The 66,493-nt window shown below is 55.4% G+C and overlaps 2 protein-coding genes across 2 annotated transcripts in view; both read left to right on the top strand.

Annotated features, from left to right (window-relative positions):
• Positions 1–5,837: 5,837 nt before the first annotated feature.
• Positions 5,838–17,680, top strand: LOC123345835 (mediator of DNA damage checkpoint protein 1-like). The gene is made up of 16 exons (XM_044982893.1): positions 5,838–5,855; positions 6,324–6,441; positions 6,748–7,200; positions 7,868–7,946; positions 8,594–10,410; positions 11,013–11,108; positions 11,386–11,454; positions 11,735–11,779; positions 12,095–12,562; positions 12,909–13,003; positions 13,160–13,798; positions 14,201–14,314; positions 15,768–15,950; positions 16,048–16,173; positions 16,849–16,959; positions 17,330–17,680. Exons 2-16 carry the CDS (start codon positions 6,327–6,329, stop codon positions 17,594–17,596), a joined length of 4,677 nt encoding a protein of 1,558 aa, XP_044838828.1. The 5' UTR covers positions 5,838–5,855; positions 6,324–6,326; the 3' UTR covers positions 17,597–17,680.
• A 43,588-nt stretch (positions 17,681–61,268) lies between these two features.
• The window catches only part of LOC123345570 (zinc finger protein RFP-like), a 17,587-nt gene continuing 12,362 nt past the window's right edge, over positions 61,269–66,493 (top strand). Inside the window, exons 1-2 of the mRNA XM_044982547.1 lie at positions 61,269–61,772; positions 63,970–64,065. Of these exons, the coding sequence (XP_044838482.1) occupies positions 61,302–61,772; positions 63,970–64,065 (567 nt within the window). The 5' untranslated portion in view covers positions 61,269–61,301. The remainder of the gene's footprint in view (positions 61,773–63,969; positions 64,066–66,493) is intronic.

The raw sequence follows: 66,493 nt of genomic DNA, 5'->3' as shown, positions 1-66,493 counted from the left end.
CCCAGCACCATTTCAGGTGAGGACGTAGCCTCATTTGCACCAAATCCAATATTTGGGCGGGGGGCGGGCAAATCCAGTCCCCGCCCGCCATCTGGCAGGCACCATTGTCCATCCCTGGACCCCAGGTCTCCCTCAGACCCTCTCCCTCCTGCACCCAGAGCGCATGCGGGTGTCACCCAGCAGCAAGTTCTTGGTGGACTCCCCTGAACTCAGGAACAAGGTCCCCGTGCACCAGGTCCAGATGTGAGGGTGGCCAGGGCAGATCTGAGATGCGGTGCCAAGCACCACTCGCCGCATTCTGTCTGAGCAGAGGGGCGGCCAGGCCAGATGTGAGTGGCACTGCCACCACGCAGCTGGGGCAAAGCTGCGGGCTGCTCTGGGCACAGCCGTACTGAGCTAGGACAGGGCTTTGAGCGAGTGGTAGAATCTGGGGCAGCTCTGCCTGGCCTGCAGAAGGCACAGTGGGAGGCGGGTACCGGCCGCCCCATGCCCCCAGTCGCCCAGGGTTCAGAGGACCCTTGAGGCACTGGCCCTGTGCCCGTGAATCGAGTGCAGGGTCGTGAATCCAGGCCTGCTCCTGGGCTCTGTCCCCAGCTCTGGGAGGGGAGTGGGGGCTGGTGGTTAGAGCAGGGGGCTGGGAACCAGGACTCCTGGGTTCTGTCCCCAGCTCTGGGAGGGGACTGGGGTCCAGAGGGGAGTGGCACCCCCTAAAGGGGAAAGGTCCCATTGCCTGTCCCCCGAGGCAGCCAGTCCCTGCCCTGGGGCCAGATGGGAGCTGGCGCCCCCTAGAGGTAACATCCTCCCTAATGCTTCAGTAACTTTGTCAAGTGGGTACCGGCCTCAGCTCCCAGCCAGACACTGAGGCCCCCAGAAGCTGCTGTGTTGCCCCCTCCCTCAGCAGTGCGCTGAGCCGCTGCTTCCTTCCCCTGCCCCAAAGCTGTGAGGAGGGGCTGAGAAAATCCTCACCTACAGCTGGGCACCTCTGTTCCAGCCAGGACCCTGCTGGCATTAGCTGGCTGGGAAGGGCAGGGGAGGACCTGGCCATGGGGAGCAGGCAGCCCACTGGCCTGTGAGCTCGGAGTTCAAACCCTGGGAATCTGGGAGCTGCAGGGAGTGGGGCAGAAAGAAATGGAGGAGACACCGACTCCCCTCCCAGAGCCGGGGGGAGAACCCAGGAATCTTGGCTCCCAGCCTCCCCCTGCTCTAACCACATGCAGTGATAGGATCTTAACCCACTGAACAGGGCCTGTGTGTGGATCGGCCGAAGTTGACCGAGTCACTGGCCCGGGGGCAGCCCAGGCTCCACCCATGGGAAACTCTTTACACAGCATCGGCGCGACTGCTGCTGGAACACTGTCCCGCTCCGACATCCAGCGTTCGAGGAGGAGGTGGAAATACCTAGGAGGGCCCCCAAAATGAGCCAGGGGCAGGGTAAGAAGCTTTAAGGAGCTCGGCCTATTCAGCTGAACGAAGAGAAGGTTGAGAGGCGGCTGGATCCTAGATGGGAGCTTTTCAACCTTGCTGACCAAGGCCTCACAAGCTCAGATGGCTGGAAGTTGAGGCTGGACAACCTTGAAATCAGAGGTGTTTTCCTAACTCTGAAGGGTGATGCAACGTTGGACCAGCGTGCCGGGGCGGTGGTGCGCGCCCCATGGCTGGGAGGTGTTCCAACGTGGTTAGATCTCTGCCCGAGATACAGCTGCTGGGAGAAATTTGCTGGCCTGTGTGCATGCGGGTAAGTGAGCAGGATGGTCGTGGCAGGCCCTTCTGATCCTGGCGGGTGTAACTCTACGGATCTCCCTGTCCATCCCTGTCTTTCAGGGGCCTCGGGGAGAAGAGAATCACCAGCACTGTGCACAGCATGGGCCTGGCCCTTACAGCTCTGCATGAAGACAACGCGTAAAATCCAATCTCATGCTTCACGGTTTCCGCCACCTGGGGTCAGGAAGGAATAGTTTTTCCCATTGCTCAGCTGGCCAGATGTATCCTCTTTGGAGTTTTTTTCCTCCTCTGCATCTCACTGCACCACTGAACATGGTGAGACGACGAGACCTGTCCCAAGTGTCAGAGATTGGCGATGGCTGGCGAAGGGACACCAGATGGTATGACCCAGTGCTCTGAGATGGTATCAAGAATTCTCTCTCTTGCTGCCTGGCTGGTGTGTCTTGCTCCCAGCTAGGCATCCCACAGGCCTCTGCATGTCACAGGAGCAGGGTCACCCCAGAGCCAGCAAATTGCCTGCCCTGGGACCAGATCGGAACCAACGACCCCTAGATGGGAAAGGTCCCATGTCCCATTCCCTTGAAGCAAGCAGTGTGTACATCGGCATGGGTCTTTTCCCATCCATCCCCTCCTGGTTATGCCAGGCCTGGGGGCACAGCTTAGAATCAAGGGGGAGCTCAGTGCAGGCTGTGGGTGTCACACAGCAGTGCCCTGGCTCGGAGGGGCGGGGAAAGGGATGCCTTTCAGTTGAGACAGGGTTGGGCCTGACATCTAGTGGTGAGGTGGCAGGACTGCAACCCTGTGCCTTTCTGTCTTGGCAGGGATGGGGTTGGATGTTTTTCCAGGACGGGTTCCCACCCTGGAGATGCTGTGACTGGCTGGAAATGCCATAGCGACAGGCGTGGAAACATCAGGACACCTGGGTTCCTTCATTCAGAAACTGCCCATCCCCAACCATCACTATGAGAAGAGCTACCAGGGGCCCCTGCTGGTGATTCTAACTAACCCTGGACAGCTGTGGAGCCCTCCTGCCAACCCTTCCCAGCTGCCAGTCAGTTCACTCATCCTACTAATCTATCAATCCCCCATACACCTGCCTCTAGCCAGCCAGCTATTGATTCCCATACATCCCTCTATCTGTCCCCCCATCCCCCTACACCCCTCTGTCCATCCCTACACCCATCCCCATGCACCCTCTCTATCCATTCATCAATCTCTATACACGCCCTGTATCTGTCCATCTATCCATCCCCATACACTCCCCTTAACCATCCATATACATACATATAATAATCCATGGTATGCCCACACCTTGACTACTGCATGCAGATGTGGTCGTCCCATCTCAAAAAAGATCTATTGGAATTGGAAAAGGTTCAGAAAAGGGCAACAAAAATTATTATGGAACAGCTTCTGTATGGGGAGCGATTAATAAGGCTGGGACTTTTCAGCTTGGCAAAGAGACGGCTAAGGGGGAATATGATAGAGGTCTATAAAATCATGACTGGTGTGGAGAAAGTAAATAAGGAAGTTTTGTTTACTCCTCATAACACAAGAACTGGGGGTCACCATGTGAAACTAATAGGCAACAGGTTTAAAATAAACAAAAGGCAGTATTTCACACAACGCACAGTCAACCTGTGGAACTCCTTGCCAGAGGATGTTGTGAAGGCCAAGACTATAACAGGGTTAAAAAAATAACTGGATAGATTCATGGAGGATAGGTCCATCAATGGCTATTAGCCAGGATAGGCAGGGATGGTGTCCCTAGTCTCTGTTTGCCAGAAGCTGGGAATGGGTGACAGGGGATGGATCACTTGATGATTCCCTGTTCTGTTCATTCCCTCTGGGGCACCTGGCATTGATCACTGTTGGAATACAGGATACTGGGCTAAATGGACCTTTGGTGTGACCCAGGATGGCCGTTCTTATGTACTTTCTATTTGTTCATCCATCCATCCACCCCATGCATCCCCTCTATCCATCTATCCCCAAACACCCCCTCCAACCATCCCATCCATATACATACCTACTATCTGTCCATCCATCCATCTTCATGCATCCCCTCTAACCATCCATCCCCATACACCCCCTTTAGCCATCCATCCATCCATATACAAACCTTCTATCTGTCCATCCATCCATTCACTCCATGCATCCCCTCTATCCGTCCATCCATTCCCATACACCGTCTCTATCCATCCATCAGTCCTTATACACACCCTCTATGTGTCCATCTATCCATCCCCGTACACCTCCTTTAGCCATCCATACATTCATCCCTATCTCAGGCTCTGCCATGTGGCCCCAGTGACATCAGCACTCACGTGGCGCACTGTTACCCACCTTTGCCACGTCATTGTTGATGCTTGCCCTGGTATTTCTATAGTTGTTCCAGTTTTCTGGGCTGAAGGGAGCCAGCGTGAGCTTCCCATCCCCTGCAAATCACACCAGGGCCTGGGGCGTCTCTGCAGCTCTTGGCACCATTGAACATAGCGAGATGGCGATGACACATGGTGCCAAGCAACCCTGTCCAAAGGTGTGGATGCGATGGGGTGGCCCCAATGGCCAGCGTGTTGCCTGGCAACACCATTGCGCATGGGGTGGCCCCAATGGCCAGCGTGTTGCCTGGCGACGCCATCGCGCGTGGTGCGGCCCCAATGGCCAGCGTGTTGCCTGGCGACGCCATCGCGCGTGGTGCGGCCCCAATGGCCAGCGTGTTGCCTGGCGACGCCATCGCGCGTGGTGCGGCCCCAATGGCCAGCGTGTTGCCTGGCGACGCCATCGCGCGTGGTGCGGCCCCAATGGCCAGCGTGTTGCCTGGCGACGCCATCGCGCGTGGTGCGGCCCCAATGGCCAGCGTGTTGCCTGGCGACGCCATCGCGCGTGGTGCGGGCCGCATGGCCAGCGTGTTGCCTGGCGACGCCATCGCGCGTGGTGCGGCCCCAATGGCCAGCGTGTTGCCTGGCGACGCCATCGCGCATGGTGCGGGCCGCATGGCCAGCGTGTTGCGTGGGTGTTACGCCCCGTGCAGTGACACAGCGCCACAGATAAGCAGGCACATGACGGGTTCATGGCGGCTGCGCCCCAACCCCAGGGGGTGGCAGAAAGTCAGAAATGGTTTAACCCCCGCCCCATTATCAGTGTTTTAATAACAAATATGGGAAGGCAGCCATGTTTTGGAGGACCACGAGTGTACACTCTAGCCTGTACACACCTGCTCTCTATGGTAGGAGGTATTGTCTACAGGAGAGTTCTCCCCCCTGTGCTGGGGAGCGGGGTGCAAACGAGGAGGGACAACGCCCCACGGGGGGCATCTTTTGGAGGACTTGTGTGTACGCTCTAGCCTCCCACACCAAGTGTCTATGGTTGCTTGGTATTCTCTGCGCATGTGTGTTCGACACCATGGTCAAATATGACGTCATGCGGAGAAGAGGGCGGGGCCCGCTCCGCGGGAGGACCTTGGCGTGTACACTCTAGCTACCGTTACGGACACGCCTACTCCTCTATGGTTCCCGTGGTATTGTCCACACAAACGTGTTTCGTCTCCATGGTCCAGTCTGGCGGACCGCCGCCGCCATGCCTTGGAGGACCCAGCCTGTACAATCTAGCCTCCAAAAGCCCCTACGGCTCGATGGTTCTAGTGGTAACTTCTAGGCAACGCGTTTCCTCTCTATGAGCCCAGGTGACGCTAGTAGGGAGAAGCGACAGCGCCGCCATGTTTTGGCGGACCCGTAGTGCGCACTCTAGCCTAGAGCACGGTATCACTCTATGGTCTCCGGGGTAATGTCTACCCGAACGTTAGCCTCTCTATGGTCCTCCTTGGCGCCAAAAGGATGGGGTGGCTACTCGCAGCGAACAATCTAGCCAGGCACCCGGTGCCGCTCTATGGTTCCAGGGCGACGCTCTACACGCACATCCCCCTCCTCTCTATGCGCCAAACGCAAGACTGGTCCCCAGGGAGCAGCGGGGCGGGAACAAGGGCGGCAGGACCCGCCCACCCCAATGACTGACACCCACGGTGACCAATCGAGACAAGACAAGGCTTTGCGCGTGGGCCCCGGCTGGCCAATCGGGGCCTCCCTGCTGGGAAGCGCCTGGAGGGGCCCGTGGGGCTGCAGTTGGAACAGGAGGTGGGGGGGGCTGCGGGTCGGGAGTGAGGGGCACCGTGGGGGTGGGGCTGCCAGGGGGCTGAGGGGGGCGGGGCTGCGGGGCAGTGAGGGGGAGGGGTACTGGGGGGAGGGGGGAATGAGGGGCACTGGGGGGGCGGGGCTGTCAGGGGGCGGGAGGGAGTGAGGGCCATGGAGTGGGGGAGTGAGGGGCACTGGGGCGGGGAGGGGGAAGGGCACTGGAGGGGGAGGGAGGGGCACTGGGGGGGCAGTGAGGGGGAGGGGGGCACAGGGGAGGGGGAAGGGCACTGGAGGGGCACTGGGGGGGGCGGGGCTGGGCTGTCAGGGGGAGAGGGAGTGAGGGGCACGGGGAGGGGGAGGCAGGAGGGGGGCACTGGGGGGAGTGAGGGGGAGGGGCACGGGGAGGGCAGTGAGGGGGAGGGGCACTGGGGGGGTGTCCCCGTCACTCACCCTGTGACCGTTGCCCCGCAGGCCATGGAGCAGACCCAGCTGCTGGAGTGGGAGGAGGACGGGGACCCCCCCGGGGGAGAGGCCAACCGGCCTGTGGGGCGGCTGCACCTGCTCAGCAGCAAATATGGGCCGGAGCAAGGTCAGTGGTGCTGGGCGGGGGGCTGGGGCCGCCCCCACCCACCAGAGCCGCCACCCGCCCCTTGGAGATTTCACCTGCTCTCCTGGGAGTGGTGGGAAGGCACTGGTGGTCTGATGGCCCTCGATGGTGGTGTCCTGGCGCCAGGACTCCTGGGTTCTCTCCCTGGCTCTGGGAGGGGAGTGGGGGGCTAGTGGTTAGAGGTGGGGCTGGAGGCAGGACTCCTGGGTTCACTCCCCAGCTCCGGGAAGGGAGTGGGCTCTACTGGCTCAGCCTGAGTGTCAGGACTCCTGGGTTCTCTCCCCCCAGATTTCTGGATCTACCCCGGGGAGAACGTGGTGGGGCGGCTGCCGAGCTGCCGGGTCTGCCTGCCGGCCCCCTCGGTCTCCAAGGCCCATGCGGTGATCGAGGTCCTGGCGCCAGATGGGCCCCACCTGCTCTACGACCGGGGCAGCCTGAACCGGACCCGGCGCCAACGCGGCGTCCTGCTGCCCCACGTCCGCTACAGCCTGGAGGATGGAGACACCCTCATGTTCGGGGACGTGGGCTGCCAGTACTTCGTGCTGCCACCGGGGGGCGCCGACCCCGAGGACTCTCTGGAGGTGCCTCCCACCCAGCCCCGGGCCCCCAACACCCTGGCCATCGAGGAGACCCCCGCGCCCAGTAAGAGGATGGGCTATGGGCCCCTGCTGGCCAGGGACTCTGAGGATGAGGAGGAGCTGCAGAGTGGAGGAAGGCTCCTGCACCTGCCAGGGAGCAATGGTGAGTGGGGATTGTGGGGATGGGCCTGTAATGTTATTGTAGACCCTACAATAACAAACCAGCAACCCCACGCACATACCGTTGCTGGTTTGTCTTTTTGTTTGGGCTCCCACTTCCACATAAATTACATCCCGCTATTGCATTATTAGGGCAACCCCATGATGTTATGGTAGGCCCTACGATAACAAACCAGGCATGGCACAATTGAGGCTGGGGTGAGGCAGGTCTGCCAGTGATTCTATGTCTGGGCTCCTGCCCTCAAGTTTACACAGATCCCTGGTGTGAAGGGACCCTATGGTATTGTGGTAGACCCTACAATAACAAACCAGTGTTAGTGGGCGAGGATCCTGGGTTCTGTTCCTGTGGAGTCAGGGCTAGTCACTGGAGCAGGGGAGGGGGCTGGGAGTCAGGACTCCTGGTTTTGTTTGCCTCGTCTATCCCTCTCTATTACAGTAGACGATAACAAATTGGGGGTGGGAGGGATGAAGGTCGGGAATTCCATGTATGGGCTACCCCTCTGGTTACTGACAGCACCAGGCACCCTACGATATTATGGTAGACCCTGCAATAACAAACCAGGAGGCAGGCTGTGCCCCCATTCTGTGGGTGGGGGAGACACAGACCCCCGGATTCCCTGTTAACATCCTGTGTCCGTCTTGTCCACCAGGCTCCAACTCCTCTTCTGATGCTGGCGTCCGTTCTGACGCAGGCTTCTCCTCCCCGGGCGCAACCGTGGTGCCAGAAAGGTAGAGACAGGCCTAGCGGGGGGAGCCAAGACTCTGGCTTTGGGAGGGGAGCAGGGTCTAGTGGTTAGAGTGAGGGGGGATGTGCTGCAGGGGGCGCAGCAGGGGGCACTCTCCGGCAGTCAGTGGGGGTTGCTGTGCTGAGGGGTGGGGGGCTCGGGAGGGAGTGCAGGGGGGTTGGGAGGGGTGCTGTGCTGCGGGGCAGGGGGTTCAGTGGGGGTGCTGTGTTGCAGGGCGGGGGCTTGGTAGGGAGCGCAGAGAGGGCTTGCTAGGGGGTGCTGTGGGGCAGGGGATCAGTGAGGTGCTGTGCTGAGGGGTGGGGGGCTCGATAGGGGTTGCTGTGAGGGACTCTGTTGGGGGTGCTGTGCTGAGGGGCGGGGGGCTTGGTAGGGAGCATGGGGGGCTCAGAAGGCGGTGCTGTGGGGTGGGGGTTCAGTGGGGGGCGCTGTAGGGGGCTCGGGAGGGAGCGCAGAGGGGCTTGGTGGGGGCGCTGTGCTGAGGGGCGGGGGGCTCGGTGGGGAGCACTGGAGGGGGCTCAGTGGGGAGCACTGCTGAGGGGTGGCGGGTTCAGTGGGGGGTGCTGTGCTGAGGGGCGCGGGGCTCGGTAGGTTACGGTTGTTTCTGACCCCCTGCTGTTCTCTGCCCCCCAGTGACGAGGAAGGTGGCGAGACCCCTGATGCCCCCTGCCCCTCCCTGCGCCTGAGCTACGGCAGCGAGCGGACCCCCGGCCCGCCGGAGAACGGAGTCGCTGCCCTGGATACCGAGCAGCCCAGGGCCACGGGGGTGGTTGGGACTGACCCGGAGCCTGTGCTGGCCGCCTGCCGCTTGGTCAAGGGGCCTGGCCACACCGGCATCGCCTCGGGCACGGGGCCGGGAGCAGCTGTCAGGGGCCTGGGGAACGGTTGCCCCACTGAGGTGGGCAGCATTACAGATGTGGAGGAGGAGGTACGGCATCCAGATGTTGTGCAGAAGAACCATGGACCTGCTCTCCTGGGGGACAGCGATACAGATGATGATGAGGAAGCTGTCGGGAATCTAGATGTTGTGGATCCAAAGTGCCACCCACCTGCCATTGAGATGGGCAGTGATACAGATGTGGAGGAGGAGGCACAGAATCCGGATGTGCACCCAAAGGACCATCAGCTTGCTGGAAATGGGGACAGTGATACAGATGTGGAGGCACCATTGGAGAATCCAGATGTTGTGCAAGGAATGAAGAACCAGCATGCTGCCCCTGGGGACAGCGATACAGATGGGGAGGGGGCTGATGTGAATCCAGATGTGGATCCAAAGAGCCATCAGCCCAGCTTTGAAGTGGACAGCGATACAGATGTGGAGGAGGAGGTGGCAGCAAAGAATCCAGATGTGCAGAAGAACCATCGACATACTCTCCCTAGGGGCAGCGCAGCAGATGTGGAGGGGGAAGTGGAGAATCCAGATGATGTGCATCCTGAGAGCCATCACTCTGCCAAAAATGGGGAGAGTGATACAGATGTGGAGGAGGTTGCAGAGAATCCAGATGTTGTACAGAAGAGCCATCAGCCAGCCGTTGAGGTGGGCAGTGATACAGATGTGGAGGAGGAGAAAGCAGAGACTCCAGTGGTTGTACAGAACAACCATCAACTTATTTCCCCAGGGGGCGGAGATGCAGATGTGGCACGGGTGGTGGAAAAACCAGATGTGCGACAAATGAACGATGAGCTTGCTGCCCCTGGGGACAGTGATACAGATGTGGAGGAGTCTGATAGAAACCCAGATGTTGTCACTGCAAAGAGCAATCCCCTTGCTGTTGACGTGGGCAGTGATACAGATGTGGAGGAGACTGGGAATCCAGATGTGGGTACAAAGAGCCATCCACTCGCTATTGAGGTGGGCAGTGATACAGATGTGGAGGAAGAGGAGGCAAATAATCCAGATGTTATAATGAAGAACCATCAACATGCTCTCCCTGGAGACAGAGATCCAGATGTGACGGGGACAGTGGGGCAACCAGATGTGCATCCTAAGGGCCATCAGCCTGCAGAAAATGAGGACAGCAATACAGATGTGGAGGAGTCTGTGGGGAATCCAGATGTTGTACAGAGGAGCCATGAGCTCACTGCGGAGGCAGGTGACGATACAGATGTGGAGGAGGCTGAGGAGAAATCAGATGTTGGACAACAAAACGACCCTCTGCCTGTCGCCACTGGGGACAGCGATACAGATGTGGAGGAGAATCCAGATGTTAGCCAACAGACGCTCCACTGGCCCACTGGAGACAGCGACACAGATGTGGAGGGAGCCCCTTGGGCAGAGTCCGACCAGGCGCCAGGTCCTGTGGGGGGCCCAGCCCAGGCGGGTGGGGAGCAGCCACCAGCTGCCCGGTCCCGTCTCAGCCCAGAGACCAAGTTGATGGACACGGAGGGGAGCAAGGAGCCAGCGTGGGGCCCGGCCCAGCCTGGGGACGACAGCGAGACAGACGTGGAGGGTAAATCTGGGGGAGACAGGCCCTGCGCTGCCGTCCCGGACGCCTGGGTCCGATTCCCTGCTCCGGCTCCCTAGGGGTGAGGGCCCTGCGCTGCTGTCCCGGACACCTGGGTCCCGTTCCCTGCCCCGGGCTCCGGCTCCTTAGGGGTGAGGGCCCTGTGCTGCTGTCCCGGACGCCTGGGTCCCGTTTCCTGCCCCGGTCTCCGGCTCCCTACGGGTGAGCGCCCTGCGCTGCCGTTCCAGACGCCTGGGTCCCGTTCCCTCCCCGGTCTCCGGCTCCCTAGGGGTGAGGGCCCTGTGCTGCCGTCCCGGATGCCTGGGTCCCGTTCCCTGCCCTGGGCTCCGGGTCCCGTTCCCTGCCCTGGGCTCCAGCTCCCTACGGGTGAGTGCCCTGCGCTGCCGTTCCAGACGCCTGGGTTCCGTTCCCTCCCCGGTCTCTGGCTCCCTATAGGTGAGCTTCCTACCCTGCCATTCGGGACGCCTGGGTCCCGTTTCCTGCCCCGGTCTCCGGCTCCCTACGGGTCAGCTCCCTGCCCTGCATGCTGGGATGGGATCAGGCGCGTCGGTTTCACCTGGAGTCTCCGCTCTCCTTCCCCTTCCCAGATGACGCTGATTTTGCCCTGCAGGCCACGCAGTGCTACCTGGTTGAGGAGACCCCGTCCTCGGGGGCCAAGGCCACCAGAGCCCCCACGGCAGCAGGTGCGACTCATGGGTCCATCTCTGGCTCTGGGAGGGGAGTGGGGTCTAGCGGTTAGAGCTGAAGGGGGGAGCCAGGACTCCTGGGTTCTGTATCTAGCTCCATCTTGCTGTGTGACCTCTGGCGCATCCCTTCCCCTTTCTGTGCCTCAGTTTCCCTCCATGACCTAGAGTTAGTCCCTCCCTCTGGGCAGGCGATCTGGGGGGTTGTGTGGCTGTGAGCAAAGAGATCGGTGGCGGGGAAGCTGTGAAGGATCCTGGGTAATTCCTCTCTCCACAGATTCGGGGAGCGGCCTAGAGGAGGAAGCCACCCAGACATTTGTCTTCAGATCGCCCCTGCCTGGAAAAGGTGGGTTGGGGGGCAATCCAGCCCCCATGATCACAGCCCCCCTCAGTGTCTTCTCCTAGGGGTGGCTCCCTCTGGTGGCCAGACGAGGCAGCTCAGTCTCCATGGGCCTGCTGGGCTGAGAACTCGCCAATGTCTGTATAGGTCACCAGAGGGGCGAAGTTAGTGACCCCCCTGGGGGTGGGGCCTCATGCTGGGGCGGAGTTAGTGACCCTTGGGGGCGGGGCCTCAGGCAGTCAACCTTCCCCCACCAATTCCTGCTTCCACTCTGATCCCTTTGCAGGGTCCGTGATGTCGCCCCCTGCTGGCCCAGCCCTGCACGCACCAGGTGAGCACAACGGGCCCCTCGGTGGGGTTGTGGCGCTCAGGGAACGGGGGGGAGGGTGTGGGGGGTGCAGAGTGAAGACTGGTCTGGAGCCACCATCTTGGATTTCACGGTGGGGTTGTGGAGGAGGAGATGCTAAGGATTCTGGGAAGCATGAGAGCTGCCGCCATGACAGACCTGGCCTGACAGGTCTCCCCACCTCCGTGCCAGACTGGGCTGAGTCGCCCAGTGCTGACTGGACTGATTAGAGCAGGGGGCTGGGAGCCAGGACTCCTGGGTTCTATCCTCATCTTCTTCCGCTCTCCCCCCCGCCCTCAGTCTGCACCTCTTCAGAGAAGGAGGAGGACTCGGACGAGGATCTGTGTGTTGTGGAAGCGACTCAGTCGTTCTGTGAGGACCCCGGGCTCCACTCGGACCAGCCCACCCAGCCGTTCATCCCCGAGGAGGACACCCAGCTGCTGCCCCGCCCCCCGCCACCAGGGGGAGCCCTGTCTCAGGAGCGGGTGCAGCCTGCAGTACCTGGCCTGGCCTCTAGGGGGCTGCTGCCCCTCGGCCCCCAGGCCCCCACTGTTCCTCGCCTCAGTCCCAAGGAGGAGTCGGAGCCCCCTGGCGGGGCACTGCCAGCAGGGGGCGCCGGGAGGGAGCCGCCGGAGGAGGAGGAATCCCAGCCCCTGCGCCTAGTGCTGAGCGCTCCCCGCAGGCCAGCCCTGGTACTGCAGGGTGAGAGCAGGCGGGCAGGAGCGGAGCCCGGGGGCAGCAGCTCTGGGCGGCGCCTGAGAGGGCAGGGTGAGTGATGGGGTGTGGAGAGAGTGAGTGTGTGTCACGCCCGGTGCGACACGCCTGGTGGTCTTGTGTGTGTGTGTGTGAGACATGTCCGGTGCGACTGTGCTCTCTGTGTGTGGGTGTGTGCGTGACACACCTGGTGCAGTGGTGCTCTGTGTGTGCGCCCTGTGTGAGTGTGTGACACTGAGTGTGTGTGTGTGTGTGTGTGTGCACGCGGTGCCAGTGACCCCCTGTGCAAAGAGGGGGGTGTTGCTGGCAGTCACATGATGTGCCTTGGCAGGCAGTGACATCTAGTGGCAATGAAGGGAACTGCAGTAGCTGACTGGAATTAATTCATCCTCTTCTCCAGGTGGCCCGGAGGCTGCGGAGAGACGGGAGACCCCTGTGGGGGTCACGGGGGCTGGGCCCCACCCCGCAGGGGCACGGCCTGAGGATGCTGGGAAGGTGAGCAGGGGCTGGCGCCCTCTCTTGGAGGAATGGTGCCTGCACACTGACTGGGGAGCTCCTGCACCCCCTTCTCCCAGAGCTGAGGACAGAACCCAGGAGTCCTGGATCTCAGCCCCCCAATCTTTCTCTCTGTCACCCCCCCACCCCCCACAGGTCCCAGAGGCTCATTCCAGTCCCTCCACCCCTGTGAGGCGCCGGAGCCTGCGATCTGCTCCGGTTCCTGCTCCCCCACCACCAACCCCTGCCCCGGAGAGGCGGAGCCGGCGGGGTGGGGCGGAGAAGGCCGTGGGGTCTGGAGAGCCCAGCCAGCCCGCCCCGGCTGCCCCCCAGCGTAGGGGGAGGCGCCAGCTCTGCAGCCCATCCGTGTACATGGAGGCACCGGAGCCGGGGAGTGTAGAGGAGGTGGAGCAGCCCGGCCCTGTGAAGAGGCCCAGGAGGGCTGTGCAGGCCCAGGACCCCCGCACGGAGCCAGAGGCCTCGAGCCAGGGTGCTCCGGGCCGGGCCCTGAGATCTCGGGGGGCTGCAGGCGTGGAACCGGCCCCAGCCGACGAGCCCAGGAGGGGATCGGGGGGAGCAGAGCCGGAGGCGTCGCAGGGCCGAGCCCGGCGGTCCCAGAGAGCCCCTGCCCAGGAGCCGGCCCCCAGGAGGAGGGGTGCTGCAGAGCCAGCCAGGGAGGCCCAAGGCAAGCGGAGAGGGGTGGCCACCCCGGATCCGCCTCCGGCACAGGGCGAGGGACGAGCGGGCAGTGCCGCGGCCCAAGAGGATGCTGGGAGTGACGCCAAAAAGAGGCAGGTGGGTAACAGGCCACTGGGCGGGGCTGGGGAAAGGTCCCCACCCCAGGGTCAGGTCCCACCCCTCACTTGCTATGGATGGGGCCTGGCCACTGGGAGGCGGGGCCTGGCCACTGGGAGGCGGGGCCTGATATGCTATGGGTGGGGCAGGGTGTACAGACTGGCTGGGGGTGGTTTGCAAAATGGGCGGGGTGTAATTTTCTGGGGGCGGAGCCTGATAGGGAAGAGGAAATTCATTGCTGGGGTGGACTCGGGGCAGGGCCTCTCCTGCCATGGGGTGGGATTATGGGGCTGGGGTCTAGGTGGCTGGGGGTGGGGTCTGTCCAGAGGTTCGTGGGGTGGGGTGTGGTGGGCAGGATGGGGGGGCTATAAGTGAGTCTCACTCCCCCCATTCCCCCTGCAGGAGGCGCCGGTCCCCCCATTGCGGCGCCAGAGCACGGAGAACAAGGTGGAGGGGCTGCGGGCCAGGGCCCCTCGCCGATCCCAGGGGGCAGCCGGCGGCACGGCCTCCCCCAGGGTAAGAAAGCCCAGGACCGGGGGGCGGGGAGGCCGGCAGGCTGGGACACGGGGGCCCTTCCCCTCCAGGGGGTGTCAGTTCCCACCCCGCCCCAGGTATCTCCCAGCTCTGGGTTCTGTCCTGACTCGGAGACGGGAGCATGGGGGGGACGACAGGGACTGTGTAGAGGGATCTATAGATTATATATGATCTGCCCCCCTCTGGGGAGACACGCAGAGTTCTCCCCCTTCCCGGAGGCGGTGGGGTCGGACTTCAGCCCTGGGGCTTGGGGCTCTGTGCCCCCAACTCCCCACCCCCCTCGCATGGCCTCCAGGGCTTGATTTGTCACAGTAAATCTGCTGGGAAAAGTGATTCGCAGGTTTATTAATATCACATTTCACAGCAGACTTGGGAGATTGTGACAAGTGATATTAACAAACAAGTGTCACTTCTCACAGCAGGAGACCACTAGCTAACAAACCAACCCCCCCCCCCCGCCCCCTCCGAACGTGCAAAGCACCTTGGTTGTGGTTCTGTTCTATGTATCCAGTAAAGAATAGAGGCGACCGTACGGTACTTTTATTACTGAGTCGGAAAAATCCCTCCTACGTAAATCAGTGACCGGGATGTGGACATTAGGAAAAGCAAATAAATATGCACCAAAAGTTAATGAAGCGTTTTAGGAAAAATGGGCAGAGTGGCCACCAGCAAGAGTTGGCGGCTGCGCGCTCAGGCCACCCAGAGTGAGGTGTGAGACCCCCTGAGGAGGTTGGTTTGTGGCCAGGACGCTGTCTGCGGCTGTAGCTCGTGTACCTGTTCAGTGTGTCAGTTCTCTGGTGGTTGGTTGTTGCTGTGGCCAGCAATTCCCCTCAACACTCGGGGTTTCCGTTGGGCCGTTTGTTCAGAGTCCAGAGGCCTCCTGCCCTGTGCTAAGTGCTGGGGCCGACGTGGGGCAGGACACGGCTGCTCAATACGGTGCAAAGCAGGGGCTGGAATCCAGGCGCCAGCTGTACAGCTCGCGAGCGGACGTGGGTGGTCAGGCTGTACCAAGCTAGGGTGTGGGGGGAGCTGTACCCCAAGCTCTAACAGTCCTAATGGGAATGTACCAAGCCATAAGAATGGGGTAGTAGAGGAATTTACCATGGTGCCTTGCTGTGGGGAGGGGATGAGGAGCCAGGGGTTGGGGTGGAAGGGGTCATACCAAGTTACCCTGCCCAGGGTGTGTGTGTGTGTAAGGGGACCGTACCAAACAGTCCTGCCCGAGGGTGGTGGGGAGGGGGTCATACCAAGTTACCCTGCCCAGGGGTGGGGTGGGGGGGATCGTACCAAACAGCCCTGCCCCCAGTGGTGGGGAGGGGACATACCAAGTTACCCTGCCTCTGGGGGTGGTGGGGAGGGGACTATACCAAGCCGCTTGCTCCCGAGGGGTGGGGCTGGGCTGGTCCGTGCTGACTGTGCTCCCCTCCCCCCCCAGGTGCTGTTCACGGGGGTGATTGACGAGGCGGGCGAGCGGGTGGTCTCGGCGCTGGGCGGGGCGCTGGCCCGCTCGGTCTTCGACTGCACCCACCTGGTGACGGACCGGGTGCGCCGCACGGTGAAGTTCCTGTGCGCCCTGGCCCGCGGGGTGCCCATCGTCACGCTGGACTGGCTGGACAAGGTACCGCCGGGGGGAGGGGCGGGGAGGGTGCGGGGGGTGGGGGGAGCGACATTGGGGGGCTACCCCAGGTGACACTGCCCCCCTTCCCCTCCCCCAGAGCGGGCGCAGCGCCTGCTTCCTGTCGCCCAGCGGCTTCCTGGTGCGGGACGCGGAGCAGGAGCGAAACTTCCACTTCAGCCTGGCCCAGTCGCTGCGGCGAGCGCGCAGGGGGGCCCTGCTGCAGGTGAGACCCCCCCCGTCCACCCCTCTGATCCCACTCACCCCCCCTGAACCATGCGGGGGATCCCCCCCATCCATCACCCTGCACCATGTGGGGGGCCCTGCTGCAGGTGAGACCCCCCGTCCACCCCTCTGACCCCACTCACACCCCCTGCACCATGCGGGGAGCCCTGCTGCAGGTGAGACCCCCCGTCCACCCCTCTGACCCCACTCACACCCCCTGCACCATGCGGGGGGCCCTGCTGCAGGTTTGACACCCCCCCCCCCCCGTCCACCCCTCTGACCCCATTGACACTCCCCTGCACCACGCAGGGGGGCCCAGCTGCAGGTTAAACCCCACTGGCCTGTCGCAGGTGAGACCCTCTGAACCCACTCACCCCCCCCACCATCCACCACACTGTGGGGGTGGGGGTGGGGGCGGGGCAGCTGCAGGTGCGTCCAGACTGCTCCTCCCCCCACACTCGGGCCCTAAGCACCCGGTGGGCCCATCTGGGCAGGGGGCCGCCTGCAGCTGCCCCTGTCCCGAGCTCCTCACCCTCGAGGGCTCAGCTGTGGACACCTGGTCCCTGGGCTTAGCTGCCTCCCCTGCCTCTCGCTGGCTCCGCCCCTTCCTCAGGCTCCGCCCCTTCCCTCATGGGAGCAGGGGGTGGGTCAGTCACAGCCGCGTCCCCCTCCCCAGGGCTACGAGATCCACGTCACCCCCAGCGTCAAGCCGGAGCCCGAGCACATGAAGGACATTATCCAGTGCAGCGGGGGGGTCTTCCTGCCCCACATGCCTCGGACCTACAAGGTGAGGGGGGAGTGAGGGGCGCTGGCAGAGCTGGGAGCGGGGCTGTGGGACGGGAGTGAGGGGCACAGAGGGGGCTGCGTGGGGGAGGGGGCTGTGGGGCAGGAGTGACAAGGAAGGGGGGGCTGCGAGGCAGGAGTGGGGCACAGAGGGGTCTGTGGGGTGGAAGTGAGGGGAGGGGCTGTGGGGCGGACGTGAGGGGCACAGAGGGGGCTGCGGGGGGAGGGGTCTGTGGGGTAGAGTGAGGGGAGGGGCTGTGGGGCGGAAGTGAGGGGCACAGAGGGGGCTGCGGGGGGAGGGGGCTGTGGGGCAGAGTGAGGGGCACACAGGCGGGTGCTGTGGGGCAGGCGTGAGCAGGATTTAACCCTTTCAGGACAAGCGCATAGTCATCTCCTGCCCCGAAGACCTGCCCCGCTGCCGACCCGCCCGGAGCGCCCGGCTGCCCGTCGCCAGCACCGAGTTCCTCCTGACGGGCATCCTCCAGCAGGCGCTCGACCTGCCCCCCTACCGCCTGGACGGGCCGCCCGCCCCGCCCCCGCCCAGCGCCGCTGCCCCTGCCCCTGCCACCCGGGCGAGCAAGAGGAAGGGGGCGTCGGGTCCTGCCCCCGCCCTACCCAGCTCTGCCAAGAGGCGGCGCTGAGGGGCCAACGGGCCCTGACCTTGGACCCACGAGCCTTAACCCTGTAAATACCTCACTTTTCTAGCAGCAATAAAGTCATTTTGAAATAAAAATAATGTGGCTAAGATGGGGCCTGTCCCCTCTAGGGGGCACCGGCTCCCATCCGGCCCCTGGGCGAGGACTGGCTGGCTCAGGGGGGCAGGGAATGGGGCAGGGGCCTGTCCCCTCTAGGGGGCGCTGGCTCCCATCCGGCCCCAGGGCGGGGACTAGCTGGCTCAGGGGGGCAGGGAATGGGGCAGGGGCCTGTCCCCTCTAGGGGGCACCGGCTCCCATCCGGCCCCTGGGTGAGGACTGGCTGGGTCAGGGGGGCAGGGAATGGGGCACGGGGCCCGTGTCCCCTGCTGTTGCACTGACGTCACCGGAGTGCGTTCGGAAGCAGGGGGCAGTTGTGACAGGTGGCTCCATCCTGCCCCTTGCGCCGCCTGTGCTGGGTGGGGCCCGGGTGTCTCAGGCCGGGGTTGGAGGGAGTCAGGCTGGCACTAGATTTATCCCCCCAGCCCCATTCTGTGCTGCCCAGTCACGCCCCCGCTGGCCCTGTAGGCCTCAGTTATGACTCAAGTGCATCAGGAGGCCGAAGGCCCTGGGGGCCCAGGAGGTGGGGGGCGGGGGGGAAGCAGCCCCGATGGTGACGTGCCAGAAACCAATTTTTCCCCCTCAGCCATTTTCTTTAAGGCCCCCAAGAGGGAGTGGGGGACAGAACAGCTCAGCCCCTCATTATTCTGTCTCCCAATTAGGGCTAATTTCCCACACGCCAAGTTTGGTTTATTCATTTTCGGTCCTGGCTGCCAGGCGTGATCCCTGCCCAGCGTCTGGCTGGAGGCGCGGTCGCTTCGGACTCATTTCATTTTTCGGTTTCCCTTTCGTCTGGTTCCCGTCAGTGTTGCCGGGGGCTGGGGACGTTTTCGTGACGATCACTCACATTTCACAGCTGAGCTCACAAGAAGGGTAAATGGGTCGGCCCCGTTACTACACCTGGCCCTGGGCCGGAGCCCGGGGCAGAGGATGGGCCTGGGTCCCCCAGGCAGCCCGGGGAAGGGGGCGTGAGGCTCCCCTGACACAGGAGGATAAGGATGGTTCAAAGCCCTGCAAGGGGGGAAGGGCCATGGGGCGACAGCCTGCTGGAAAGACGCTGGGTTTGTGGTGGGATGAAGCCTGCCTGGCTGCAGGGCTGAGCTGCAAGAAGAGACTAAAGCGATTGTCAGCAGGGGGCGCAGAGAGGGGAGACCCGCTATGCCACGCCTAGCCAGGAGCGGGCACCAGAGAGGCGAGAGCTGCCACGCCTAGCCAGGAGCGGGCACCAGAGAGGCGAGAGCTGCCATGCCTAGCCAGGAGCGGGCACCAGAGAGGGGAGAGCTGCCATGCCTAGCCAGGAGCGGGCACCAGAGAGGGGAGAGCTGCCACGCCTAGCCAGGAGCGGGCACCAGAGAGGGGAGAGCTGCCACGCCTAGCCAGGAGCGGGCACCAGAGAGGGGAGAGCTGCCACGCCTAGCCAGGAGCGGGCACCAGAGAGGCGAGAGCTGCCACGCCTAGCCAGGAGCGGGCACCAGAGAGGCGAGAGCTGCCATGCCTAGCCAGGAGCGGGCACCAGAGAGGCGAGAGCTGCCATGCCATGCTTGGCCATGGGGAGACGCAGCAGCACGAGGTCACATCCCCACACGGGTGTTTGTGGGAAAGGAGCCGGCAGGAGCGGGGGTGAAAGACGGGGCTCAGATCCGTGTAGTGGGGAAGGTCAGTAATCCCGACTGCTGCTGGGAGTGAGCCAGGCTTTCGAGCCGCAGGCAGCTCGTCTGCGGGGCTAGGGAAGGGCTCCAGCATCCCAGCGATCTCCAAGGGGGGCAGATTGTTTAGCATAAGGAGCTAACACACATCGCAAGAGCCCCGGCAAGCTGAAGTGGGCAATGAAGCCAGCTGCAGCCCCAGGACCACGGGGTAGTGGCTCCGGAGTGGTGTACGGAGACGGCAAACCAGCCCCTCTGTTTAGGCCGGAGGTTGTGCCCAGCAGTTAGGGGCTGACGCTCCCGGGCTCGTCTTTGGGAAGAGTTGGGCTGGTTTCCTTTCAGGGCGAGGATGGAGAGATCAGCTACGGAGCGACCGCCCTGTGAAACGTGTTCGCCCACAGGGCAGCGGGTGTTTTTATCAGTCCCACGCGAGTTCATCTGCGAGCGCGTGGGGCTTGTTGGGGCATTTAGTGCTCGGGGCGAGGTACCTACGTGGCGAGAGGCAGCGGTAGGACCCGTGGATCGGGAACGGTGCATTGGGGGGCGTTGATCATTGTAGCAGTGGAGCTACGGCTGCAGGTTTTGCATCTGTTCCCTCTCCAGTGACCCACGCGGCCCCTGCCCCACCCCAGAGGAGGGGGCAGCATGGCCAGGTATCCAGCCAGAGCCCTGGGGGGGGGGGTCTCCTGGGTGCTCCCCCAAGCTGGGGGCCAGGGCAGGGCGGCTTCCACAGCCCGGCTGCTGCTCTGCTCAGGGGGCGGGATGGGGGCACACGCAGACCCCAGACGGGATCGAGGCCCTGTTGCGCTGGTGTTGTCCAGCCCCCAGGCCAAGGCGCTGACGGGCTAAACAGGAATAAATGGGCTGAGACCCAAGACAACTCGGGTCTATTCCCACTCCACCAGGGCCCTCCTGGGTCACCTTGGGTCAGCTGATGCACCCCGTGCCTCAGTTTCCCCATCTGTACAACATGGATAATGACACCCCCCTCCTCTGGGAAGCGCTTTGAGCTCTGCGACGGGAAAGCGCTAGAGAAGAGCCAGGGATGGTTAGGATTAAATGAGGCCCAAGGTTTTACTTTGCTGCCAACATGGCAAGAAATTGTTTAAATTCACATGATTCTTAATTATGCGGTGAATGGGTGGCCATGGGACCTGTCTATTCATGGAACCCATCCATCCATCCATCCCCGCACTCCTGTCTCTTCAGCCATCCATCCCCCAATCCATCCCCACACACCCCTCACTGCATCTATCCAGCCACCCCCACACTCTCCTTCCCGCCATCCTCATACACCCCAACACTCCTCTCCCTCCAGCCATTCATCAATTCCCACACACCCCCATCCATCCATCCTCCCACATCCCTCTCTCCCTCCCTCCATTACACCCCCCCTCCATCCATTCAATTCCCATACACATCCCATTCCCCCTCCCTCCCCACACATCCCTCCATCGCCCCATACACATCCCTCTTCATCCCTCCATCATCATTCATTCACCTCCATCCCTCCATCCTCATACACCCCTCTCCATCCATCCACCCATCCATTAATCCCTCCACGCACCCCTCTCAATCCATCCTCATACACTCCCCCTTCATCCATGCAGCCATCTATACCCATACACCCCCCTCTATCCCCACACCCCCTTCACTGCATCCATCCATCTAGCCCCACACACATCCCTCTCCATCCATCCACCCCCCCAGTGCCCTCTCCATCCCCCCATCCACACACACCTCTCTCCAGCCATTCATCAATTCCCATACACCCCCATCCATCCATCCATCCATCCTCCCACATCCCTCTCTCCCTTCCTCCCTCCCTCAATCTATCACGTACACCCCTCGCCATCCATTCACTTCCCATCCCTCCCTCCCTCCCCATACGCCCCTCTCTCCATCCATCCACCCCATCCACCCCCATCCATCCATCCATCCTCCCACATCCCTCTCTCCCTTCCTCCCTCCCTCAATCTATCACATACCCCCCACGCCATCCATTCACTTCCCATCCCTCCCTCCCCATACGCCCCTCTCTCCATCCATCCAGCCCCATACACTCCCTCTCCATCCATGCAGGTTTTGCATCTGTTCCGGTGCCGCTTTGAACTGGTGGGTCCTGGTCTGAGGGGAGTTTGTTTTGATGATGAGCTTGGCGAGGCCGGGGGTTGTTTGAAGGCTGGAAGAGGGGGTTTGCAGAAGATTTTTTTCAAGGTGGGGTGTATCGAGTGTGGGGTGTTTGATGATAGCCCAGATGGGTTCCTGCCTGGGGTGGGGTGGGGTGCGGTTAGTGGCTTTGTTTTATTTTCCATGTTGACGTTTTTGAACACGAATGTAACCGTTAGAGAGTCCAGTTCATGCTCATACTTTCCATTACTGTGACCTCCAAACAACATGGTTATGGAGTAGGACTGTGCTGAGGATGGTGATAAGTGGTAAGTTATTTCTGCTAAATGACTTGTGGCTTTGCTCATCACACTCACGTACTTTAGCCGCTGTGTGATTGTTCACATCCGTGACACTCCCCAGACACTTCTGCCATTAAAATAACCTTTCCTCGGGGCTTGCGGGTTTAAAAACAAAGCTGAAAAAAGCCCAGCCTTCCATTTTAAGGGGGCGAGAGCCTCTGTCATGCAGAGGAGAAACACGGGAGAAGTTTCTTTACGAAGTGTTATGTTTCATGGTGTGTGCGCATACACATGTTAGGTTAAACCCATCGAGACTCTTCCTGGAAGGTCACAATGAATTTAGACTCTAACACGATAACGTACAAGAAGCAAAACCAGGAGCGAGAAAACAGGCTGCTCCCAAAGGCAGCAAGGCCCCTGGTTCTCAGCTGGCTCTTGGGGAACTGTCTCAGATTTCAGGCTTCCCGACAGAGCCACCTTGGCTGCCAGCAGGAGCAGGAACCCCCCCCATTGCATTTAAAGCAATAGCGCCACAATCTTAATAGTCCAACCTTAAGCAGCACCAGCTGCCCCGTACGTCACTGAATACAGGCGGGTGCTTCCGAAAGGAGGGTCACTCTCGCCTCGCTCTGCCCTGTTCTGGCTGGGCTAGGGAAGCACCAGCACTGCTCTCTCTGGCCGTTTAAACACCACAGCCCATCGGCTCCAGGCTCTCAGGGAACATTCGAGGCATCGCTGGGCAGAAGCCTAGTGGGTTTAGGGGACAATCCAAAGGGGGAAGTGTGGGGGACACGTGGAGCAACCCCCCTTCTGGTCTGTAGGGTGAAGGATGGGTTCCTGGCCCTATTGCCACCTCCCAGCCTCAGCAGAGCTGGGGTTGCTGTTTGCTCATCATCCCAATCGCCCTCAGTGACTGAGCTCCGGGCCAGAGACAGAAATGAAACCAGAGTGGGGGGGGTCATGGCGGGGGTGTCCAGAGCTCCTGATGGGGAGAAGTGGCATGAGGGGATAAGCAGTGTGGGGCACAGGAGACTCTGGCAGGAGGGGGGAATGGATGGGGGGCACAGAACCCCAGCCAGGGTGGGGCATTAGAGTCCCAGCAGGGGGTAGTGGGTCCCCTGGAGGTACGGGAGGGTGGCACCCAGGGAGGTTGTGGGTCCCCTGGAGGTATGGGAGGGTGGCACCCAGGGAGGTTGTGGGTCCCCTGGAGGTACGGGAGGGTGGCACCCAGGGAGGTTGTGGGTCCCCTGGAGGTACAGGAGGGTGGCACCCAGGGAGGTTGTGGGTTCCCTGGAGGTACGGGAGGGTGGCACCCAGGGAGGTGGTGGGGCCCCTGGAGGTATGGGAGGGTGGCACCCAGGGAGGTTGTGGGTCCCCTGGAGGTACAGGAGGGTGGCACCCAGGGAGGTTGTGGGGCCCATGGGGGGTCTAGGAGCCCTGGCGGATGCGGTGAGCTCAGCAGCTCTGACGTCCTGCCCCCTGCTAGTGTAACGGGGAGGCTAAGCTGGGGCAGGGGGTGAGAATCTGAAAGCCAATGGGTCCAGTCCCTGCACTTCTCCAGGCCCTTACAAGGCAACATCTCACCCATCCCACACAAACCACAGGTCCCCCGGAGCTGAGTGACCCTCCGAGGAGCCGCCTGGCACAGTCACTGCTGGCTGCACTCAGCACCGGGCTCTGGTTTCCAGCATCACTGGCAGGAGGCAGCAAGCGGGCACAGCTAGGCAGTTCGTGGTAAGGCTTTTCTCTGCCCCTGGTGGGCAGGTTGAGGGGGAGGAGGGCAGGGGGGTTGTTCTTTTTTTTTTTTTTTTATAAAGAAACAAAAAAAAAACCTGGTCTAATGAAATTCTCACCTGGCAAATCAGACAGGGATCGGGGCCGGCGGGGCTGTGACTAACCCGCTCTCTCCGGATCCCAGCAGGCTCAGCTCTGAGCACTTCATAGTCCAGCTTCTCCAGCGTCCCGGCCCAAACTGCTCCTTAATGGGGAATAGGAGGGAGCTCAGGGACTCCAGCACCACCAAGCCGAGGTTGGTCTGGGCTAAAAACGTCCATCAGCAGAAAAATCCACTCCCCACCGGTGCAGTTACGCTGACCTAAGTCTCTGTGTAGACAGTGCTTGGTGGCTGTACCAATTCTTCTGCCCTCTGAGATAAGCCCAGTGAGCAGTGGTATCCCCCAGACGCCACCACTTGGCCTGACAAAATGAGATGTGGTGATTGTCATAGTCTGACGCCCCCTTTTCTCAGGGCTTTGATGAGTAATGAAATACATCACGATTTCTACATTGGGCATAGGATTTATCGCCCCATTGACGTGCATGGGGTAGGTCTCCCTTCTCAGAGCAATGGGCTCAGGCTTTCTGCAGACTCAGGCAGCGTCGCTGCACCAGTTACACTCAGGACACAGGGGTTTGTGTGTGTGTGAGGAGGAGGGTAAATGATGTGTGGTGAGGAGAAGGACCTGTCCTGGTCCGATCATAAACTTGGGGTGGATCAGTCTCTAAAGAAAACAACTCCTGGGATGTCAAGACTGATTCTGTAGCACCAAGCTCTAGAGTTTTAAAAAAATGGGAAAAAAAGGCCAATGTACTTGAAGGTAAATGCATGAAATGTACATTCAGTGAAACTGAACGGCAACAAATTGACTGATCACACAAGGCACATTTGGCCAGTGGAACTCCCTGCCACAAGACAAGCTCGCACCCAACCGCTCCGGAAGATTAAAAAGAAGGCTCAGACACTTGCAATGGAGAATGAGTCCAGCCACGAATTAGATAGTGAGGATTAAGAAACAAACCCTCAGGATCTGGTGAGGCTCTAACCTTCCTGCTTCAGAGTGAAAACCAACTGTCAGCTACCACAGGCCAGGAGGGAACGTTCCCTGCAGGGAGATTATCCAACGTCTCCAATTGCCTAATTCTTACACCTTCCTCTGAGGCCATTGACGGTGGCCGCTGTCAGAGAGAGGAGACGGACGTTACGCAGATGATATTCCCAGAGCTGATCCAGTCGGACAAGTCCTCAGTGCAGCCCTTTCTGCCTACTGCATCCAGCACATTAATTCCTCAGTATTATTAACTGTTTGTATTACAGGAGCACCTATGGGCCCCAACGGGGATTGGGACCCCTTTGAGCTGGGCCCAGCACAGACCCACAGGGAGAGACAGTCCCTGCCCCAGCTGAGATCAGGGCCCCGTTGTGCTGGGCGCTGCACAGACACACAGCGAGAGACAGTCCCTGCCCCAGCTGAGATCAGGGCCCCGTTGTGCCGGGTGCTGCACAGACACACAGCGAGAGACAGTCCCTGCCCCAGCTGAGATCAGGGCCCCGTTGCGCCAGGCGCTGCACAGACACACAGCGAGAGACAGTCCTTGCCCCAGAGAGTTTACAATCTAACTTGACAATAGCAGAGGAAGGCGGCTGGGCCAGTGGTTAGGCAGCTAGTTTTAGACGAGACCCACATTCAGTTCTGACTTGGGGCCAGGTATTTCAGGGTGTTTGGTGTCTAACTCCCATTGACTTCAGTGGGGGTTAGGTGCCTAGACACCTTTGACCATCTGGTGCTTAGGCTCTCTGTGCCTCCGTTCCCATCCCTGCTGTGGGGATGACAGCTCTGCCCTGCCTCCCGGAGGGGTGGGAGGGTAAAACATTAGAGACTGTGAGGTGCTCAGATACTGCAGTAAAGTGGGACAGGGACATACCTAAGAGAGAAAGAAAGGCAGGATTATTAGCCCCATTGTACAGCTAGAACCCAGGATTCTAAGTCTCAGCCCCCCGCCCCCACTCTAATGCCTTAGCCTGCACTCCCCTCCCAGAGCTGGGGGGAGAACCCCCACCTGCCCCCTCTGCACTAACCCACTTGTACCTGTTCCTTAGTTTGTGAGCTCTTTTAGGGAAGGGATCACACCTTCCTAGGTCTTTGTCCCACACCCAGCACGATGGAGCCTTTATCCCAATTGGGTGCCACTCTAAAATACACATTAAATAATAATAAATAATATTTTCAGGGTTGCTGGCTGCACAATGGCAGATGAAGCTGGAAAGTCCCAGGCGCTGGTTAAAGCTGAGCTGAGTGTCAGCAAACCCCAGGATGTGCGGAAGGAGACGGAGTTGAGGATGAAGTCCTACGCCAACTGGGAGGAGTTCCTCATGCCGGCCCCCATCTCCATCGCCATCCTGGGGCAGCTGGTTTTCATTTCAGCAGGGCAGGGAGACTTCTCCATCAATAAGAACCCCCCTAAGGACGGCTTCAAGCACATCAACTACCCAGAATCCTTCAGGGCCTGCTTGTGTCAAGTCAGTAACCAAGGCTGGGTGGCCTTCAACACTGCACACGTCAACATGGACCAGATCAGACTCCTCTCCATGAGCGTCCTGGGACAGATGAAGGCGATTGTTAAAATTCTGTTCCAGGACACGGAGACGGTGAATGCCATGCTGCCGACGCACCTAAAGAACATGAAGGCCGTGGCAGACGACTGCAAAGACTTAGCCCAGGGGGCGAAGGACAAGTATTCAGATGTCATCTACCTGATCCAGGAGCTGATGGAGGCCTGTTTGAACGCCAAGAAAGGTTATGAGGATGAGCTGAAAGACATCCAGATAGCGCTGCAGCAGGCACAGATCAAGGAGAAAGCGGCCAAGGAGGCACAGAAGCTGGCTGAGCAGTATCACGACCAGATGAAGCAGCAAGTCGATGAATCCTTTAATCAGTACAAGGAAGCTATGAAAGCCATTCCCACAGGGTGGGATGTTGTGGGCATGACCGTTGCGGAGAATATTACAAATGAAATTACAAGTTTTGCCACTGGGATGGCAGGCATGTATACAGGAAAAATTATCATGCCACAAGCTGGGAAATTGATAGCCAGTGCAATGACTGGCCCAGAGCAATTCAACCATGGAAGCATAATGCCAGCACTCAACATTTTTGCAAAGTCAGGAATGCTACTGACGTTTGCAACGCAGCTCAAAGAGCTAATTGATGAGCAAAATGGCCTCAACATGAAGAAAATCGTCAATGAGAAAACTCAAGAAGTTAACACCAACTGGCTGAAAGACAATTTCCTGAAGACGAAGAGCAGCATAGACACAGAAAATATGTGTGAGCCAAAAAATCAAGCTCAAGAGATCTGCGCATCTGGCCTCCGTATTTGTGAACAGCTGGAAAAGATGGCCTTGTCCCCAAACAAAGGAAAGGAAGAAGAGAAGTCTCTCGTTGAAGAGATCAAACGCTTATACCAAAGAGCATCAGAATTTGATTCACACAGTAAATCCTCAGTGGGATCTCCTGCCTTCACCGCCAAGCCGCCAAACGTGGCTAAATGTCACCAAGACTCAACGGGAGGATCCAGTGCCCTGCGAAATGCACATTTGAAGGTCGAGCAGAGCCGGGAGATGCTGAAGTCGACCCAAGATGAGTATCAGAAGAGCTTCGAGAACTTCAAGAGGCAGAATGATGAGCTGATGGAGATCATGTGCACTATGGAGAAATGCAAGGTGCAAGATGTAGATTTTGAGGCAGCCAGAAAGATGCTGATCAAAGGGCTGGAGGCCTTGGGGAGGGTGAAGGAGCAGTGGGAGAAGATGGTGAGGTTCTTCCAGATGATCTCCAGCCTGATTGACTCCTGCCTCAGTCGGGACATCAAGGAATTTGTGAGCTCTGTCTCGGACGTACAGAAAATAGAAAATTATTCCTCCAAATCCTTCGTGATAGACACCATCTACACCCAGGCGTTCAATGCTTCCAACGTGGCCCACCTGGTGCACATGATCTCTGAGACCTACACTGAAGTGTCCAATAAATACCTGATGGATCGAGTGAGCAGCCTCGGGCGACTGATCACCATGGAAACTTCCCACCCGAGCTTCAAGTCCGAGCGAGAGGCATTACAGAAAGGTTGCGAAGAGGCCCGCCAAGCCATCTACGACATGGTGATCGAGAAGAAGGAGGAGTTTGATAGGAGTGTCAAGGCCAGGGTGGAGACGATCGACAGGGAGCTGAAGGCCGTGCTACCCCCCGTGAGCATGGAAGAGCAGAAGGCAATTGAGGGAGCGGTGAAACAGGGGATGAAGGAGCTGACTGTGGAAGAAGACGACCTGTTTGAGTAGATGGATGCATTGGTGGGGTCCCAGCTACTGGCTTACGCTATGGGGAGTCTCCATAATCAACCAATCATAGCCCCACCTCACTTCACTCTTTGCTTTGCAAGACCCGAGCTTGAGAAAAGCCAGCTTTGCAGTCAAGGTGCTGCACGAGGACACAGCAGGTGCTGGTTCTAGTCTTTACTCTGCCACACGCTGTCCTTTGTGACCCTGAGCAAGTCACTTTATTTCTCTGTGCTTCGGCTTCCCATCTGTAAGATAGGGATGTGTTGTTACCCCATCTCAGCCACGGGGTGGGGGGAGGTGAGACACTTAGGTAGTAGTTGGCCCTGATAAGAATCTACAGAGAGATTCATGGAGGGGGGAGATGAGGAAAATGCCCATTCTCTATGAAGCAGGATTTATACATTTTAGAAACATCACAAGCGACAGAGCTCCTGCTACTTGCGCTGGAGAGTAAATTCCACCTTCAATAACCCAGGAGAAATTTGCAATGACAGACGGGGTTGGAGGGGACTGGGTGCCAGGACTCTTGGGTTCCAGTCAGTCTTTCCTGTGGCTGTCTCTCACTTTGTTAGCTGAGGGGCAAGTCGCTTCACCACTCTCTGGGCCTCACGTCTGCGAGATGGAGCCATAGCACTCGCTGGACTCACAGGGCCAGGTGTTCAAGGTATTTAGTCACCTAACGGTGCAGGATGGCACCTGGTGGGATTTTCAATTGGATTGCAAGGAGAATTAGGCACCTAGTGGATTGCAAGGGGAGTTAGCCACCTAACCAGCTTCGGCACTTTTGAGAGTCCCACTCGGTTCCCATCTGCACTGTTAGGTACTTAAATCCTTTCGGAAACCTGGCCTGCAGGGGTCTGGCCTAAGGAGGGCCAATCTTGTGCCCACTAAATCACTCCCTTTGATTTCGACTGGCCCAGGGTTCCTCCTGGCAGTTGGAAGGAAATCAGAGCCTGACGTAGCTGCCTCACTTACGCTGAGTAGTTCCCCTGAGGCGCATGGGGGGATTCAGCCAAATTGTGGTGCACTACACACACCTGGCATGGAACCAACCATCAAGTGTGAGCTGCTCAGTTGGTCCTTGGATTTCCTGCTTTGCGATGCCGCAGCACTGAGCATTTCCAATAAAGCCTCTGGCATTTACTAGCATTAAGGATCCTGTCGTTGTTGTTATTTAGTAGAGGAATGCAGAATTCATCTTCTGCGCAGAGTTTCCTTGTTCCCTGCAGAACGGGTGCTGCAGAGCTCCTGGCCGCCACTAGGGGCTGCTGGACCCAGCAGAGCCTGGCTCCCCACAAATAGAGGACACTATGGAGCGGAGTGGGAGCTGGAGGGTTCCTAGCAGCTGCTGTTCCTGGCATGCCCTGAAGGAAGGAGGCGGCGTGTCCCATAGTGAGCAGAGCGCCCGGCCCAGCGGGGATGGAGCCCTGTGCAACATCAACTCTGCACAGCCCAGCACTGAAATCACCACAGGAAACTCCATCCACCCTGGTCTGACCAGCATCAGGCTGTGTCTGCCTCGGGACCCATGGGCTCAGAGGGGATGGGGTGTGGGTGTCTGGTGTGGGCAGAAGGAGGCCTGATGCAGCTTCCTCCAGCAACCCCCCCCCAAACACCCCTCCTAGTATACATACACACCCTTCAGCACCCCCCAATACTCCCCACCAGTGCCCCTTAACTGTACCCCCTCTCTACCTCCCCATACCTCCTGCAGCGTCCTCTATTTGGGAACCTCTATATGGTAATTCTATGGGGACAGGATGAAAAAACAAGAATCGACTAGTAGACCAGAGGGGCAGCATTTTCCCCCAAGATGTGCCCAGCTGCCATGCGTGATGCACCCAGACTGAGGTGCCCAACAAAGGCATATCAGAGACCCAGGAACTGGGTTGTCATAGGGGTTTTTAACTCTTCTCCCGGGGGAATCTTTTTTATTGTTTGGATTGTTACGGACAGACTTGCTGACGGGTGTTTTGAAATGAATTTCCAAAATAATTGACACTGGTGAGATTATACTGTTACTCTGATAAAATATACAGATTTGTGCAGAATTTTAAAATGTGCACAGAATTTTTAATTGTTTGGCACAGAATTCCCCTAGGAGTCCTCATGCCAGGGGCTCGGTGTGCCTTCCTTGCTCCAATCCCAGAGTCCCTCATTCCCCCCTCATCACGGCGTCTGTATGCCCCCTTTGCCACCCATGCCAGGGGCTCATTTACTGCCTTTCCCCCACCATTCCTGCTGCATTCCTGTCTCACTGGCAGACCCGTCATTCAGGGTGTCAGCACGTTCCCCATCCACTGGGGCGATGGGCAGAGCGGAGCTGGGGTGCGGTTATTCTAGAAGATGCCAATGGCACCATCAGCCGGTTCGCTGACCTATGCCTAATTGCAGAGGTTGTCGAAGCTGCCACATCAGTTAATTGCCAGCACCCAGCCCTCGCGTCTGCCCCTGCCCTGTGTCAGTACAGCCCCAGACCTGCTCCCTGGCTCCACCCCCTGCCCCCCCACCTGGGGCAGGGAGCTGCTTACCCCCCCCACCCTTAGGTGTGAAAAAATCACATTCTCCAGTCACCAAGGCTGAAATCTCCCATGAAAACTGGTAACACAAAGTCACCTCAATATTAAACTAGGAACACGACGGGGAACCAGGGCCCTCCTTTGTTCTGTGGTTACATGAGGCCCTTTCCTATTGAAAACATTTACATTATAGACCTGACGCTGCTTATTGGAGCTGATGCGCCTTGAATTTCAGACCCTCAGGGGAAAGGCTAGACGCGTGCTTGCAATGCAAGGAAGGAATCAGTCTGTCTAGTAGAAGGTCCTATGGACCTGAAGAGGCGACAGAGCTTTTCCATTTGTGAGAAATCAAATAACGATAAAGGGCCAAATTCTGATCTCAGTGACCCAATGTGAATCCAGAGTGACCCCCCTGCCACCAATGGAGTCAGGGCTGGATTCTGATCTCAATGACCCCAGTGTGAATCTGGCGTGACTGTGCTGCACCAGTGGAGTTATTCTGTACTTGCCCAGGTGTAACAGTGCACAGATTGGATAACAGCTGGCCTCTGCTAACAGCTGGACCCAACATCTGTCTGTGATGCTCAGACTTATTTTGTTCTTGCAGGCAGGACATCATCTGGTGGCAGCTCCCCATGGCTCTTTCCACTTGCTCTGGACGAGATGAGGGTTATAAGATGGTCGTCCGGGACCGTTTTGAGGCAGGGATGAGGGAGCTGGTGTGTTTCACCCAACACCTACTCGAAGCTGAGGCAGATCCGAATGCACACGAGAAAATCCGTGAACGAATCGAGGCAGCTTCCCGAGAGATGTCAGCAGCAGATGACGAGCTGGGAAGGCAGCTGAAGACGGTAGATTCCAGAACCGAGGAGCTAGTAGTGAAGAAGAAAAGCCTGCAGGACGAGCAAGAGGAAAAGAAAGAGAACCTCAAGCGCTTAAGGATCCAGCTGGACTCCTGCCGCAGGTCGGAAAGAGAGGCCAGAGAGATGCTGGAAAGGGCCAACAGGCAGCTCGGAGAAATGCAGGCCGAGCTGCAGAGACAACGAGAGGAAGCAGAGCGCAACCGACTGACACGAGATATCGGCATCGGGCTGATGTTTATTCCTTTCCTGGGGACAATTGCTGGTGAGTGGCTTGTGCTGTTTGTACATTACAGCCTCATGGCGCCTTATCGCGCACACTTTGCAGTTGCTACCAGGGATTTAGGACTTGGAGAGTCCGTCCATCCACTGGTGCGATAGGATGGAGCCACTTAATTTCCTTTCCAGTCGTTCTCACTCTTCCAGTCTCTACTGAGCATGGAGAACCAGCCAGAAACTGGCAAGCATAAGAGGGCTGGTGAATGGATGGGGGTCTATCCCCTCTAGGGAATGCTGGCTCTGATCCAGCCCCAGGGAGGGAGAAAGACTGGCTCAGGGGTGCAGGGAATGGGGCACAGGCAGTGGGTCTGATTCTCTCTCAGGGGATGTTTTGTACTGTATGAAGTACATTGGCAGGTTCTCAGACTGGGTTTCCCAGCCCGGCTTGCAGTTTCAGCAAAAATGTTAAGGACTGATCAGGACATCGAGAGCAAAATTCCCTCTTCTCCAGAGATGGCTCATTTCACAGCTCAGGCCGAATGTTTTGTATGTGGTAGAAGGGGATCTTATCCACCAGCCAGCTGGGTGGATCCTACATTGCGGGGAGGGGACACAACGATGCTGCCAAGTGAGTAGATAGATAGATGGATGTGTAGGGGGAGAGACAGATGGGTTGTATGAGGATGGATGGATGGATGGATAGATGGAGGAGGTGTATGAGCTTGGAGAGATGGGGCTCATACACCTCCTCGATGGAGTGTGGTGTATGTAGATATATGGAGCAAGAGGGGGGTGAATGCGGAAGGATGGATGGGGGAGGTGTATTGGGATGGATGTATGCAGAGACGGATGTGGGGGAATGGATGGATGGATGGATGGAGTGGATGGAGAGAGGGTGTGTGGGGATGGATGGATGGAGAGAGAAGTGTATGGGGATGGATGAAGAAGGGGATGGATGGATGGATGGCAGATTACACTATACTGGGAGGAGTGGTAGATATGCTGGAGGGTAGGGATAGGATACAGAGGAACCTAGAGAAATTAGAGGATTGGGCCAAAAGAAACCTGATGAGGTTCAATAAGGACAAGTGCAGAGTCCTGCACTTAGGACAGAAGAATCCCATGTGCTGCTACAGACTAGGGACCGAGTGGCTAGGCAGCGATTCTGCAGAAAAGGACCTAAGGGTTACAGTGGACGAGAAGCTGGATATGAGTCAGCAGTGTGCCCTTGTTACCAAGAAGGCTAATGGCATTTTGGGCTGTATAAGTAGGAGCACTGCCAGCAGATTGAGGGACGTGATCATTCCCCTCTATTCAGCACTGCTGAGGCCTCATCTGGAGGTCCAGTTTTGGGCCCCACACTACAAGAAGGATGCGGATAAATTGGAGAGAGTCCAGCGGAGGGCAACAAAAATGATTAGGGGGCTGGAGCACATGACTTACGAGGAGAGGCTGAGGGAACTGGGATCATTTAGTCTGCAGAAGAGAAGAATGATGGGGGATTTGATAGCTGCTTTCAACTACCTGAAAGGGGGTTCTGAAGAGGATGGATCTAGACTGTTCTCAGTGGTACCAAATGACAGAACAAGGAGCAATGGTCTCAAGTTGCAGTGGGGGAGGTTTAGGTTAGATATTAGGAAAAACTTTTTCCCTAGGAGGGTGGTAAAGCACTGGAATGGGTTACCTAGGGAGGTGGTGGAATCTCCTTCCTTAGAGGTTTTTAAGGCCCGGCTTGACAAAGCCCTGGCTGGGATGATTTAGTTGGGGTTGGTCCTGCTTTGAGCAGGGGGTTGGACTAGATACCTCCTGAGGTCCTGCCAACCCTGAGATTCTACGATTCTATGGAGGGAGTGTGTGGGAATTGATGGACGGATGGAGACAGAGGTGTGTGGGGCTAGATGGATGGATGGATGGAGAGGGTGTGTGGGGATGGATGTATGCAGAGACGGGTGTGGGGGATGGATGGATGGAGAGGGAGTGTATGAAGATGGATGAATGGAGAGAGGGATGAATGGATGGATGTGGGGAGTGTGTGGGAATTGATGGACAGATGGAGAGAGAGGTGTGTGGGACTAGATCGATGGATGGAGAGAAGGGTGTATGAGGATGAAAAGATGGAGAGTGGTGTTTGGGGGGATGGATGAGGGGATGTGTTGTATGGAAATTGATGAATGGATGGGGGGGGGGGTATGGAGGGATGGAGAGGGGGGTGTATGGGGATGGATGGAGAGATGAGGATGGATGGACGGACGGATGGGTTCCATGAATAGAAAGGTCCCATGACCACACATTCACCGCATACTTAAGAACCACATTAATTTAAATAATTTCTTGCCGTGTAGTCAACAAAGTAAAACCTTGGGCCTTGTTTAATCCTAACCATCCCTGGCTCTTATCTAGAGCTTTCCCATCGCAAAACTCAAGTGCTCCCCAAAGGAGGGGGGTGTCATTGTCCATGTTGTACAGGTGGGGAAACTGAGGCACAGAGCAGGGCAGTGTCTGGCCCAAGGTGACCGAGTGGGGCTCTGGCAGAGCTGGGAATAGACCCTGGTTCTCTCAAATCCCAGGTCATTTATTCCTGTTTAGCCCATCAGCGCCTTGGCCTGGCATCTGGGCAGCACTGGCCCAACGGGGCCTTGATCCCATTCGGGGTCTGGGTGTGGCGCCCTCCACTGCCCAGAGCAGCAGCCAGGCTGTGGAAGCCGCTGTGCCCTGGTGCCCTGACAGGGGGAGCACACAGGAGATGCCCCTCTGGGCTCTGGCTGGATACCTGGCCATGCTGCCCCCTCCTCTGGAGGTGTGAGCGGGGAAGGGGCTTTGTGGGTCACTGGAGAGGGCACGAGCCCAGGCCATGTGTGAGGAGCAGCAGAGCCCAAAGGGAAGGAGGCCCCGGGCTGGGGCTGCTGGGAGGGGCCCTGGGATTGCAAGTGGCTGGGGGGTGAGTCCTGGGTTAATGTCTGCCTCCCCACAGGCTGTTGGAGGGGTCTGCAACCCCCCACCCCAAGGGAAGGCCCCCCCCCCATATGCAGCGCTTGGCCCCGATCTTGTTGGGGGATCCATGCAGCACCTGGCATGATAGGGGTCCTGAGCATTGTGGGGGGGGCGTAATCTGCGCAGCCCCAACGGACAGGGCTCCAGACTTGGTCGGGAGGGGTCTGTGCAGGGCCTGGCGTGATGGGCAGACCCGATCTCTGTCAGGGGAGGGGGGAGGAAGGCCGTGTGTGCAGGGCCTGGCGAGATAGGGTCTCTGGCAGGGCCTCCAAGCAATAGTTTAATACCAGTAATAATCAGTATCCCACAACTAATTATATTCGGTTTCACCAGGCTCCGTCTTGGTCGGCTGTGGGCAGGTAGCTTTAGATGCTGCTGAAAAAGCCGCACATGAGGCCCAAGATGCTGTTAATCGACACACAAACGAAGCGTCCAGGTACTCAGCAGAAGTCTGCAGGTATGAAGAGCAGGAGTGGCAGGTGGAGGCCGAGATCGCAGCCAACGAGCCACGACTGGCTCAGATCGACGCAGAGCAACGGGCATTGGCCGTGTTACAGGAGGAGATTGTCACCCTGCAGGACGGGCTGAGGAAATGTGTTACCTTCATGAACGGGCTAGCAGGGAAGGTCTGCATGGCTAAGAGGCTCACCGAGGACCTGCTGATCTACGAGGAGCTGGCCAACATCCTCGGAGAGGTCGTTCAGCACATGCTACCCACAATGAGCCCGGGAGGTGAGACTGGCACGAGATTCCTGGCCGCGGGAGAACTCCAGGGCCTCATTGAGAAGTTAAAGTCGGGCGGTTGCAGCCTCAGAGCCCTGGCAGACGCCGAGGCAGCAGCAATTGACTATTAGGGCCATGATGTCAAAAGCCGAAGTCCCAGGCCCAGAGCTGGGCTACGGCGAGCACATGGGTTTCCGTCTACGCTTGAGCATCGTACTGGGCTAACAATGCTAGTTAGGTAGGGTCGCCACCTCCGAGAGGCAAAAAACGGCAAACAAACCCAGCCATTGCCCCTCACCCCTACCAGCCTGACCCTCTTCTTCCTCTCTCAGGCACCCCCAGGCCTTGGACCCCCATCCTCCCACTCCTGTAACCACTCCTTACCCGCCCTGCTGGCAAGCCACACATCCCTCCGTCCCTTCTCCGGCACGTGACCTGGTGTGGTCCTCACGAGAACCCTGCGCGGCCACATGGGTTATAAGTGAAAACACCCCGGCCCATGGCAACCAGCAGGAGAAAAACCGGCCAGGTGGCAATGCCAGCTAGGGCTGTGCCATTTTCACCAATACAGGGAAACCAGCACAGCCCCCTCTGTGCAAACAGTTATACTGGTGTAAATGGGCCTTAGACTAGTCTAGCTTAGTCCCCTTCCCCTGTGGGAATAGCTAGAGTGGTACAGGAGCCAACATAGCTGCCTCCACACTGCAGGGGGATAGCTAGATGGGATGAGCTAAAGCAGTTCAACTTCTTAGTGTAGACAAGACCTAAATTGTTTTTTACGTGGTGAAGTAAAACCATTGCAACCCCTGTGTGGATGCGCTTTGTTCTGGCTTAGGAGTAACTGGTGTGAAGCTTGATCTATGCTTAACACTTCTCTGGGTATTACTGTGTTGATCAGGGTGTGAAAACACCCTCCCCCAGCGCCATGGCTGTGTCGGTAAAACCCCCAGGGGTGTCGACAGAGGAGCACATCTGGCGGGTTCACTAACATCTTTTCGGGAGGTGGCGTTTGCTGTGCTGTCCGGTCCGGAAAGCTCCTGGTGTCAGTGTAACCTGCGTCTACGTGAGGGAACCTTGCCGGACAAGCTAGACTGATGGGCTTTGTGGTGTAGACACTGATTTAACTTAAGTCAATTAGGCACAAAGGGTAAACTGGGGACAGTTTCCGGGGAAGTAAAAGGAGTTTTTGGTAAAAATGTTGGGCTTTTTCTCCAAAATGTTACATTTTTTGAAACAAACAAAAAAAAATCATGTTGGTGATTTTGTTTGTTTGTCATTTGGAAGTGTCCTGCCATTGCTTATTTTGGATTTTCCTGCCCCCAAAAATGAACTTTTTCTATTTTGAAATTTGTTTTAAAAAAGGACAGAATCAACCAGAAGGAAAAAAAATTAGCAGAAAATAAATGTTTTAAAAGTCCTTTTTTTTTTTTCAAACCTAGCAGAACAAAACCTTCTCCAGTATTTGTCTGAGAGCTCAGCCAGCCTTAACATTTGCAAATTCTGTGCATTTATGGCCAATCAAAGGACAAACTGCGCTCACAATTGTGGAAATTGGGAACACAAATTGTATGTTTTTCCCCATTGATTTTGGGTCTCCATTTCTGAACATTTGTCCCTTACCCTTGGTATTTCAATCTGGAAAAAGCAAGATTCGATGAATTTTCTTGCCTCTAAGCCATAAAGAAATATCCAAATCTAGTATATTAACGATGGTTTTAACCATTTGCTGGCAAGTATTTGACATGGCTCTGTATTCAGTTTTAGGTATTTATTTTTTTCTGATCTAGTGGTTAGAGGAAGGGAGCTGGGAGCCAGGACTCCTGGGTTCTCGCCTCAGCTTTGGGAGAGAAGTGGGGTCTAGGGCTGAGAGCTAGGACTCCTAGGTCCCATCCCCAGCTCTGGGAGAGGAGTGGGGTCTAGTGAGTTAGAGTGAGGGGGTCACTGGGGGAAAGGACAAGAGTAAGCCAGGGTGGGGCAGGGATGGGGACTACAGAGAATTTGTCAGGGGGTGGGGCAGGTATTACCAGGGATCAGATAGGGAGGGGATGTGGGCTGCATGGGGCTCAAAGAGGGCAAGCTTTGCTCTGCAGAACCGTTCTTATTAGTCTTGATGTCCAAGATGGAAACAATCCCGCCCCACAGCTGCCAGGTGTTTAACTTGTAGGCTGGGCACTCTTGACCTGGCGTTGTTATGGGACCAGACCCCCATGGGGCAGTTTGACAGACGCTTTCTGAAGCCTAGCTACATTTCTCAGTCTCAGCAAGGGGGGTGGAATTAATGAAACCTGCCCCATCGGGGGCACACTGGGGCGTCTGTGCAGATCTGCATCTCAGAGGCAGTGCTAGCCCTTTGGGGCACTAAGCAGGAATATTTTTGGGTCCCCCCACAACACTTGCTCTTATGAAAATAATAATAAATAATAAAAAGCGAATGGGGGGCCCCCTTGAGCGGCTCAGGCCCTAAGCCCTTGCTTAGTCTGCTTATGCCTAGCACTGGCACAGAGCATCTGCTTGCAAGTCCTGCTAACGCCCAAAGGGTCTCAGGGCAGTGTTAAGCCTGAGACCTCAAACCCGTTAATGCGAGGAAGTTGGAAAGCTCAGGTTCTGGGGTGGCTTTTCCTAAGGCTGTTTTCTTCCCTTGATAATAAACGTCCTGCCGTGCACCCCACCCACGCCTGTTACGCGTCCTCCAGCGCTTCAGAACATTTTACTGCTGTGCTGTGGGTTTGCTTCCGAAGATGCACAGGACAAGGCCGTTAATGAGTTTAAACTCCTTTTACTGCAAAGCAAAGACTGTTTTAATGACAATAACGGAGCCCCCTGACCTTCGGGCACTTTGGTCTATAAATGGGGAGCTCTATTTTCTCTTATTCCCGTGATCAGGCTCTGGGATCCCTGCTGTGATGCACTGCGAGCCCTGTTCAGCACAGCCTTTGGGGGGAGAGGGATCTGCCCAGGAAATGAGACCCCCGCCATGTTATTTTGTAATGAGATATTGCACCAAGAATAGCGGACACGCAATAGACGGCAATTCAGACTTTCAGGCAGCAGAGGGGGCGATTGTGCTTGATTTGTAAGTTTAAAGCAGTAACAAGAATCAAGACCATGCACACAGTTGGTTTGAAGATGCAAGTCCAGCCTGGGGGTCCCAGCTAGTCCTTGGGATGCCAGTGAGCCTGGGTAGGGGGCTGGGGTAGGGCAGAGAGGCTGGATGGATGGAAAGGGGCTGCGGACCTACTCCAGGGCTGAGTGAGGGTCTCTCCAGAGCCAGCTAGAGAGGGTGAGGACCAGGGACAGAGAGTGGGGTCCCAGGTGAGGTTCCCTATGGGACAAGGCCTGGAGGCCCAAAAAGGGATTTGGTGGGTGCACTGGGGCACTTTAACTGGGACATGGTATCTGGTGTGTGTGTGTTTGTGTAACACTCCCACACGCCCCAGAGCTGTGGTTGTAACATGTACATAATAATAACTACTGCTACTAACAGTGACTCGGACAACATTCCTACCTGCTGCGGGAGGGGATGCTCAGAGGAAAGCGCCAGGAACTGCATCGGCCTTTTCAGCTGCTACCATAACGCCAGGCCGGGCTTTGTGATTTCCTGCTGCCTGGTGTAAACTCCGTCACCTCCGAGTCCTGAGGCCAATCCCCGCACGTACCCCCCGGCCCCATCCAGTGCCCCAGCGCTGCTAGAACCTTCCTACCCCTCCCCGGCCATTGCCCAGTCACCAAATGGCTCATCCTAGTCCAGAACCTTCCCCATCCAGACACCCCCAGTGCCAACCTGTGCCCCCCTCAGCCCAATGGCTCTGACCGAGCGAGAGTCACCCCCTGCCCTCCACGTCCCCGAGGGTCTGTCCCCCCTCCACTGACTCCCTCTGCTCTGCCAGAATCTTTTGTGCCGGAGCCTTCCTGATTTTATCCCTACACCCCTCCACATCCCCGAGAGTCTGTCCTCCACAGAGCCCAGGTCTTCCTGACCCTTCCCAAGTCCCTAACTGCCAGTCTGTCCCCACAGACAGAGCCCCGCTCTTCCCGACCCCCCCATCCCTGACTAACTGCCAGTCTGTCCCCACACAGACAGAGCCCCGCTCTTCCCAACCCCCCCACGTCCCTGACTAACTGCCAGTCTGTCCCCACAGACAGAGCCCCGCTCTTCCCAACCCCCCCACATCCCTGACTAACTGCCAGTCTGTCCCCACAGACAGAGCCCCGCTCTTCCCTACCCCCCCCCACGTCCCTGTCTAACTGCCAGTCTGTCCCCCACAGACAGAGCCCCGCTCTTCCCAACCCCCCCACTTCCCTGACTAACTGCCAGTCTGTCCCCACAGACAGAGCCCCGCTCTTCCCAACCCCCCCACATCCCTGACTAACTGCCAGTCTGTCCCCACAGACAGAGCCCCGCTCTTCCCGACCCCCCCACATCCCTGACTAACTGCCAGTCTGTCCTCACAGACAGAGCCCCGCTCTTCCCGACCCCCCCACGTCCCTGACTAACTGCCAGTCTGTCCCCACAGACAGAGCCCCGCTCTTCCCTACCCCCCCCACGTCCCTAACTGCCAGTCTGTCCCCACAGACAGAGCCCCACTCTTCCCGACCCCTCCACGTCCCTGACTAACTGCCAGTCTGTCCCCCCAGACAGAGCCCCGCTCTTCCCGCCCCCCCCCCCACGTCCCTGACTAACTGCCAGTCTGTCCCCACAGACAGAGCCCCGCTCTTCCCGACCCCCCCACGTACCTAACTGCCAGTCTGTCCCCCACAGACAGAGCCCCGCTCTTCCCGACCCCCCCCACACCCCTGACTAACTGCCAGTGTGTCCCCACAGACAGAGCCCCGCTCTTCCCGACCCCTCCACGTCCCTGACTAACTGCCAGTCTGTCCCCCACAGACAGAGCCCTGCTCTTCCCGACCCCCCCCCCCACATCCCTGACTAACTGCCAGTCTGTCCCCACAGACAGAGCCCCGCTCTTCCCGACCCCTCCACGTCCCTGACTAACTGCCAGTCTGTCCCCACAGACAGAGCCCCGCTCTTCCCTACCCCCCCCCCCGTCCCTGTCTAACTGCCAGTCTGTCCCCCACAGACAGAGCCCCGCTCTTCCTGACCCCCCCACATCCCTGACTAACTGCCAGACTGTCCCCCACAGACACAGCCCCGCTCTTCCCGACCCCCCCACGTACCTGACTAACTGCCAGTCTGTCCTCACAGACAGAGCCCCACTCTTCCCGACCCCCCCCCCACATCCCTGACTAACTGCCAGTCTGTCCCGACAGACAGAGCCCCGCTCTTCCCGACCCCCCCCACATCCCTGACTAACTGCCAGTCTGTCCCCACAGACAGAGCCCCGCTCTTCCTGACCCCCCCATCCCTGACTAACTGCCAGTCTGTCCCCACAGACAGAGCCCCGCTCTTCCCAACCCCCCCACATCCCTGACTAACTGCCAGTCTGTCCCCACAGACAGAGCCCCGCTCTTCCCGACCCCCCCACGTCCCTGACTAACTGCCAGTCTGTCCCCACAGACAGAGCCCCACTCTTCCCTACCCCCCCCCACGTCCCTAACTGCCAGTCTGTCCCCCACAGACAGAGCCCCGCTCTTCCCAACCCCCCCACGTACCTGACTAACTGCCAGTCTGTCCCCACAGACAGAGCCCCGCTCTTCCCAAGCCCCCCACATCCCTGACTAACTGCCAGTCTGTCCTCACAGACAGAGCCCTGCTCTTTCCGACCCCCCCCACATCCCTGACTAACTGCCAGTCTGTCCCCCACAGACAGAGCCCCGCTCTTCCCGACACCCCATCGTCCCTGACTAACTGCCAGTCTGTCCCCCACAGACAGAGCCCCGCTCTTCCCTACCCCCCCACATCCCTGACTAACTGCCAGTCTGTCCCCCACAGAGCCCCGCTCTTCCCACCCCCCCCCACATACCTGACTAACTGCCAGTCTGTCCCCCACAGACAGAGCCCCGCTCTTCCCAACCCCCCCACATCCCTGACTAACTGCCAGTCTGTCCCCACAGACAGAGCCCCACTCTTCCCAACCCCCCCATCCCTGACTAACTGCCAATCTGTCCTCACAGACAGAGACAGGCTCTTCCATTCCCCCCCACAGGTCCCAGACTATCTGCCACTGTTTCACCCCACAGACAGAGCCCCGCTCTTCCCAACCCCCCCACGTCCCTGACTATCTGCCAGTCTGTCCCCCACAGACAGAGCCCCGCTCTTCCCGACCCCCCCACATCCCTGACTAAGTGCCATTCTGTCCCCACAGACAGAGCCCCGCTCTTCCCAACCCCCCCACGTCCCTGACTAACTGCCAGTCTGTCCCTCACAGACAGAGCCCCGCTCTTCCCAACCCCCCCACGTCCCTGACTAACTGCCAGTCTGTCCCCACAGACAGAGCCCCGCTCTTCCCAACCCCCCCCACGTCCCTGACTAACTGCCAGTCTGTCCCCCACAGACAGAGCCCCGCTCTTCCCAACCCCCCCCACCCTGACTAACTGCCAGTCTGTCCCCACAGACAGAGCCCCTCTCTTCCCAACCCCCCCATCCCTGACTAACTGCCAGTCTGTCCCCCACAGACATTGCCCCGCTCTTCCCAACCCCCCCCCACCCCTGACTAACTGCCAGTCTGTCCCCACAGACAGAGCCCCGCTCTTCCCGACCCCCCCATCCCTGACTAACTGCCAGTCTGTCCTCACAGACAGAGCCCCGCTCTTCCCCACCCCCCCCCATGTCCCTGACTAACTGCCAGTCTGTCCCCGCACAGACAGAGCCCCGCTCTTCCCAACCCCCCCACGTCCCTGACTAACTGCCAGTCTGTCCCCCACAGACAGAGCCCCGCTCTTCCCAACCCCCCCACGTCCCTGACTAACTGCCAGTCTGTCCCCACAGACAGAGCCCCGCTCTTCCCCCCCCCCCCACGTCCCTGACTAACTGCCAGTCTGTCCCCACAGACAGAGCCCCGCTCGTCCCGACCCCCCACGTCCCTGACTAACTGCCAGTCTGTCCCCACAGACAGAGCCCCGCTCTTCCCAACCCCCCCACGTCCCTGACTAACTGCCAGTCTGTCCCCACAGACAGAGCCCCGCTCTTCCCAACCCCCCCCCACGTCCCTGACTAACTGCCAGTCTGTCCCCCACAGACAGAGCCCCGCTCTTCCCAACCCCCCCCACCCCTGACTAACTGCCAGTCTGTCCCCACAGACAGAGCCCCGCTCTTCCCAACCCCCCATCCCTGACTAACTGCCAGTCTGTCCCCACAGACAGAGCCCAGCTCTTCCCGACCTACCCCCTTCCCGACGTGCCAGTCTGTCCCCCACAGAGCCCCGCTCTTCCCGACCCCCCCACGTCTCTGACTAACTGCCAGTCTGTCCCCCCCAGACAGAGCCCCGCTCTTCCCAACTCCACCACATCCCTGACTAACTGCCAGTCTGTTCGTAGCCCTTCTGTAACTGCCCCGGCTCTCTCAGAGGGTGACATTCATACCCCGTTTCCCAGCTGTTTTGGGAGGCAAAATAACAGTTGCAAAAATGCAATCCCCATTGGTAGATTGACTCCAAACAAAGTTTTGACACTAGGCCAGAAATTCAGTCAGCTCTAAAATGAGAAGAAAAAATTAAATTTAAAAATTCAGGGAATCCCAGCAGCAGCAGGTAAGACAACTTGGGAAACTGCTCGGAGACTATATGCAATCATATCCAGTGATAAAGGATTCTTTGTTTCTGAGGGGATCTGTGTGAAATGTTTCAGTGAATTAAGTCTCAGGGATTATCTACGCTGGCAAGTTAAAGTGCTCTGACTTGCTGGCTCAGGGATGTGAAAAATCACCGCCCCGGAGCACAGCAAGTTTGAGCTCTTTAAAGCGCTAGTGTGGACAGACTCGGGTCGCAGTGCTCAGAGCTAGTCCCCTCCTCGAGGTGGATTACCAGGACCACTGGCACCCGGGGCAGCGCTTTGAACTTTGCAGTGTAGACATAGTCTCAGTCGGTTAGATCAGACCAAGAGCAGCTGCAGTGACTAGGCACTGATGCCTGTGCCTTTAAGAGTCCAGCCCTGGGAAGCCGATGCTGAGAGGTGCTGCCTGTGAGAGGGGAAAGAAAAAAGCCCGTTTGCCCCCCACCATTTTTGCAAGCACTGGTGTCTCCGTGTGCTGGGGTGACTCTTACCCCGGGCCGGGTTTTGCCCTCTGACCGGGCCTCACTCCGAGCTGAACTCCACCTCCTCCCCCCGGCCCCCAGTTCTGGTTTTGCCCTTAGCCCCTCTTCTAATGCTGCCTCCAGCTGCTTCACCCTCCCGACCAGCCCATTTCCGGCCCCTGCTCAGAGCCTGGCCACCCCCCTGCTCCGAATCGCCCCTTTGCCCCTTTTTAACCCCTGTCAATAGCAGTCAGCAGAACCCTAGGGCAGGGAGAAGGGCAGGGAGAAGGGCAGCGGCTTCAGCAGATGTCACCGAGCATGCTCAGTGCACGTCAGTAGCACTTCCCTACGGAGAGCAGCCCCCGCCCCCTCCCCCGGTTCCCTGCCCCCCACTGCCCGCTCGCTCGGCTCCCGCCCTCCCCCCCAACTCGTGCAGGAGAGGCAGAGGCAGAGGCAGAGCCAGGGGCAGAGCCGAGGCAGGTCTCCCGATCACCCTCCTGCTCCCCAGCAGTCACTGGGTTTCTGTGCTTGTCTGAGCGCTTCGTTGTAACATTTGATCTGCCCCCCCTCCCCCCGCTGCAGTTCGCTCCCGGATGGCGCGTGCGCGTAATGAGGCAGCTGCTCTGCGCAAACCCCTCTCCCCAGCAGGTTGCGGCTGGGGGAGCCGGCAGTGCTGGAGGCGGGCGGGCCCGTTTGCTTTCGGACTGTGATCCCTGCAAACCGTTTCTGTCTCTGCTGGAGCAGCCATGGCTGCCCTTGAGCCCGAAACTGTGAAACGGCTCCTGGATGAATTTATTTGCTCGATCTGCCAGGATTACCTTACAGACCCGGTGATTACAGACTGTGGCCACAACTTCTGCCGAGTCTGTATCAATCGGTACTGGGACAAGTGTGAACCCGTCTGCCCCGAGTGCAGGGAAGCCTGTTCGGAGAGGGAGCTAGTCCCTAACCTGCAGCTGCGGAGCGCTGTCCGAAAGGCCAAAGGGCTGTACTCCGCAGCCCCGGAGGCACCAGCCACAGGCGACGGAGTCTGTCAAACACACAAGGGTGCGGTTTGCACAGAGTCCCAGGCTCACAAAGCTCACACTGTACTTCGCGCGGAGGATGCTGCTCAGGATCACAAGGTAGGAAATTGGGTCAGGGCCCTGGAAATCAGGGATGGACCAACCCCCCCAACCTCACACTTTGTCAATCCAAAGCAATGCAGAATCAGGCCCTGTGGAGAATTGTTCTCCAGGGCAGCTACAGTCAGTGGGATTATCCCACCTTGATGGGGGCAGACCCAGAGTCCGAAGGGCCAGTTTTTCTGCTGGTATAAAATTGATGCAGTACATTGACTTTGATGGAGTTACACAGCAGACCGTCTGGGGCCTAGATCCCCAGTGGTGCATCTTGTGTTCTCATTGACCTTGGGCATGACCCAAGCATAGAGTGACCAGATAATCGATTTTTGGATCTTATTCTTATATAGGCTCCTATTACTCCCCAGCCCCTGTCCCGATTTTTCACATTTGCTGTCTGGTCACCCTACCCAAACATAACGTTTTTTTGGGCCTAGAACAAACTTGTAACACAGGCCCCCTCCCTCCACACATGGTAATGGGGGTTGCAGCCTGGGCCGGGCCCCACAGGGCCTCCAGGCCCCGGTAAAGTGTACTCTTCCCCCCTCCCCCATGTGGGGGCATTGGCCTTGTGTGCCGTGAGTGGGCAATGCACCCACGGGCAATAGTGACAGGAGAAGTCAGAAATGGATATTGCAAGCTATAGGTTTAAATGGCGACATGCAGGCCGGCTAGGGAAGAATTAACCCCCATTCAGTTGAAACCGGAGGGGACACCGGCAGATGAGAGCAGATGGAGCTCTGGGCCCCAGCAGCTTCACAGACAATAAATCGGAGACATGAAGAAGTCAGACACTAACGTTGAACTAAAACTGACAGCTACACTGGCACTCCCATATCTCATTCCCCACCCCTGCCCCGAGCCAGGATGGGAGCCAGTGCCTCCTGAAAGGGAACAGGCCCCATATCACAATATCTGTACCTGTGGGGGAATTGAGAATAACTCACCCAACTCTAATCCATGTGTAAATAAATAAAAATGGCTGCATCTCAGATATGGAACCTTAAACGGTGTGTCCGTTTTGTCCGTGACTCCAGCAGACACCACCCACCGCTCCTATGCAGGGCCCCCGCCCCAATCTCAGACATTTGATGGATAATGGGTTAGGCTGCTTGTACCGTTTAGAGTTGCTGGCGTGTTCTTCCAGGGCAGAGTTAAGGTTGGTTGGGTGTGCTCAGTGAGCATGTGTCATAAACAGTTAGTTAAGGGTTAAGGTCTCTTTTACCTGTAAAGGGTTAACAAGCAGTACCTGAGGAACACCTGACCAGAGGACCAATCAGGGACAAGATAATTTCAAATCTCTGTGGAGGGAAGGCTTTGTCTGTGTTCTTTGTTTTAAGTGTTCGTGCTCTCTTTAGATCTAAGAGAGGCCAGACATGTCTCCAAGTTCTCCTGGAGTATTTCCTACTATCCAGTATAGTAAGTATTAGAAAGGCAAATTAGTCTTATAATTTGATTTCTACATTTGCAATTGTGTGTTTGCTGAAGGAATCTCTTTATTTCTAGTGCTGTTACTTTGCTTTTACTGAGAAAGAAAGGGGGAGGGGGAAATCTCTCCAGGTTATAAGTTAGACCTTGTGCATTGTTCCATCCTGGTGTTACAGAGATAGTGTACTTTCTTTTTGTTCTTTTAATAAACTCTTTTCTTTCTTTGGACTTGGTTAATTCCTTCTCTTGTGGAAATTCAGGGGAGGGGGAGTGGGGAAGAGTGAGTTCCTCCTGGGTTTGATTCAAAAAGTTGAATCGGTGTGTATCTCTCCAGAGTGGCTAGGAGAGAGGGAGGGGGGAAGTGGGCTGCTTCCCTGTGTGTAAAGAGTCAGGGAGATTAAATCTGTGTTCCTCAGGGAAAGTTGGGGGAACAGGCAGTGTGTCAGACACTTAGAAAACTGACTGGTGGCAGCGTATCAGATCTAAACTAGGATTTTAGTTTAGGGGAGTCCATGCAGGTCCCCATCTTGTGAACCCAAAAGCTCCAAGTGGGGGAGAAACCTATGACATGGTGAGCAGTGGTGACTTGAACCAGAGAGCCATTGAGAGCTATTCTCTTCTCCTAAAGAAGGAATGCAGGTTAGGAGGGATAAATACCCCGAAGGCAAACAAACAAGGTTTTCTAACAAGGTATTGTTAGAAGGAGTTTTTTTCAGCTGGGCTAAGCTGAAAAGAGCTATTCTCTTCTTCTAGAGCAGGAAAGCAACCTGAGAGAAGGGGGGGGGGGGGTTAAAAGTATTCAGTTTCTGACAAGGTATTGTTGGAAGCAGTTTTCAGCTGGGTTAAGCTGGAGGAAATAAAGTTTTCCAACAGGCTTTGTTGGAAGGAGTTTTTCTTTCTGGTTGCTTGGACAAGCAGCTTGAGGAAAAGGAGGTGTAAGGTTTTCTAACTGGCTTTGTTAGAAGAAGACTTTTTTTTCTTTTTTTTTCTTTTTCTTTTTGGCTGCTTTAAAAAACAGCTAGGGAAGAGGTGTAAGTTTTTCTAGGAGGTTTGTTAAAAAGGATTTCCAGCTGGGTTTAGCTGGAGGGTAATTAACAGTTTGCAAGAGACAAGTTACCAAACCAGATTTTCTAGTTTCTTGTGAGCCAGCAAACAAACAGCACTACATTTGCAAATTAAAAGTGTTTTTTTTTAAATTTTATTCAACCGGGAATAGAAAGGGTAGCAATTTGTGAACCAAGCAACACAGTTCACTGACTGCAGAGGGGTGTGGCCAGCACCAGAAAGCACAAAGACATGAGTACCAGTCAAACAGCTGACCACAAGAAAGACATGGAGAAGCAACAAGCCAGAGAGGCTGACCACAGAAGAGAGATGGAGAAGCAAGAGGCTAACCACAGGAGGGTGTTGGAGCTCCAGAGGGAGGCCCACCAGCAGGCCCTGGAATTAGCAAAAGCTAACCCACATGTTTCAGCCAACCCTAGCAATCCTTCTCCAGGCACTGTTCCCCATCCCAAGAAATTTCCCACCTACATGGCAGGTGAGGACATTGAGGCCTTCTTGAAAAATTTTAAAAGGACCTGCCATGGGTACAGCATCCCTGAAGACCAGTACAAGGACTGGTCAGGAAAGTGGACTTTTGCTGTCTATGACAATTATTCCATCCCCATGCTACTGGGGGAAGACTTGGCCAACCATGTGCAGCTGGCCAAGAGGGGGGGAGTGGTCACCGGCAACCAGACCAAACAAGCTTCCGCTCCCATCCCTGTTCCTGAGCCGTCCACCAGGACCCTATCTGTGTTACCAGAGACCCAGACCAAGGTGGTGGAACCGGATCCCATGCCAACAACTACAGCAGCCATAGTACCTCCAGTCCCAGAACCGGAACTGGAAGAGCAACCAGCGGCAAAATTATCGCCAGTGGGCCTGAACTGGCAGAAGCAGCAGACAGCCCTACCCAAGAGGCTCAGCCAGAGCCTAAAATATCACCTTGTGCACCAGCGGAGAGCGGTCCACAGTCAACGGAAACAACCTCATCACCTACATCGCTTCCAGAGGGACCAAGTCCACAGTCTACGGAGGAACTGGTGTCTCCAGCCTCAAGGGAACAGTTCCAGACTGAGCAGGAAGCTGATGACAGCCTTAAGAAAGCTTGGGCGGCGGCACGGAGCAATCCACGGCCTCTCAACTCATCTAACCAAAACTGGTTTGTTAAAGAACAAGGACTTTTATATAAGAAAATTCTTTCTGGTAAACACCAGGAAGGCCAGCATCCTCAAAAACAGTTGGTAGTTCCAACTAAGTACCGGGACAAGCTCTTAAGCTTGGCCCCTGACATCCCAGTGGGCATTCTGGGGTAAACAGAGCAAAGACAGGTTGGGAAAGTCCTTCCACTGGGAGGGGATGGGCAAGGACGTTGCCAAGTATGTCTGGTCAAATGCATACAAAGTGTTCTTCAATGTCCAATATCTTGTTGTTTACATACTTAGTAGTATATGTAATAGTGCATGTGTTTTGTTAATCTGTTTATTTTAAAGTTCTAGAAGGAAATCACCGCCAGTGTGGGTCCCCCACTGTCCGTGACTCCAGCAGACACCACCCACCGCTCCTATGCAGGGTCCCCGCCCCAATCTCAGACATTTGATGGATAATGGGTTAGGCTGCTTGTACCCTTTAGAGTTGCTGGCGTGTTCTTCCAGGGCAGAGTTAAGGTTGGTTGGGTGTGCTCAGTGAGCATGTCTCTGTTTATTCCGGTGTTACATGTACATGAGCTATTAACACCAGGATGGGAATTGTTTACATCCCCTTAGAATGTGATTGTTTGAATTGTTAAACTTTGGGGTTGGGGTTTTGATTTGATTTTGGATTGAAACAGCACTTAACAAACATGATTCAGCAAAGCTTTTTGGGTGGGAATATTAACGGGATTCAGAAATAGAGAATGGCAACATTTTTACACTAGTGTCTGGTATCCAGTAACTGCAAAATCCAGGCAATGTATTCCTCTTCCCCCATTGCCCTCACTCAAACACGCACCAAAATAACTAACTGGATTTTAATTCACACCATTGGCTGTTGTGCAAATCTGTGTGTGGACACTCTTCTTTTGGAATAAAAGCTTCCTGTTTAGATTACGTTTCGGTCAGTTTTTTTTAAGTGACAAGCAAAATGGAAATAGGGAACTTCTCATGAAAAGGTGTCTGAACGCAGATGTGCTCCAGAAAATCAAACGGTGGGAATTAAAATCAACTGGAGTAAGTGCATGTGTGTTTCATCATTTCTAAGCCAGTATTACACTCCTGGCATATTTCTGTAGAATGAGAACTCCATGTCTCTCTTCCTTTCTGTTTTAGGCTACCAAAAGGCCCAAGACCCAGAGCACGTGAGTGGCTGTTTCTCTCCCGCCCCCCCCAATTAAATCTTTATTGTGTAGAAAAAACTTTCATCCTCTCAGTTTTTAACTTTAATAGACAATTCCCTCCACTTCCTCATTTTCATATAAGAAACAATTATTCCTGAAGCAAAAGCCTTCTCTGTGGCATATATAGAGACTGGTAATCACTCATAATTTTGTTTTCCTACATATCAGGGTTTGCTATATGATCTTACTGCCTGCTGTACACTTTTCTGCTGCAGGCTCAGTGTGGGGGAAAAACACACCAAGCTCTAACCCTTTCCTTTCATCTCACATTTCTCATTGAAAAATCAAATCTTTTCACTGAACGTTTTCATTTGAAAGCATTTCTTTAGACAGTTTTCACAGGGAAACAACATTGACACCTCTGCCTGTGACAATAATCCAAACCTGAAGGGTTACGATCCTAGAAGTAACCTTTGAGCCATAACTTTGCCATTTCCAGCCTCTTTGCGCTGCAGCCTCAGTGATCTCTTACTGTAGAGGAGGTTTTTCCACATGGAATATTAAATCATATCCATTCCCGACCAGCGGTGGGAGGTTTTGTTGTAACCCCAGTTCCCAAACTTTCCCCTTCCTTCTCCTTGGCTGAATGACCGTCTGGAACAGTCAGGTGAATAACATCAATCTTTTTCCTCTGCCTTGGATAGGTGTGAAGAAGAGAAGGAGAATTTTTTGAAACCGAGCCAAACGAAAGCATACAAGCCAGGTAAAGAAAAATGATCTCCTGAATCCTCCCCACCCACAGCCAAAGTCTTCCCTTCTCCTACGTGATCCTTAGCCACTGAACCCATTGAGATGTCAAGAACAAAAACCAAGGAGTCTGACTAAAACCGGCTCTGTCTTTTCAGATCTCCAGCTGGGTAACTACAGGATCCCTAAAGAAAGAGTTTATCAAGGGTGCATCGTAGTCCTTGCAGTAGCAATTCCCGCTAGTTTTTTTTATTGGAGGTGAGTCCCCAGACCTGACTAACCAGACTCCCGGCCTGATTCCCCGTTGTGCAGTCAGGTGTGCACAGAGATAGCATCTTACACCCACTTTGCTGTTATCAGCCCAGGAGGCTTCTGCGAGGAGGGCACTGCCCCCTGGGGGAGGCCCACGAGAGGCAGAGACTCCCCAGTACTGGCAGTGATGAGAGAGGTGAGGCGTCAGGGACTGGGGAGGTGACCAAGCAACTGGGGTGCTGTGCGGGGCAGGAGGAGTTGGACACCAAGACAGGAGGGGAGCTCTGGGAGGCGGACCTGGTGCTGCAAGAAGGCGCACAGAGCGGTCAGCAGGGCGCACAAGATGCAGCAGGCGGGGAGGTGGCTCTGCACTCCAGCTGGGGAGCACCAACCCCACAGCCATGCTTGTGGGAATGGGGAAGTGCTGCCCAGCCTGCCCTCTGCAAGGGGACCTGCATCAGGAGGTGAGAGCTGGGCCCGATCCTGGACCCCCTGGCTGTGGGGTGCAGTGCTCTTCCCCTCGAGGGGACTCCCGCTGGGCAAGTGCTCCGATCTGGGTTGAGAGCGGAGCGATCTGGGTTCAGGTGGTGGGGCTGGCTCTGTATGGAAGCGCGGGATCGGGTGGGGTGGAAGATAAACACACACACACACCCGGCATTGAGAGAGGGATGTAAATACCAGTTAAAAAAGTTAACTGGTTAAACGATTCAAATTATATTGTTTGACCGGTTAACCGAGGTCCCTCCGATGGGAAGGCAGCAGGGGCTGCGGAGCTGGAGTCCCCCCAACATGGCCATGACTCGGGCTTCCCCAGGTCACTGCGGACAGAGTCTCACCGGATGGCGCCGCTCACCACATCCAGGGCACAAGTTGGGGCCCTGCCTGCCCGGCACAGCTGGGGCTGGGGCCGCTCCACCCCTCCCAGCCCGAGGTCCCGCCAGCCCACCCACCCTGGCCAGGGACCGCTCTGGCCTGCTGGGTCCCGCCTGCCCGCCCACCATGGCCATAACTGAGGCCTGGGGTCACTCAAGCTGTCCTGGCGGGACTAGGGCCGCTCGAGCCAGCCTGGCATGGCCGGGGCAGGGATCGCTCTGGCCTCCCACAGCTGGGGGTCCTGCCGGCCCACTTGCCGTGGACACCAGCCCACCCCACCTGCCGCAGCCGGGGTCTCACAGCCGGTACCTCGCTGGGGCTGGGGTCCCTCTGGCCGGCTGTCCCAGTGCAGTAGGGGCTGCTACGGCCGGCTGGCCCCTGGGGTTAATGGTTAAGTCCAGTTAACCAGTAAGCCTAATGCTTGCCAGTTAACCTTCTACATCCCCATTTCAGTGTTGCTCTCCCACGTCCCCTGCCCCATTTGGAAAGCAAAGCACCAGCCCCCCCAGGACAATTGTGCAGGGCCTGGGGATATGTTTGGGGTGAGTGTTTGTGATGGGGTGTAGGTTGGGGGTGCATGGGAGATAACCGGGACTGGGTGTGTGTGTGGGGGGGGTGCGGGATAGGGGGTGTATTAGTCAATGTTAAACCCACACCAATAATCCTGTGGTGAGGCTGAATTTAAAGCCACACGACTCAGGAGGGGGGATTGGCTCAGAGTCTCCCTTGTTCCCCCCAGGCCCTGCAGGTACAGACAGGGGAAAGGAACAGTCTCTTACCATATCTTTCTCCATTTTAGTGGGAAGATTTAACTCACTTCTGGCTGCCAAAGGACCTTACTGCCCTGATGGCTGGGTTGGGTTCCTGGGGAAGTGTTACTATTTCTCAGAGACCGAAGGGAACTGGACCTACAGCCAGAAGAACTGCTCTGCACTCGGTGCCTCCCTGGCTGTGACTGACACCTTTCGGGACCTGGTAAGGGATGCAGATTCCTTGTAATTGCAGTCAAGTGGCACCAGAAGGAATTACGGAAGAGCTGTATATTAGCAACAGTGAGGGGAGTAAGAATTATGCCAAGGCTCCACCCCACCAGATCCAATGCCCAGTGCCCCGTGTAATGGCAGCGCACACAGAGGTCCACGCTGCAAGTCGAGCTGTATAGTTTTAATGCTCTCCTCAGACCCCTTTACAACAGACCCAGTCTGAGTCGTGTCCACACAGCAACAGTTTGTCCCACACTGTCATCGTGTGTCATCAGTGTTTGTGCTCCTACGCCACCTAACCGGATTGGCATCTGGGCAGTCTGTGGAAATCCAGGCTGCTTTCCCAGGGTGGCTCAGCAGGGAACACACACAGGTCAGCAGTAGCAGCATGTGGAGCAATGCTCTCTGGAGTACCCTGTTGCACAGAGAGGAAGGAGGATTGGCTGGGTCAGTTACACAAGCAGGGTTTGGGGGTCTCAGTCCACACCGTAAAACAACATTGTGCTGAACCTGTTAGAAGGAGACACCCAGTTACCACCCTAGGCCTGCAGTGCAGTGGAAGCTATAGCTTTGGAGTCCCTCGCTCAACGAACCAGAGAGCTGAACCATTAAAATTTTTGTTTCAGTTCTGGTTAGGGTGCATCAATAGTTCCTCGCCCTCCAGTTCGACTCTGCTTCAGTCACTAATTTAGAATGATGGTTCAGTAACTGGTTCTCTTTGAACTTGTTTGAACCAGTTCAAACACATTTCCCACAGATTAATGTCACACACTCAAATGCTTGCGTTATAACGCCTCACAGAAGAATACAATGATAAATATTTTTCACTGTAGGAAAAAGTATTTATCTTTTAAAGAAGTTATTTGCGTGCACTAGTATCACATCCTCTAGAACTCTCCGTCATAGTTGAACGCTGAGGTGACAAAATGAATTGCAGCCCAGAAAACACCCCATTCTATGCCGACCGCAGCAAAAACAAGCACTCAACAGGAGGAGATGGAGAAGGGCGGGAGGCATTCTGGGAGTCGTAATTCCCTTCCATGGGCAGTCCTCTACCTGGGCAGAACAGGCAGGAGAATTACCAAATTCGTGGCTGTGAAAAATGCATCATGGACCATGAAATCTTGTCTACCCCGTGAAATCTGTTTTTCTGTGTGCTTTTACCCTATACTATCCAGATTTCACAGAGGAGATGGGCGTTTCTCAAACTGGGGGTCCCAACCAAAAAAAGGGTTATGGGGAGTCGCATGGTTATTGTAGGGGGATTGTGGTATTGCCACCCTTACTTCTGCGCTGCTGCTTTCATGCTGGGCTGCCAGAGAGCAGCAACTGCTGACAGAGGGCCCAGCTCTGCAGGCAGCAGCACAGAAGTAAGGGTGGCAATACCGCAACCCCACTAGAATAACTTTGTGACCCCCCCAATCCCCTTTTGGGTCAGGATCCCTACAGTTACAACACCGTGCCAGTTCAGATTTAAATATGTGAAATCATGAAATTTACGACTTTTAAAATCCTATGACTGACATTGACCAAAATGGACGGTGAATTTGGTTGGGCTGTAGCCATAGTGCTGTTACTGCCACACTATTATACGTATTCTCATTGCTTTTCTAAAGGTTTTCATGTTACGACATAAAGGCCTCTTTGAGCACTGGATTGGTCTCCGGAGGGATCAAGAAGGGCAGCCCTGGAAATGGCCCAATGGCACTGAATTCAACAACCTGTGAGTCCTTTTTCTTGTGTTTCTGTGGTAGAGGGTAAGAAAATGCATTCCAGAATGACTGGGGGGGGAGGGATAGCTCAGTGGTTTGAGCATTGGCCTGCTAAACCCAGGGTTGTGAGTTCAATCCTTGAGGAGGCCACTTAGGGATGTGGGGAAAAAATTGGTCCTGCTAGTGAAGGCAGGGGCTGGACTAGATGACCTTTCAAGGTCCCTTCCAGTTCTAGGAGATTGGTATATCTCCAATTATTATTATTATTATTATTATTATTACTGTCTAAGCTGGGACTCTGTCTTAAATGTCTGAGGTCCTAATGCCCTAACTGCCCTAGTGAAATTTGCACCCTTGTCACTATATCCACGTAGTAAGGGAAGAGTGCATCTACATTGGGAGGTTGCACTGAAGTAACTACACCAGTGCAAAGAAACCCAGTACAGACGAGGCCGACGTGGGAGCTGAGCTCTTTTGAAAATCCGGCCATGGGCTCGGGGCTGAGTGCCTGCCAGTGTCTGAAGGAGTGGTGAACACTGACCGCTGTGCCTGGTAGAATGGGATTAACACTTCCCTGCAGTGGTGGATTAACACATGGCCCGACAGGGCCGTGCCCAGGGGTCCCGGCCCAGCCAATTTGGGGTCCCCCGCAGGAGTCCTGGAACTCTGGCCCTGGCCCCTGCTCCTCCTCTCCCTCACCCCCTGGGGCCCTGCCGCCCTGCTCTGCCTCTTCCCCCGAGGTCCTGCCTCCTGGCCACGCTGGAAGCCAGAGCCCAGCTGTGATAGGGTGAGTGGATTGCCCCGCTCCCCCTGCGCAGAGCTGGCCTGAGTCACTCTCTGTCCCTCCCCCACACAGGGCTAGGCCGAGCCTGGCTGCTTGCCTCCCCCAAGCCCATCACTCACACCCCTCTGAGCCCCTTTTTGGCAAAACCGGGCATTTGTCCCATTTGCTCTTGCAAACTGATGATCAATTGGCAACAGCAAATGGGACAAATGCCCAGATTTGCCAAAAAAGTTGGGACATCCAGAACCAAAACAGGATGTATGGTTATCCTAGGCCAGGGGTCCCCAAACTTTTTTGGTCATGCCCCCCTCTTACCTGGTCCATCCCCCCTGGCAGCCATGGTCGTGGTTGGGGGCCAGGAACAGGGCCAGAGCTGCAGCTGGGGCCATGGCCAGGAGTGGAGATGTGGCTGGGAGCAGAGCCACAGCTGGGGCAGGGCCAGGGCAGAACTGGGGGCAGAGCAGGGCTCGGTGTCACTCCCTCCCCACCCTTCATGAGAGCTGACCCAGGCCCTGCTACACTTGTTCCGCCGTGCCCCCCTTGGGGGAGTGTGCCCCACAATATGAAGACCACTGCCCTAGGCTGTGGCAAGAGCTACCCAGGGAGCCCAGGCAGCTGTGTTGAGCCTTGGATACTTCACCTGCCCTGGGCAGGGGGGCAAGGGGACTGTGTCTCTCCTCTCTCTCTCCCCCGGCCCCCAAGTCATGCCATCGGGAAATAGAATTATCAAGGGGGAGCCCCTGACTAGTTATAATTGTTGCCTCTCATTACAGGTTTGAAATCCAAGGAGAAGGTGACTGTGTTTATCTGAACAATAACTATGCCAGAATTGTCGGCTGTGGCTTAGAGAAACACTGGATCTGCAGCAAACGGGATGGATATACTGCGAGAAAGCAAAATGCCCTGTGATGCTGTCACTTACACTGAACACGCTAAGCGGAAGACAGTGACTGCCATGGATGTGGTCCATGCTCTGAAACGCCAGGGTCGCACTCTCTACGGATTCGGGGGCTAAGTTTCCATCCCGCTTCAAAGTTGAAACATCCTCAAAAACACAGGAACTCGAAGTTTCAACAGCACTGAAAAATGACCTGTAAAGGGGGAAAAAATAGAGCTTGGTTGTGCCCTTTACTATATCTCTGTGATGTATAAATACACTCTCTTCCTTTTCTTCAAAAAAAAAAAGTGCACTGTAAATGCTGTGATATTGCACTCTATGTGTTTTATGGGAATATGCTTTTGAGTGTTTCTATGATGTAACCGGAATATGCTTTATTCTAGAGGTCTCTTGTATCATTACAGAGATTATAATGTATTGCAGGGGACCCCAATGCAGTGCCTGCGGGTGCCGCGTCCTGGCCGGCAGTCGAGCATCCGCCAAAATTCAGCGGCATTTCGGCAGATGCTCAACCGCCGCCACAGTTCTTCGTCTGGCACCCGCCAGATGAAAAGGTTGGGGACCACTGACCTATTGAATATATTCATCCTGTTTGTATGCATGTAGTATTCTTGTATGACACTAGAACTATGAAGTATAACTCTGAGGTCCTATTGTAATTATGCAAAGTGTGGGCTATTGATGGTTTCGAATCTTGATGGCTCCCATTGATTTAGACAATTGGTTGTAAATGGGTTATTTACCTGCAAGCCCTGCTGGGTACCTGTGGGCCAACCCAGGAAGAGTGGAGACTAGGGGTTTCAGAGACATGTGACCACATCACATGATACTGGAATCCATCTTAATCCTTGTTCCTTTCCATTGAGAGGCGGGGGTGGGGCCCAAGCACAGACAAAGGACTCCTGCCTTATGCCAAAGATATAAAAGGGGTTGGAGCAGGACCACCTGGGATGCCTGCTGGAACTAGCAAGGACTGTACCAGGGGAAAGGATTGGGCCCAGCCTAGGAAAGAGTCTAGTCTGTCTAGTCCAGGGGTAGGCAACCCATGGCACACATGCCAGAGGCAACATGTGAGCTGATTTTCAGGGGCACTCTCACTGCCTGGGTCCTGGCCACCGGTTTGGGGGGCTCTACATTTTAATTGATTTTTTTTAATGAAGCTTCTTAAACATTTTAAAAACCTTATTTACTTTACATACAATAGTTTACTTTAGGACCCTGGCAGTGTGAGTGCCACTGAAAATCAGCTCATGTGCCGCCTTCAGCATGCGTGCCATAGGTTGCCTACCCCTGGCCTAGCCTTACCAAGGGAGACAAAGGGGGTGAGATGATGTCTTTTATTGGACCTACTGCTGTTGGTGAGAGAGACAAGCTTTCGAGCTCTTGAATATCCCGGGAGCAAGATGCTACAACAACACTGCAAATGGCTTTCCCAACGCTAGTCACGAGTTCAGAGCCTCCGATCGAGCCTGCTGTGTACCCATTATATAGCTGCTTCTTTCTCATTCTTATTCTCCATTTACTCCTTATGTCTATCTCCATAAGAGTCAATAGCTCAGTCCAGATCTGAGTAATTTTATTCACTGCATTACATAAAAATTATTCACAGTCAGAAAAACTTGACTAGGATTTATCCTCACACACATATATTGTCATCAAATTTGAAATAGTTATCTCCAGATCAGTGGCACTGCTATGGGCACCCGCATGGCCCCACAATATGCCAATATTTTTATGGCCGACCTGGAACAACGCTTCCTCAGCTCCCGTCCACTCACACCCCTTCTCTACCTACGCTACATTGATGACATCATCATCTGGACCCATGGGAAGGAGACTCTGGAAAAATTCCACCACGATTTCAACAGCTTCCACCCCTCCATCAACCTCAGCCTGGACCAATCTACACGGGAGGTCCACTTCCTAGACATCACAGTACTAATTAGTGATGGTCACATTAACACCACCCTATACCGAAAACCTACCGACCGCTATGCCTACCTTCATGCCTCCAGCTTCCATCCCGGACACACCACAAGATCCATTGTCTACAGCCAAGCACTGAGGTACAACCGTATCTGCTCTAACCCCGCAGACAGAGACCAACACCTAGAAAATCTCCACCAAGCATTCTCAAAACTACAGTACCCGCATGAGGAAATAAGGAAACAGATCAACAGAGCCAGACGTGTACCAAGAAGCCTCCTACTGCAAGACAAACCCAAGAAAGAAACCAACAGGACTCCACTGGCCATCACATACAGTCCCCAGCTAAAGCCCCTCCAGCGCATCATCAGGGATCTACAACCCATCCTGGACAATGATCCCACACTTTCACAGGCCTTGGGTGGCAGGCCAGTCCTCGCCCACAGACAACCTGCCAACCTGAAGCATATTCTCACCAGTAACTGCACACCGCACCATAGTAACTCTAGCTCAGGAACCAATCCATGCAACAAACCTCGATGCCAACTTTGCCCACATATCTACACCAGCGACACCATCACAGGACCTACCCAGATCAGCCGCACCATCACCGGTTCATTCACCTGCACGTCCACCAATGTAATATACGCCATCATATGCCAGCAATGCCCTTCTGCTATGTACATCGGCCAAACTGGACAGTCTCTAAGGAAAAGGATAAATGGACACACATCAGACATTAGGAATGGCAATATACAAAAACCTGTAGGAGAACACTTCAACCTCCCTGGCCACACAATAGCAGATCTTAAGGTGGCCATCCTTCAGCAAAAAAACTTTAGGACCAGACTTCTAAGAGAAACTGCTGAGCTTCAGTTCATTTGCAAATTTGACACCATCAGTTTAGGATTAAACAAAGACTGCGAATGGCTTGCCAACTACAGAACCAGTTTCTCCTCCCTTGGTTTCCACACCTCGACTGCTAGAACAGGGCCTCATCCTCCCTGATTGATCTAACCTCGTTATCTCTAGCTTGCTTCTTGCTTGCTTATATTTACCTGCCCCTGGAAATTTCCACTCTTGCATCCGACGAAGTGGGTATTCACCCACGAAAGCTCATGCTGCAAAATGTCCGTTAGTCTATAAGGTGCCACAGGATTCTTTGCTGCTTTTACAGAACCAGACTAACATGGCTACCTCTCTGATACTTGACTAGGATTAAGCTTGGAAGGATTAGATTTTTAATTGGTAAATGTCAGTAAACATCGGCTTCACCCTATACACACAAACCGATGAAAAAACCAATCAATAACTGAAATTTACAGATAGGAAAAGTAAGAAAACTGCTGCTGGAGAATGTCTTAGCATTTGACTTAAGGATATTCCCATTGTATAGTTTGACATGTGATGTGCACAGCTTGTGTTGTAACGGTTATAAAGCTTTACCTTTTTTAATAGCAATGTCTGCGGTCACGAAATAATTGTCTGACACCGCATAGAATTTTCTACAACTGTGAAAATTTAAAATCAATAAAAATAGAAAAAATGCTTTAAATTAAACAGATATTATCCATCAAAATTATTTACAAAAATGAATTTTGCCAAGCTTAATTATTATGGACTGGCAGCAGTTTAATGAGGCTATTCGCAATCTGAAACTTCCTGTTGAGGGAGACTTTGTACAGAGAGGATGAAAATTCTTTCTAAGGCTCCTTCACAATCCTGACATAAGACTTTACAAACCCTAAGGCCCAGTCAGTTGGGCTCACTGTATTCTGACACCAGTGCACTCACTTCATTTGTCCCAGGTCATCTGTACATGATGGCGACCCCTGAGAGCAATGCAGATGCACAGGGACAGGACGTGATTAAAGGTGGTATTGTAACAGGTATGCACAAAGGGGCAGAGTTAAGGTTATACACTCAGCCTTAACACTTTCATTTCCTGAGTTTTGAGCATTTAGGTATGCAATCTTAACCTGGGGGGAAGCATTTAATTACTATTAAATGTCCAGCCTGTTTTTTAATGTAATTGTTATCCACTGTTGCCTTGTTGATTATATTCAATGCCTCTATGACATATCCTTTTGGATATCTGGAAGTAGTTTGGAATAAGTGCTGCAGATGAGCTAAGCATAAGACTCTAGTTTGAAACTCTGTCCGTTAGTAGTGCTGGGTGAATGATTGATTTTTCCATTCGTCCAGCAAATCGAAAAATCAGGGGGAATATTTGGTTTAGTTCAGAAAATCTTTGGAATGTGTCCACAACGTGGAAAAGCTCATTTCAGACCAGCAAACTTCATGGGTGGGTGTGTTTAACCTTTAGCTCACTTGTCACTTACATATTCATTGAGCAGAGAGAGGGAATGATTTAAATGATTAAAGCACTCATGCAGGAGGTAGGAGATGTGGCTTGAGATCCCTCCTCGGAATCAGGCAAAGAGAAGATTTGAATGCACAGCTCCTACCACCCAGATGAGTGCCAATGATCATCCCATTCTCCTGGCTGTGGAGTCCTTCTCTCTGGCCCAATGAATAGTTCAGTTTTTCTAAGACACGGAAGACCTTCAACAGGAGAAATCAAGAGTCTGGTGGGGGGAGATCTGAATTTAAGTCCCTGCTCCAGAGTGGGGATTTAACCATGGATTTCCCACAAAACAGCCAAGTGCCTCAACCACTGGGTTAAAGACTCAGATATACAGATGCATTCTTGGTGGTGCTGGAAAAAATTTTCCCTGGCTGATCCCAATTAAGTCAAAATCATGAATAGTTTCAGAGTGACTGAAACTGCACCATTGTTGCCAGCTCTCATGATTTGTCACGCGTCTCATGATGATGATTGTTTTCCTTCAAGCCCCAGAACCTGGAGTCAAGTGGGTATGTGATGATTTCAGCCTTTGCGCTTAAAGAAAAAATAAGTTTCTAGCCCTCATGGCTGCATAGAAAGCTTCAAAATGTGTCCTTGGTGCACCCTAAAGGCTCAAAAAGCAGAAGGCCAATAAAAAGAACACCAAAGCCATTATTTTTACCTCATCTCATGATTTTAAAGCCAATATCCTGATTTCTGGTGAGCCTGACTCACCATTTTTGAACATCTGGTGTTGGCAATACTGCTACGTTCTTCCAGATGACCGTCTCCCTTTCAGGAGTCTGATTTGTCTTACGTCCCCCCAAGTTTCACCTCATTAAAAACCACTTGCTTACAAAATCAGACGTAAAAATACAAGTGTCACAGCCACAGTATTACTGAAATAAATTGCTTACATTCTCATTTTTACCATATAATTCTAGACTACATAAATTGGGATATAAATATTGTATGTACACTAAAGAGGATAGTATACAGAGCAGTATAAACAAGCCATTGCATGAAATTTTAGTTTGCACTGACTTCGCGTGTTGTAAAATGGGAAAAACTCTGGATGAGTTGATGTACCCCCGGAAGACCCCTGTGTAGCCCTAGGGGTACCCCACGTGCCCCTGATGGAGAACCACTGGGTTCGATGCTGGCTGGGTCTCTCGCCTGCTCTCGGAACCAGTGGGCACAGCTGGTTCCGGGAAAGGGCAGCACCGATGAGCCAGCCCGGCAGGCTGATCACACATTATGTCAGTGTTTTATACACCGGCTGCCGCCCTGTTCTAGGGCTCTGCTGCCGCCCCACCGCTCGGGCAAAAAAACCCTGTTCTCATCCAAGCCGGACCCTGCAGGCTGGGGAGCGATCGATCTATCGGGGATCGATGTATCGCGTCTAGCGTAGAGGGGGATAAATCGATCCCCGATCGCTCTGCCCCGGACTCTGGAGCTTCACCCGGAAGAGGCGGAGGCGGAAGCGGAAGTTGAGTCTCTTAGATCGATTCCCCGCCCCCTCCCCGTAGCCCAGGGCTAAGAGCGTCAGAACATGAGCAGGGGGCTGATGAGAGGGCGGCTGGTCCGGCCCGGCCCTGTCCTGGCGGCCGCTGAGGAGTCTCCGGACGGTCTCGAGGATGAGTTTCGTTGCTGGCTCTGCCGGGGGTATTTCGAGGAGCCGGTGATCATCCACTGCGGGCACAACTTCTGCCGGGCCTGCATCACGCGGTGCTGGGGGCGGTTCCGGGACCGCTTCCCCTGCCCGCAGTGCCGGGCGGAGAGTCCCGAGATCCGGCTGCGGCCCAACCGGCAGCTGAGGAACGCGGCGGATTTACTCATCGAGCGGCGGCGTGTCCAGCTGCGGGGCAGGCGGGCACGGGACAGGCTGTGCGAGACGCACAGGGCGCGTTTGAACCTGTTTTGCAAAGAGGATCACAGGCCGATCTGCGTGATTTGCAGAGTCTCCCAGGGTCACAGGTCTCACTGCGTGGTGCCCATCGAGGAGGCATCGCAGGGTTTCGAGGTAGGAAATTCCGGAAGGGCTCGTGTCACATCATGGAAATCAGGGACGGAAAAGATCCCCAGCCCCCTCCCACCGTCTCCCCAAGCCAAACAACTGTCATTTAGTGTCACCCCAAAGTTCGGGTGACCGTATTTCCCAAAGGGAAAGAGGGGGACCCCCCCAGCTGCCGGGCCCAGGAGCTTTTTCCGCTCCCAGTCTTCGCCGGCGGGGGGTCCTTACGCTTTGGGGCGGAAGGACCCCCCACTGGCGAATTACCGCCGAAGCGGGACCCGCCGCCGACATGCAGCACGGTCTTCGGCGGTAATTCAGCGGCGGGGGGGCCCTTTCGTTCCGGGACCCGGCGCCAAAGTGCCCCGGAGACCCGCGGTGGGGGCCCCCCGCCGCCGAATTACCACCGAAGACTGGGCTGCACTTTGGCAGCGGGTCCCGCTTCGGTGGTAATTTGGCGGCAGGGAGGCCCCCACCGCGGGTCTTCAGGGCACTTCGGTGGCGGGTCCCAGAACGAAAGGGCCCCCCACTGCCGAAGACCCCAGGCCCCCGGAATCCTCTGGGTGGCCCTGATGTAGCCTCTCGCACAAGGCAGCACGAACAGGAGGGAGGGGAGACAGCATAGCAGACAGACACACACCTTGTGTGGGGGAGAGAGAGAGATGCACACTGCCCCTTTAAGTAAGCTGACCCACTCTTAAGTGCATTGAAGTTGAGACAGCAGCTGCTGCCCCAAGATCTCTGTGTGTCTCCATCTGTGCCCCCTCCCTTCTCTGTATGGAGAAGGGGTAAGTAAGGTGCAGGAACAGGGGGGAGGGGGACACCCTGACATTAGCTGCCTCCCTTCCCCCCCTCCCCCCGCACAGAAAGCAGGAGTCTCTGGGAGCAGCTCCAAGGCAGTGGGGGAGGGACAGCTGAACTGCAGATTGATAGCCCTGTCGGGCAGCTGCAGCACAGGGAGCTAATGGGTGGGCTGCTGGTCCGCCCTGGTTCCAAGCCCCCACCAGCTAGCTCCAATGGGCTGCTCTTCCTGCAAGCATTGGACAAAGCAGGCGGCTACTAAATGACTTTAGATGGGAGCATTGCACAACTTTAAACGAGCATGTTCCCTAATTATTCAGCAACAACGAAACAACGTTAACCGGGATGACTAAGTGAGGAGTTACTATATATTAGCATTACTTCTTTTTGAGCGAACTTCTGCCTGCACAGATTCTTCTCCCCGTACAGCAATCAGATCCAGTGTCTCCCGTTCGCTCCATGCTGGAGCTTGTTTGCGATTCTGGGACTGCATGGTCACCTGTGCTGCTGAGCTCACCACGCTGACCAAACAGGAAATGAAATTCAAAATTTCCCAGGGCTTTTCCTGCGTACCTGGCTGGTGCATCGGAGTTGAAAGCGCTGTCCAGAGCAGTCACAAAGGAGCACTCTGGGATAGCTCCCGGAGGCCAATAACGTCAATTTGCATCAGCAAGGTCGATTTTAGCACTACTCTTCTCGTCAGGGAGGAGTACAGCAGTCGATTTCAAGAGCCCTTTAGGCTGACGGAACTGGGTTGCTTGTGTAGGCGCATTCATTATAAAATCGACCTAACGCGGCTACATTCCACCTAGCCCTGTAGTGTAGACATGGGCCTAGATTCACAGTATTTACTTAGGTGCCTAAACCCCAGTTGGAGCCTCCACTGCAATTCACAGAACTCCTGCTGAGCCCTGTCGGTGCCTAAACTCCCTCGGCGTCTGTGTTTTCAGTAACTAGTTCCCTCAGCACCCGTGTTTCTGCCTCTGTCCATGCGCACTGCTGCCTCGCTCAAGGCATCTTGATGCCTGTCTCCTTCTTAAGCCCCAGGAATGAGCAGCCTTAGGTCACCTAACTCCTATGTGGGGCCTAATCTGGTAGGCGGCCTCAGACCCCTTGGGTGAGTTCACACACAGAGCTCTCCCTTTAGCCCAGTGTTTAGAACACTCACCTGGGATATGGGAGGCTGCAGGTTCGAGTCCCTCTTCCACCTGATGAGGAGAAGGGATTTGAACAGCGAGAGTCATTTGGAGAGGGAGGAGAGAGAGACCAAGCATGAGAAGGACTGTACAGTCATGTGGCTAGAGCACCCACCCATTTTATTATGCATTTAATATTCTTGAAAACATAAATAAAGTAGGAGGAAAAACCCTCAAAGCAACCGAAACTAAACCCGTTTTTCTTTTGTTAGGAACAAATTCGGAGCCGTTTGGAGAGTTTGAAAAAAGAGAGAGACAAGATTCTGTCGTATAAATCGAGGGGGGAAAATACAAGCCAGAAACTACTGGTAGGTGCCGTTCTTACTCAGAGGCAAATGTGTGCACTGGGACGTTATTGATACTCTGCTTAGTCTAACGGAAGAAGAACAGTGAGCAACATCTTCCCTTCCATGAAAGATTATTGCTTATTTATTCTCCTTGTAAAGAAAAACTGTTCTGCTTTAATCGAGTATAAACAGGAAAATGGAGCATTAAGGAAAGAGTTTTAATAATCCAGATATTTTCATTGATAATGTGAATGTACCTCGTTTAGCTAACATTAGTTTCTCCTTTAGTCTTTCAACTAGAGCTGATTGAAAATCAAGCACAAAAATGTCTTGTAGGAAAATGGGATTTAGTAGAAAAAAACTCTTTTCCATGGGAAAATGTCTTTTGCAAATAAAGTTTTTTGACAGGAAATTTCAGAATGAACAAAAATGTTTATTTTCATTTCAAACTGAAGTTTTCATTTTGGGTTTTACAAAGCTGAATTTTTTTTTTAAATTTCAAATGTTTTTTATCCCTTTGTTTCCCCATTTCCTCCCTTTGGCCACTGATACAATAACATGAGTAGTTTCCAGGTTTTTTCTCCCAGATTTTCCTTTTTGCCAATTTTTCTAAAATGGGAGAACTTTTGAAGAGTTCCAGAGAGAATGGAATAAAAGGAACAATGGGGTGGTGGTGGAAATGGACATTATTTTCCTACATTTAGAAAAAAGGGGAAATGTGATTTTTTTTCAAGTTATTTCATGATATTTTTAAAACAAATTAAAAGTCCCATTTTGAACACTGAAAAATGGAAACAACTTTGAAATTTGAATTTTTTTTGCAAATTTTTCCCCCATTCTTTGGCTTTACTTTCAACAGATATAACCATTAGCATATAATCCTGTTTGTTAACCTGAGATCAAATTTTGGGTTTGACTTTTGATGCTCTGACATCCTTACTAATATGTGTGAAGAACAAAGACACGGTGTGTGGCTTCTGCCTGGCCAGATGGGTTTGTTAGAAAAAGTAAAGTGACTTTTTTAAACTATATTTGTGGATAATCTAAGCACTATACCCAGATGTACAGACACTCTTTCCCCAACCTATGTATTATATAAGTGTTTTTAACATGACCTGTAATAATTTTTGTATATATGAGGACACACACTGGACGGCTCCCTGGCTCCTCTCTCAAGCCAAGGTCAAGCAACCAGTTAGGAGGGGCAAAGGGGAATGGGGAGAGGCGTAAGAAACACTAAAAGCCAAAGAAAAGTCTGGCCTTGGCCAGGACACAACCTCACTCCTCCCCATTCCCGTGGGATACAGAGGAGGTGGGATGAGGCCCCCAGACTCCCGACCCTCCAGAACGGAACAGGACCATAAGTTGTAAGGGGTGTGACTAGGGGCGCGCACTGCAGGTATATTTGGACATGCTAAGAAGGAGGAAACGGGGAACGGGGACACAGGCAAGGCTCTGTGGTGTCGGAGCTGGGAAGGGGGGTGTAACGATGCTGGTTCTGGTGGGACCCAACTGAGAGTGACAATTCAGGACAAATTGCTTGGAGCAGGGCAGTTACAGCCCAAGTCTGGGGTTTTTCCACCTCTAAGGCAAATCAGACCAGCCAGACAGAGAGGACTTTGGTTTTACCTCACTGGCTAACCACAAGTCACCCAGGCAATTCCCTTAGACACTCCAGTTTCCCAGTATCACCACCGGTGGCACTCGTTATGGGGATGAACGGTTATGAAAACCGATACTCCAGTAAAAGAGAAAAGGTTCTTTCAATCCCAAAGGACCAAGCCCCAGACCCAGATCAATATACAAATCAGACCTTACCCACAAATCACGCTGTTGCCAATCTAAAGGTTTATTCATAAAAGGAAAAAGATAGGAGAGCTAGAATTGGTTAAATGGAATCAATTACATCCAGTGATAAAGTTCTTGGTTCAGGCTTGTAGCAGTGATGGAACAAACTGCAGGTTCAAATCAAGTCTCTGGAACATCCCCAGCTGGGATGGGTCATTTAGTCCTTTGTGAGAGCTTCTGTTTGTAGCAAAGTCCCTCCAGAGGCAAGAAGCAGGACTGAAGACCAGATGGAGGAGCTCAGCAGCTTTTTATAGTCTCTCTTGCCATGTGGTCTCTGCTTTCTTTGTCCCAAGGACAAGCTGTCCATCCCATGGCCTGGGAAAACCTCAGAGTTCTGTCCATAGGCAGGTCCCTGCCTGCCTTGCTGAGTCACAAGGTGTGTCTGCCTTCCCTCAATGGGTCACTTGTGTAGCTGATGGTCCTTAAAGGGCCATCAAGCAGGCTAGGCAGAGCTGTCTGGGCTGTCACCCAGAAGCAGAGCATAAGTTTGAAATACAGACAGTACAGAGCCAATATTCATAGCTTCAACTACAAAACTGATACACACATACAGCCAGCATAATCCTAACCAGCAAACCAGAACCTTGTCTTAAACACCTTT

Source organism: Mauremys mutica, chromosome 12 (assembly GCF_020497125.1).
Source record: "Mauremys mutica isolate MM-2020 ecotype Southern chromosome 12, ASM2049712v1, whole genome shotgun sequence".
NCBI lineage: Eukaryota > Metazoa > Chordata > Testudines > Geoemydidae > Mauremys > Mauremys mutica.
This window is presented reverse-complemented; position numbering and strand designations above follow the sequence as displayed.

Coding starts and splice junctions, on each gene's coding strand:
- LOC123345835 (XM_044982893.1), top strand. CDS start 6,327: ATGGAGCAGACCCAGCTGCTGGAGTGGGAGGAGGACGGGGACCCCCCC. Junction 6,442..6,747: donor CAAATATGGGCCGGAGCAAG/GTCAGTGGTGCT, acceptor CTCTCCCCCCAG/ATTTCTGGATCTACCCCGGG. Junction 10,411..11,012: donor CAGCGAGACAGACGTGGAGG/GTAAATCTGGGG, acceptor TCCCCTTCCCAG/ATGACGCTGATTTTGCCCTG.